Source organism: Hemitrygon akajei, chromosome 29 (assembly GCF_048418815.1).
Source record: "Hemitrygon akajei chromosome 29, sHemAka1.3, whole genome shotgun sequence".
Lineage (NCBI taxonomy): Eukaryota > Metazoa > Chordata > Chondrichthyes > Myliobatiformes > Dasyatidae > Hemitrygon > Hemitrygon akajei.
Window position 1 is genome coordinate 49,725,227 of NC_133152.1, and position 72,089 is coordinate 49,797,315.

Consider the following 72,089-nt stretch of genomic DNA (forward strand, 5'->3'; position numbering starts at 1 on the left):
ACTTTACAGTAAATCTGTAGGGGGTCGGTGGTGGTGGTGGTGGTGGTGGTGGTGGGTTGTGTGTGTGTGTGTGTGTGTGTGTGTGTGTGTGTGTGTGTGTGTGTGTGTGTGTGTGTGTGTGTGTGTGTGTGTGTGTGTGTGTGTGTGTGTGTGTGTGTGTGTGTGTGTGTGTTTTTTTACATGGATTCATTGTCCATTCAGAAATCTGATAGTGGTTGGGAAGAAACAGCTTCTAAAAGTTTGATTATGGATTTTCAGGCTCCTGTACCTCCTCCTTGATGGTAGCAAGGAGAAGAGGGCGTGTTCTGGGTAATGCAGGACCAAGTGGTTGAAGGAAGTAGCTGATCTTGAACATTATGGTGTGCGACTTCAGGCCTCTGTACCTCCTGCCTAATGGGAGCTGGTATTCAGCATTGGACTCCTTTTTCCTTGCCAACATCACCTTGTCTAAAGATCAGAGAGTAGCATGAACCTGTATGGCCAAAGGTTATACCCCACCTGGAGGACTGCATTTCTGACCAATTAATTTTAGGATCCCCAGAAGGCATGAGTGAAAGATTCCTTGGAGTAGTTCCCAGGATGAGGGACTTCATTCCAGGTGTAGGTGGGAGTAGTTGGAACAAATAATACAATGGAGGAGATTAGCTAAAGATGGGCGTGGTTGCAAGTGTCTTGGATGGGATTGATGGGGGGAGAGAAGAGCTGTTTGATCAGGAGGGAACATGGATTTACATCCCATTTAACATTCTCTGCAACAGTTGGTTGCAGAGAACTAACAGTTCCTGAACTTGGGGTGTGGGACCTAAGGTTGCAGCGGCATTGTAGTGTTCTAGAGAAGATCTGTGAGAGTGATTCCAAGAATGAAAAGGTTAACTTATGAGGAGCATTTGATGGCACTGGGCCTTTATTTACAGGAATTTAGTAGAATGGGGAGGGGTGGAGGGGAATCTCATTGAAACCTATCGAATATTGAAAGTCCAAAATAGGGTGGATGTAGAGAGGATGTTTCCTATAGTAGGGAAGCCTTGGACCAGAGGACACAGCCTCAGAAAGGGACATTCATTTAGAACAAAGATGAGGAGGAATTTCTTTAGCCAGTGGGTGGTGAATCTGTGGAATTCATTGCCACAGGCATCTGTAGAGGCCATGTCATTGGGTATATTTAAAGTGAAGGTTGATCAGTTCTTGATTAATCAGGTCATCAAAAGTTATGGGGAGAAGACAGAAGAATGGGGTTAAGAGGGATAGTAAATCAGCCAAGAAGGGATAGTGGAACAGATGTAATTGGCTGAATGGCTTAATTCTGCTCCTGTATCTTATAGTGTTATGTTGATGGTTAGATACTCACTGTCTGCAGGGGAATTATTGATCAGAAGTGAGAGTGTGGGTATTGGAGGATACTGGTCCCAGTGGGATTGTTCACCCAGTTGGAATGGGCCAAATGGCATCCTCCTGAGCTGGAGTAGCTGTGATAGCTAGAGGACAAAAAATGCTTGATCCATCAAAGCTAAAATAGGCAGGTTACACACCTTTCTTCTGCCTAGACTGGATTAGTCAAAGTTAATGTAAGTTTAATATAAAAGTACACATAATCACCAGATGCTACACCGAGATTCATTTTCTTACAGGCGTTTACAGAAAAATAAAGAACTGCAATAGAATTTATGAAAAACTATATATAAAGACTGACAAACACCAATGTGCAAAAGAAAAGAAATAGACAGCACTGACATCGCTCAAAGGTAGAATCACATTGTTTTTTTGTCATTATCAGTAGCTGTGGAGTACTGGAACCCAGATTCCACCAAACATTTCAATGTGTTTTACTTGATCTGATTGAGTCCCATCAAAAATCCAACACAAAGAACGAACAGATGTTTAATAAATCGCTCTCTCACTGTTCTGGTAAATGTGACATTTACCAGTGACTGCAGGTGGCTGGGATTTGATTTAGTCTTTGTGGGACACAGTCATAGGTCTCAGGTTGGGGGAAGCAAGAACTGCAACCACAGGAGCACGTCTCCCTGTGTGCAGATCAAAGTGGCAGATACTTCAATGCTCCTCACTGCTCTCAGTGACTGACTGGGAGCCTGCAGAGTCAAAGGGCTGCTGGATAAAACATTCCCTGCCATTACAATTAACATGATGGCCCTCTGGTGGTTGGGGTCGACCATGAATGTTGTCATCACAAGCCAAGGCAGCACTACGTAGAGAGCAAGCTGTTGCTCGTGCAGCAGCTCCCCCTCTCCATGCAGCTGATCAGCCTGAAGGAACAGCAGAGACCGATCCAGTTTAGCACCAGTGGCATTGCAGAAGTTGCCAGTCAGTGTTGAACTCAATGTAGGACTTCCTCAGGGACTCCAGCTCCGAACTTTCTCTTCAGGTTTACTCCTGAAGCCTTCCCCGTGAGTGGGTATAGCCACAAGGCAGTGAAGTTTTGAGATCAGAATGAGCTGCCAACCTTGGCTGACAAACTGTATCTTCCCAAAACAACTGGTTTTAAGCAGCCAGTAACTCATAGAAACATAGAAAATAGGTGCAGGAGTAGGCCATTTGGCCCTTCAAGCCTGCACCGCCATTCAGTATGATCATGGCTGATCATCCAACTCAGAACCCTGTACCTGCTTTCTCTCCATACCCCCTGATCCCTTTAGCCACATCGAACTTCCTCTTAAATATAGCCAATGAACCGGCCTCAACTGTTTCCTGTGGCAGAGAATTCCACAGATTCACCACTCTCTGTGTGAAGAAGTGTTTCCTCATCTTGGTCCTAAAAGGCTTCCTCTTTATCCTTAAACTGTGACCCCTCGTTCTGGACTTCCCCAACATCGGAAACAATCTTCCTGCATCTAGCCTGTCCAATCCCTTTAGAATTTTATATGTTTCAATAAGATCCCCCCTCAATCTTCTAAATTCCAGTGAGTATAAGCCTAGTCGATCCAATCTTTCTTCATATGAAAGTCATCATTGCCTCATCTTTGCCTCTTCTCCTGTCGGTAGAAATGGTTCTCCCAGGCCTAGTAGCTAAGCCACACATGAAGGCCAGGAGCAGGACTTGGTTGTCAGAGGCTATTTGAGGTGCACATCACTGGGGACATTTAATAGGTAGTAGGAGCTTATCCCCATTACCTTCCACCTCGGCCCCAGCTATGACATCCTAAAGGAACCTACAACTGCTACATTTATATGGCATTCTATTGGCAGAAATGTTTTGAGCTAACTTAGATTGATACAGTGGAGGTAATAAACATCCACACAAAACTTCAGTTCATCCCTTAGTGTTACACAAAACCTAGTGCATGAGGTGTTGTCCAGTGGCCAGTAGATGACTGATGGGTGCCTGGGGCTGTTGTCTAGTGATTAGTGGTTGACAACTGCCTGAGGGTCTGATCCTAACCTGCTGTTGTCAGGAAATGTTGGGGAGGCTTGACCTAAATGTAGAACAGTGGAACTGATACAGTGGTGAGTGATAACTTCAATAATAAACTGTGAAATAACAAGCCATGAGGGGGCACAAGACAAGAGAGAACACATACTTAACACAAAACAACAAGGTAACTGAAGGCTAGGCGCAACTGGTTGAGACTGACCGGTTTGTATGAGTGAACAAGGGTTCTGGATGAGAGCTGGGTTTAAATAGGCTGCAGGCGATGAGTTGGAAACAAGTTGTAGGTGACTCCTGTTAGCTGAGTGGAGACTAGAAAGAGCCTGCATGTGCAGGCCTGACAGCAGTCCCACAATCAGTAGCATGGGTCTTTGCAACCTGCCATAACTACAGCAACCAGAGTGCTTCTAGAATCACTTGATTCTGGCATGGTCCCAGAGGACTGGAAGATTGCAAATGTCACTTCACTCTTTAAGAAGGGAGGAAGGCAAAATAAAGAAAATTATAGGTCACATAGCCTACCCTCAGTGGTTGGGAAAATGTTGGAGTTGATTATTAAGGATGAGGTTTCAGGGTACTTGGAGACTAATGATAAAATAAGTCAAAGTCATCATGGTTTCTGTAAAGGGAAATCTTGCCTAACAAATCTGTTAGAGTTCTTCGAGGAAGTAAAAAGCAGGGTGGACAAAGAAGAGGCAGTGGATGTCATTTACTTGGATTTTAAGAAGTCATTTGAAAGGTGCTACACATGAGGCTGTTTAACAAGATAAGATCCTATGGCGTTACAGAAAAGATACTGGCATGGATAGAGGAATGGCTGACAGTCAGGAGGCAGTGAGTAGGAGTAAAAGTGGCCTTTTCTGGGTGGTTGCCAGTGACTAGTGGTGTTCCTCAGGGGTCAGTATTGGAACCGCTACTTTTCACATTGTTTGTCAATGGTTTGGATAATGGAACTGATGGCTTTGTGGCAAAGTTTGTGGATGTTACAAAGATAGGTGAAAGGGTATGTAGTTCTGAGGAAGCAATGCAATTGCAGCAAGATTTAGACAAATTGGAGGAATGGGCAAAAATGTGGCAGATGGAATACAGTGTTGGGAAATGTATGATAATGCATTTTGATAAAAGAAACAATAGTGAGGTCCATTATCTAAATGGGGAGAAAATTCAAACATCAGAGGTGCAAAGGGATTTAGAGTCCTCATGCAAGACTCCCAGAAGGTAAATTTACAATTTAAATCTGTGGTAATGAAGGCAAATGCAATGTTGGCATTTATTTCAAGGGGAATGGAATATAAAAACAAGGCGATAATGCTAAGGCTTCTTAAGACACTAGTCAGGCTGCACTTGGAGTATTCTCAATGGTTTTGGGCCCCATATCTCAAAAAGGATGTGTTGTCATTGGAGAAAGTCTAGAGGAGGTTCACAATAATGATTCTGGGAATGAAGGGGTTAACAAATGAGGAGTGTTTGGCAGCATTGGGTCTGTACTCACTGGAATTTAGAAGAATGCAGGGGTATCTCATTGAAACTTACTGAATGTTGAAATAACTAGATAGGGTGGACGTGGAGAAGATGTTTCCTATGGCGGGGGTATCCAGGACTTGAGGGCACAGCTTCAAAACTGAGGGGGCGACATTGTAGAACAGAGGTAAAGAGGAATTTTTTTAGCCAGAGAGTAGTGAATCTGTGGAATGCTCTGCCACAGACTGCAGTGGAGGCCAAGTCTGTGGGTATATTTAAGGTGGAAGTTGATCGTATTCTGATCAGTCACGGCATCAAAGGATATTGTGAGATGGCAGGTGTATGGGGTCAAATGGGATCTGGGATCAACCATGATGGAATGGCGGAGCAAACTTGATGGGCTGAATAGCCTAATTCTGCTCCTATGTCTTATGTCAACCACCTACAAGGAGATGAGATCTCTGGCTTATATTCTGCCTTTAACACAACAACAGTTGTCTCAGGCAGTTTAACTGTGGGGGCAACAGTGTCCAAATTCACGTTTATTGTCATCTGACTGTACATGTATGCAACCAAATGAAACAAAGTTCCTCCAGACCATGGTGCACCCACAAATCATATATCACACACAGCACATAAAACAAAATATTGCCACAAATAAGTTAATAAAATATAATTCAAAATGCATGTGAAGTGTGCAGCACAGGTAAACAGTAAACAATACTTCAGGCCCTTTTTCTATAATGCTCTCAGTAAATGTCACAAATAGGGAGGAAGGAGACCTCGGTGATCTGCTCAGCAGTTTCTGTGCAACAGCTTGACTTCTACCACCAACCCTCTGGACCCAGTCTCCCTAAGCCTGTCCCAACTCCCCTGTACCCCCTCACCATCAACAGTATTAGTTGTTTTGTGGCAGAAGTACTGTACAAGACATAGTAGTTACTACAAATTACAATAAGAAAACTATAAGTACAGTAGTGCAAAAAGAGAGTAAAAAGAGTAAGGTGGTGTTCTTGGGTTCATTGTCCATTCAGAAATCTGATGGTGAAGGGGAAAAAGCTGTTGAGTGTGTGTCTTCAGGCTCTTGTACCTCCTCCTTGATGGTAGCAATGAGAAGAGGACCAGTCCTGTGGGATGGGGGTCTTTAATGAGGCATCGCCTTTTGAAGATGTCCTCGACAGTAGGGAGGCTAGTGCCCATGATGGAGCTGTCTGAGTCTGCAACTCTCTGCACCTTTTTCCAATCCTCCATACCAGACGGTGATGCAGCCTTTCAGAATGCTCTTCATGGTGCATCTGTAGAAATTTGTGAGTGCCTTTGGTGACACACAACCGCTGAAATCTTGCTGCTTAGTTGTAATTTGCCATGAATTAGATCAGGAAGGGCAGAGACATGGTAAAAGGACATAGTGTTTTCCCCCAGAGAGGGGGAGCTAAAAGCAAGAGGGCTTAGGTTTAAGATCAGAGGTAAGAGATTTAAAAGGGATACCAGGAGTAGCTTTTTCACACACATGGTGATGTGTATTTGTAATGAACTACAGGAGATAGTGATTGAGGTGGACACATTAGCAATATTTAAAAGCCATCTCGATAAGTACACGGAGAGAACATAGAACATAGAACATAGAACAGTACAGGCCCTTCACCCCACCATTTTGTGCAGATCTATAACTTACTCCAAGATCAATCTAACCCTTTCCTCCTACATAGCCCTCCATTTTTCTTTCATCAATGTGCCTATCTAAGAGTCTCTTAAACGTTTCCAACGTGTCTGCAACTACCACTGACCCTGGCAAGGTGTTCCACGCATCCACCACTTTCTTTGTAAAAAAAAAGCCTTTGATATCCCCTTTGTACTTCCAATCACCTTAAAATTATGCCCCTTCGTATTAGCCATTCCCTCCCTAGGAAAAGGATCTGGCTGTCCGCCCAATCTATTCCTCTTATTTATCAGTTAAAGAATGGCAGGTATGAAGTTGCAGGCATCACTGAGTTGTGGCTGTAAGAAGAACATAGATTGGAACTTAATATTCAAGGATACACATTAAGGCTATAAGACCATAAGACATAGGAGCAGAATTATGCCATTCAACCCATTGAGTCTGTTCCACCATTCCATCATGGTTGATCCTGGATCTCACTCAACTCCATACACTTGCCTTCTTGCCATATCCTTTGATGCCCTGACCAATTAGGAAACTATTGAAAGGACAGGCAGGTAGGCAGAGGGTGTTGGCTGTGTTGGTAAAAAATGAAATTAAATCTTTTGAAAGAGGTGAAAGGATCAAAAGGTGTAGAATCATTGTGTGTAGAGCTAAGGAACTGCAATGGTAAAAAGACCCTGATGGGAGTTATATACAGACTCCCTAACAGTAGTAAAGGCGTGGTCTACAAATTACAATGGGAGATAGAAAATGCATGCCAAAAGGGCAATGTTATGATAGTCATGGGGTTTTCAATAAGCAGGTAGATTGGGAAAATCAGTAGGTACTGGATCCCAAGAGAGGGAATTTGTAGAAAGCTTACAAGATGGCTTTTTGGAGTAGCTCATGGTTGTGCCTACTAGGGGATCAGCTATTCTGGATTGGGTATTGTGTAACAAACCAAATTTGATCAGGGAGCTTAAGGTAAAGGAACCCTTAGGAGAAAATGTTCATAATATGATAGAATTTACCTTGAAGTTTGAGAGGGAGAAGATAAAGTCAGATGTATCAGTATTACAGTGGAGTAAAGGGAATTACAGAGTCAAAAGAGAGGAACTGGCTAAAGTTCATTGAAAGGGGACACAAACAGAGATAATTGCAGAAAATCAATGGCTGAAGTTTCTGGGGGCCATTTGAAAGGTGTAGGATAGATACATCCCAGAGATGAAGAAGTATTCTAAAGGGAGGATGAGGCAACTGTGGGTGACAAGCAAAATCAAAGACAATATAAAAGCAAAAGAGAGGGCATATAATATAGCAAAAATTAGTTGGAAGTTAGAGGACTGGGAAGTTTTTAAAACCCAATAGAAGGCAACTAAAAGTCATGAAGAAAGAAAAAATGAAATATGAAGATAAGATAGCTAAAAATATCAAAGAGAATATGAAATTTTTTCAGATATATAGAAAGTAAAAGAGAGATGAGTTTGGATATCAGACTGCTGGAAAATGACACTGGAGAGGTTGTAATGAGGGACTAAGAAATGGTGAGTGAACTTAAGGACTTAATAAGTATTTTGCATTAGTTTTCACTAAAGAAGACAGAGATTGAAGAGCATCAGTGAGCAGAAGTGAGTGTAGTTGCTATTACTAAAGAGGTGCTTGCGAAACCGAATGGATTGAAAGTAGTTAAGTCACCTGGAGCAGATGGTCCATAACCCAGTGTTGTGAACTAGGTAGCTGAAGAAATTGTGGAGGCATTAGTTTCCTTAAGGGGATATTTTGCTTGACAAATCTGTTGGAATTCTCTGAGTTAATAACAAACAGGATAGACAAAGGTGAATCGGTGGATTTATTTATTTATTGAGCTACAGTGTAGAATAGGCCCTCTGGCCCTTCGAGACACACCATCCAGCAATCCCCCGATTTAATTCTAGCCTAATCACAGAACAATTTACAATGAGCAATTAACGTGTTAACTGGTACGGCTTTGGAGTGTGAGTGGAAATCATAGCACCTGAAGAAGACCCATGCGGTCATGTGGAGAACACACAAGCGGTGGGAATGTTGTGTTGGATTTTCAGCAGCCCTTTGACAGGTGTAACTCATGAGGCTGCTTAACAACATAGGAGCCTATGGTCTTTCTGGAAATATACTAGCATAGATAGAAAATTGGCTGACTGGCAGGAGGCAAGGAGTGGGAATAAAGGGGGTCTTTTCTGGCTGGCTGCTGGTGACTAGTGGTGTTCTGCTGGGGTTGATGCTGGGACCACTCCTCCTCAACTTATACATCAATGATTTGGATGACAGAATTGATTACTTTGCAGCCAAGTTTGCAGGCAATCCAAAAATAGGTAGATGGTTAGGTAATCTTGGGGATGTAGGGAGTCAGCAGAAGGACCAATTGGGAGAATGTGCACAGAAGTGGCAGGTGGAATACTGTGCAAGAAAGCGTATGGTCATACACTGGTAGTAGAAATAAAAATGTAGACTATTTTCTAAGCAGAGAGAAAATTCAAAAATCAGAGGTGCAAAGGGATCTGAAAGTGCTTGTGTAGGATTCCTTAAAGGTTAACCTACAGGTTGAGTTGGTGGTAAGGAAGGCAAATGCATTCATTTTGAGATGACTAGAATATAAGGGCAAGGATGCAATGCTGAGGCTTTATAAGAAATTGGTAAGATCACACTTGGATATTGTGAGTAGTTTTGGATGCCTTATCTAAGATGTGCTGGCATTGGACAGTGTCCAAAGGAGTTCCGCAAGAATGATCCCAGAAATGAAAGGGTTAACATATGAGGAGCACTTGATGGCTAGGGGTCTGTAGTTGCTGGAGTTTAGAAGAATGAGGAGGGATCTCATTGAAATCTATTGAATATTGAAAGGCTGAGATAGAGTGGATGTTTCCTGCAGTGGAAGAGTCCAGGACCAGAGGGTACAGCCTCAGAATTGAGGAATGTCCATTTGGAATCGAAATGAGAAGGAATTTCTTTAGTCAGAGGGTGGTGCATCTTTGGAATTCATTGCCACAGACAGCTATGCTGGTCAGTTCATTGGGTATACTTAAGGTGGGGGTGATAGGTTCTTGATTAATCAGAGCATCAAAGGTTACGGGGAGAAGGCAGTAGAATGGGTCTGAGAGGGAAATGGATCAGACTCAATGGGCTGAATGGCTTAATTCTGTTCCTCTGTCTTATGGTCTTATTGCCTTGATAAGGGGGCATCCCATCACCTGACATACCCACTTCTCATTGTAACAATTAAGGAGACGCACAGTCAACATTTCACTAACAGATTCTTCCACTCCACCATCAAATTTTTGAATGGACAATGAACCAAGTTCACTACCTCACTATTTTTTGCTGTCTTTTTGTACTAATTATTTAATTTAATTTTTATAAAATATATATTTCTTATTGTAATTTATAGCTTTTATGTTATTATGAATTGCAATGTACTGCTGCAATACAAAAAATTTCATGTCATCTGCCAGTGATATTAAACCTGATTCAGATTCTGATTCATTAGGAACACTTAAAAGTCATCCAGATCAGTACATGGACAGACAAGCTTGCTGGGCAACACAGCCAGCATGAATGTTTTGGGCTGAAGGGCCTCTTTCCATGCTGTAAGGCTCTATGACACTGATTCCAGGCAGTTTTAATTGGTGCTCCTGCATTTCATGCTAAAATTAACCTTTTAATGATTACATTTTGAATTATTTAATGAAGTGCAGAATCAGCATGATCTGTCTGGAACAGGTTTATATTTGTCCTGAGTCGGAACCAGCTTCCTTGCTCCCCAAGGAGGATTTAAATAACCCTCCTCTGATGGTTAGCCATATTTGGAGTGCTGGCTTTAGCCCGTGTCCTGGGACTCACAGACACCTGTTCTGAAGCACGGACACACTGAACGGGTTCCTAAATCCGGTGATCTCAGTGGGAAATTCCTGGGAGAATTTGATTCCACTAACACAGCAGCTCACTTTTGAGATCTCCGTCATTTGATGGTTGCATCTTTCCCTTAGTGTTTATGAATCCCAGGGAGCTGAACACACCGCTCTCTCTCTAATCCCTATGGTTCACAGATGTCACCAACAAGGCATTGAAGTAATTTTAAAAAATTAAATATTTTTAATATTTATATAATTAAAATATGAATAAAACTATAATAAAATCTAAAGAAATTAAGATCATATTCATATGTAAATTTGAAAGAAGCTTTAATGTAAATTGAAAAAGTGTAAAACAACAACAACACTACAACAAAACAAGATGCTGTCATTGACCCTGATGATATATAATGAGAGTAAAACTGAGGGCCACAGGGAGGGGTTGATGTGTCCAGCACTGTGTCTCAGCATGTTACAGACCCACTAGCTCCAGGAAGGGATGGGAGGTGGACACACTGTCACTTGATCACAGTTGTGTAAAGGCAGACACAGTATATTTAAAGCAGAGGGTGATAGGTTCTTGATTAGTCAGGACATCAAAGGTTACGGGGAGAAGGCAGGAGAATGGGATGAAGATGGATAACAGTCCATAAATCCTAAGAGCAGAAATGGGCCCATTGAATGGATTTTCATCATGGCTGATTTATTATCAAGAACCTATCAAATGCTGCTTTAAATATACCCAATGACGTCCTCCATGGTCGTCTGTGTCACAGATTCACTACCCTCTGGCTGAAGCAATTTCCCCCTCATCTCTATTCTAACTGGACACCCTCTATTCTGAGGATGTGGTCTCTAGTCCTAGACTCTCCCACTATTGAAAACATCTTCTTAACATCCACTCTCTCTTGGCCTTTCAATATTCAATAGGTTTCAATGAGATCCATCACACCAACCTCATTCTTCTGAAATCCAGCGAGTACAAGCTCAGAGCTCCTCATATGTTAAGCCTTTCATTCCTGGAATAATTCTCCGGAACCTCCTCTGGACCTTCCCCAATGCCAGCACATCTTTTCTTAGAAAAGGGGCCCAACACTGTTTACAATACGCTATGCAGTCTGACCAGTGCCTTATGAAATCTTAGCATTACATCCTTGCTTTTATAGGTTTCAATAGGTACATTTAATGTCAGAGAAATGTATACAATAAACATCCTGAAATTATTTTTTCTATTCTAGTCTTCTCAAAATGAATGCAAACATTGCATTTGCCTTCCTTACCACTGACTATGACTGCAAGTTAACTTTAGGGAATCCTGCACAAGGACTCCCACCTTTGCACCTTCGATTTTTGAATTTTCTCCCTGTTTAGAAAATAGTCTATACCTTTATTCCTCCTAGCAAAGTGCATGACCATACATTTGTCTGCACTATATTCCATCTGCTACTTATTTACCCATTCTTCCAATCTATTTAAGCCCTTTGGAGACTCCCTACTTCTTCAACACTAACTGCCCATCCACCTATCTTCATAATGTCTGCAAACCTGGCCACAAAGCCATCAATTCCATCTTCCATATCATTGACATATAATGTGAAAAGAAGTGATCCCAACACTGACCACTGTGGATCACCACTAGTCACTGGCAGCCAACCAGAGAAAGGTCCCCTTTATTCCCGTTCTTAGACTATTGCCAGTTAGCCAATCTTCTATCCATATCAGTATCTTTCCTGTAATACCTTGGGCTCTTACTGGTTAAGCAGCCCCATGTGAAGCACCTTGTCAAAGGCCACCTGAAAATCCAAATAAACAACATCCACTAACTCTCCTTTGTCTATCCTGCCTGTTACTTTCTCAAAGAATTCCAACAGATCTGTCAGGCAAGCTTTCCCCTGACAAGGAGAAAGGAAACCATGCTGAATCAGCCATGATTGAATGGTGGAGCAGAGTCAATGGGCTGAATGGACTAATTCTGTCTTATGGTCTATAATAGTCATTGGTGAGTCTGTACATGGTGTATTGTGTAAAGTTTTAGTTATAGGAGAGGGTGCAGAAGAGATTTACGAGGATTACTAACTCAAGAAAATCTGCAGATGCTGGAAATCCAAAGCGACATACACAAAAGGTCTCAGCTCAAAATGTCAACTGTTTACTCTTTTCCATATATACTGCCTGACCTGCTGAGTTCTTCCAGCATTTTGTGAGATTTACGAGGTTGCTGCCTGGACTGGAGGGTCTGAGTCATAGGGAGAGATAGCCTCACTATCTTTATTCTCTGGAGTGCAGGAAAATGAGGGGTGACCTCAAAGTTTATAAAATCATGAGGAGAGTGGATAAGGTCACTGCCTTTTCCCCAGGGGTGCGGAGTCCAAAACGAGAGGGCACAGATACAAGATAAGAGGGGAGAGATTTCAAAGAGACCTGAGAGGTAACTTCTTAACACAATGGGTAATGAGTACCTGCAATGAGTGGCCAGAGAAAGGTGTTTGAGGTGGCTACAATTGCAACATCTAAGAGGAATTTAGATAGCTACATAGAGGCGAGCGTTTCGGAGAGGTATGGCCCAAATGCTAGTTCTTTGATATCCACTTTTTAGCGTTTTATCTTTCTTTTGATTGTGCAAATTATGCCTTTTTTAAGGCAAGACAGAAACAATCCCAGACTAATTTTGTTTGAAACATTGGATAATGGTTCCCAGAGTCATTCCTGCCTAATTGCTTCTGAAGATCCATGCCTCACTCCATGGTCATTCCTGGCTAATGGTTTCTGAAGATCCGCATCTCACTCTAAGATCCATTCCAGTACTGGCTGTTGTTTCTTCCTTTCCAAACAGTCACTGCTGACGTTTCCAATATAAATCTCAGCGTGGAAAATTTCTGAGCTTGTCTTAAAAGGATTTCTCAGAAAAGATCAAAAGAAATTGAAAGAAACTGGAACAGGTTAAAGGAAAGAAATGTCCAGCTTCTAATCTGTAATGAATGCAAACAGGTTTGGCAACTAGCATAAACTCCAGTATGCCAAAGACCTTTAGACCGTAAAAGATAGGAGCAGAACTAGGCCATTCAGCCCATCAAGCATGCTCTGTCATTCCAACATTGCTGATTTAATATCCCTCTTAACCCCATTCTTCTGCTTTCTCCCCATAACCTTTGACACCCTTACTAATCAAGAACCTATCAATTTCTGCTTTAAATATACCTAATGACTTGGCCCCCACAGCTGTCTGTGGCAATAAATTCCATAAATTCACAACTCTCTAGCTAAAGAATTCTTCCTCACCTCTGTTCTAAATCAAAGTAAATACATTATCAAAGTACATATATGTTACCATATAATGCCCTAAGATTCAGTTTCTTGGAGGCATTTACAAGAAAAATGAAATACAATAGAATTTATGAAAACTTATACAACTGTAAAATTGTGGAAATACTAAATACTGAGAAGATGAGTTGCAGAGTCCTAACATACACAGCTTAACCTTAATACAAGCACCACTTCAAGTGTGATTCTATTCTCTGTTTCAGATTTTTCACAGGGAAATTACTACATGAAAACTCACATTTGAAAATCTGTGCACACCATCCAGGAATAGATCTGTTGAGAGACTTCATCAAACCATAAAAGGGAGGTTTAAATTTTAAACCCCTGGGCATTGAGAGATTACTCTCTTCAATAATGTAAAAGATGTGTCTGTGTTACAGCTGTATTAGTCCAACTGAGGAACAGGACAGATATCTGCCACAGGTCCTGCCCTTCCCTCACCATGGTAAGTAACATCTGAACAGAATATCAACGATTTATGTGGTTATAAATGACAGATGGAAGAAGTTCCTTGTCTTCCATGTCTGTTTAATCATATAGATTGGAACAGTGATACATTGTTGATGTGACACTTTACATTGGGGCTAAAGAACTTTGATTCAACTTCTTCTGGCATTGGTGTTTAGTTGTTGCCCTGAAATGTTTGTACCTGTTCTTGGAAAATTGAATTTGCATCTATCTATTGTATTAAATGCAAAGTTTCTCTACTTGTGGGAAAAGGAGCAGATGAAACAAAGCAAAAAGTGAGGTAGAACTCTGAATTAGAAACAGAATCGGGGGGGCACCACGTAGCATAGTGGTTAGTCTAACACTGTTGCAGCTTGGGCCATCAGAGTTTGGAGGTTAGTTTCGGTGCTGTCTGTAAGGAGTTTGTATGATCCCCCCCCACCCTGTGATTGCAAGAGTTTCTTCCAGGAGTTCCGGATTCCTTCCACACTCCAAAGGTGTACCAATTAATAGGTTAATTAGTCATTGTAAATTGTCTGTGATTAATCAAGGGTTAAGTTGGTGGGTTGCTGGGTGTTGCAGCTTATTGGACCAAAGGGCATTGTATCTCTAAATAAAATAAAATAAATATCACTGACACACATCATGAAATTTGTTGTATTACGGTAGCAGTACAGTGCAAACCATAAAAACTACTATAAGTTAGAATATATAAAAAAAATATATATAACAGAATCAGGTTTATTTTCACCGGCATGTGTTGTGAAATTTGTTAACTTAGCAGCAGTAGTTCATTGCAATACATAATATAGAAGAAATTTTTAAAAATTAAATACAGTAAATAGTGCAAAAAGAGAATAAAATTAATGAGTTAGTGTTCATGGGTTCATTATTCATTCAGAAATCTGATGGCAGAAGGGTAGAAGCTGTCCCTGAAACGTTGAGTGTGGCGAACCAGTCTGGCTGATGTCAAGGGTGCACGGTTAGGCTGAGCGTTTACTTTAAGTTCATGAATGTAAGTTGCTCTGTGGTTTCAGTATGTGGTAAAATACAGGTTAAGTGATAACCATTTGCCCAGAGGTACACATTTCAATGTCCTGGTCAGTGGGAGCCCCAGTTTGGACAGATCTAGTTAGGGAGAAACTCTCCAGGGTTACAGTGCCAGTGAACAGCAATCCCTTGGGTCTCCTGTCTTCTCTAGAAACTCACAGACTACCATGAGTTGTCAGCTCTGCCCCAACCTCTAAACCTTGCCATGTATGCATCATCTTCATTTCCAATGTTTGAACACTGAAGAGTGGTTGCAAGTTCCCAGTTTTATGGCTGCACCTTCTTCCAGACAGATCCCCTCCCACCCCCTTGCACCTTCTTCCAGACAGATCCCCTCCCACCCCCCTGCACAGTCTTCCAGACTGATACTCTCCCCTCCCCACCCTCTTCCAGACTGATCCCCTACCCTCCTACACTGCACATTCTTCTAGACGGAACCTCCTCCCCTCCACTCCCCCTCTGCTCCATCCAGACAGACCCCCTACCCCTCTGCACCTGCTTCAGACTGACCCCCTCTGCCTCCCCATCTTCTTCCAGACTGACCCCCATCCTTCTCTGCACCTTTTCCAGACTGACTCCCCTCTTCTCCATTCCTCCTCTACACCTTCCCAACTGACCCCTCCCCCCTCCCTCTGCACTGTCTTCCAGACTGATACCCTCCCCTCTCCTTCTGCACCTTCTTATAGACTGTTCCCTTCCTTCCCCCTCTGCACCTTCTACCAGACTGCTCCCCTCCCTCTCTGTATACAATCTAACAGGAGTCGTTACAACCCTGAACAGACAGCTGAGAGGTTTTGCATTACTCTGTGACGATATTGTCGGCTGTCCGGCAAAGCTCTAAACCAGTACAAGTACCTACGAGACCTCCTGCATTTGGGAGGGTATACTGTATCAACCTATACTCCAAGGACAAGTTCACAGTTTCATCTCCACTGTGGTCTAGCTGTTAATAATCTTTGTTCCCTACCAAGGAGGAGATAAATCCAGTTAACAAAGTTGTTTAAAAGTGATTATATAGTGTTCAGTCAAACACATGTAAGTAAGACAAATAATTCTTGGCACAGACTTAAAATTCATGGAGGATTTTTAACTTGTAAGAATTCCAAATTTCTAAACTATAAAGTATTTCCAAACGCAGGTGCTTACAAACTAAAGGCATACCATCGAGGAGCAGATGAACAAATCCTCCACTGCAGAAACCAAAGATTGAGGAATGAATTCTCAATTCTTTTATCTGTCATTCCTAACAATCCTATCCGCTTTCTAACATTTGCAACTAATTTGACATAAGACCATAAGACATAGGAGCAGAATTAGGCCATTTGCTCCCCCATTCAATCATGGCTGATCCTCTTTCTCCCCTCCTCTGCACAACTCCTTAGCTTTCTCCCTGTAACCTTTGATGCTGTAGCCAATCAAGAATCTATCAATGTCCACCTTAAATAAACCCAACAAACTGGCCACCACATCTGCCTGTGGTAATCACTTCCACAAATTCACCGCCTCTGGTGATGAATTTCTCTGCATCTCTGTGGACACCTTCTATCCTGAAGCTATGCCTTCTTGTCCTAGACTCCCCCACCATGGGAAATATCCTTTCCACATCCACTCTGTCTAGGCCTTTCAACATTTGAAAGGTTTCAATGAGATCCCCCCCTCATCCTTCTAAATATCAGTGAGTATAGGCCCAGAGCCATCAAATGTTCTTCATATGATAACCCTTTCATTCCCAGAATCATCCTTATGAACCTCCTTTGAACCCTTTCCAATGCCAGCACATCTTTTTCTAGATACTCAAGGTGAGGCCTCACCAGTGCCTTATGAAACCTCAGCATCACATCCCTGCTCTTGTATTCTAGACCTTTTGAAATGAACGCTAACATTGCATTTGCTTTCCTCACCACCGACTCAACATAGAAACATAGAAAATAGGTGCAGGAGTAGGCCATTCAGCCCTTCGAGCCTGCACTGCCATTCAGTATGATCATGGCTGATCATCCAACTCAGAACCCTGTACCTGCTTTCTCTCCATACCCCCTGATCCCTTTAGCCACATCGAACTTCCTCTTAAATATAGCCAATGAACCGGCCTCAACTGTTTCCTGTGGCAGAGAATTCCACAGATTCACCACTCTCTGTGTGAAGAAGTTTTTCCTCATCTTGGTCCTAAAAGGCTTCCCCTTTATCCTTAAACTGTGACCCCTCGTTCTGGACTTCCCCAACATCGGAAACAATCTTCCTGCATCTAGCCTGTCCAATCCCTTTAGAATTTTATACATGTAAGTTGATCTTTAGGGTGTTCTGTACAAGGACTCCCAAGTCCCTTTGCATCACTGATTTTTAGATTTTCTCCCCCTTTAGAAAATAGTCTGCACATTTATTTCTACTACCAAAGTGCATGACCATGCATTTTCCAATGTGGTATTTCATTTGCCACTTCCTTGCCCATTCTTCTAATCTGTCTAAGTCCTTCTACAGCCTTCCTGTTTTCTCAACAGTACCTGACCCACCTCTAATCTTTGTATCATCTGCAAACTTGGCAACAAAGCCATCTATTCCATCATCTAAATCATTGATATACAGCATAAAAAGAAGCAGTCCCAACACCAACCCATGAAGAACACTGCCAGTCACTGGAAGCCAACCAGAAAAAGAATTTTTTCTTCCCACTTGCTGCCTCCTACCAATCAGCCAATACTCTAACCATGCCAGTAACTTTCCTGTAATAACATGGGCTTTTAACTTGGTAAGCAGCTTTATGTGTGGTACCTTGTCAAATCTGAAAATCCAAATATATAACATCCACTGCATCCCCTTTATCTATCCTAAATGTAATCTCCTCAAAGAATTCCAACAGGTTTGTCGGGCAAGATTTTCCCTTAAGGAAACATATTGACTTGTCCTGTGTCACAAAGTACTCCATAACCTTATCCTTAAAAATTGACTCCAACATCTTCCCAACCACTGAGGTCAGCCTCAATGGATTATAATTTCCTTTCTGCTGCTTCCCTCCTTTCTTAAAGAGTGGAGTGACATTTGCAATTTTCTAGTCTTCCAGAACCATGCCAGAGTCCAATGATTCTTGAAAGATCACTTAATAAGGCCTCCACAATCTCTACCACTACCTCTTTCAGAACCCTAGGCTGTAGTTCATCTAGTCTGGGTGACTTATGTACCTTTAGGTCTTTCAGTTTTTTGAGCACCATCTCCCTTGTAATAGAAACTGCACTCACTTCTCTTCCCTCACCCCTTCAACACCTGGCAGATGGCTAGTGTCTTCCACAGTGAAGGCTGATGCAAAAAACTCACTTAGTTCATTTGCCATCTCCTTGTCCCTTGTTATTTTTCTCCTACCTCATTTACTAGTGGTTCTATAGCCACTCTATCTCTCTTTTATATTTTATTTACTTGAAAAAGCTTTTTCTGTCCACCTTGATATTGTTTGCTAGCTTGCTTTCATATTTTATCTTTTCCCTCATAACAGTTCTTTTTGTTGCTTTCTGTAAAAGCTTCTCAATCCTCTATCTTCCCACTAATTTTGCTTTGTTGTATGCCCTCTCTTTTGCTTTTATAATAGCTTCGACTTCCCTTGTCAGCCATGGTTGTACTATTTTGCCATTTGAGTATTTCTTTGTTTTTTGAATATATCATGCACCTTTCTCATTTTCCCCAGAAATCTCAAGCCATTGCTGCTCTGCTATCGTCCCTGCCAGCATTTTCTTCCAAGTTACTTTGGCCAACTCCTTTCTCATACCACTGTAATTTCCTTTACTCCACTGAAATACGGCTACGTAGGGAGACTTTACTTTCTCCTTATAAAATTTCAAGATGAACTCAATCGTATTGTGATCACTGTCTCCTAAGGGTTCCTTTAGCTTAAGCTTCCTAATCCCCTCCAGTTCATTATATAACACCTAATCCAATATAGTTGATCCCTTAGTAAGCTCCAAAGCAAACTGCTCTAAAATGCCATTTCATAGGCATTAACAAATTCAGTCTCCTGGGACTCATTACCAACCTGATTTTCCCAAACTACCTGCATGCTAAAGTCTCCTATGACTATCGTAACATTGCCCTTTTGACACACCATTTTCAATTTCCTGTAGTATTCTGTAGTCCATATCCCAGTTACTGTTGGGAGGCCTGCATATTACTGCCATCAGGGTCCTTTTACCCTTGCAATTTCTTAACTCAACCCACAAAGATGTCACATGTCACATAATTCTAATAACTTGATGTCATTCTTTACCGGCAGAGCCACACCACCCCCTCTGCCTATCTTCCTATCCTTCTGACACAATGAGAAACCTTGGATATTTGGCTTCTATCTACAACCATCCTTCAGCCATGATTCAGTAATAGCCACAACATCGTACCTGACAATCTGTAAAAGTCATCTGCCGCCCTTCCTGACAGTCTGACTGCACCCTATCTTTGCTTTTTTACCATCCATCCTATCCTGAGTCCCTTCAGTCTGATTCCCACCCCCCTGCCAAATTAGTTTAAACCCTCCCTAACAGCCCTAACAGCCCTGCCCGTGAGAATATTGGTCCCCCTCAGGTTCAGGTGCAACCGGTCCCTTCGTGCAACACCGATACTCCCCCCTTCTCATGCATCTTTCTTCCTGTCCTCTCCACAGCTCTCACCAAAAAAACCCCACAAACATCACCAGTGTCCGTCACAAATCTCAATCCACCCAGCTCTCTCTAGAACCTTCTCCTAGTTCCACCATCCTGTTTGGCTGACACAACATTCCTAAGTTGAAAATCATATCCCCTTATCTTAGCCGAAACCAAAACATTCCAACAACTGGACACACTGCTTTTACAGAAAGCCACTAAATGAAATACTCTGCAGCATTAGCAGTAAAAATCTGCTAGAAAACTAAGGTTAGCAATAATCCCCTTGAAATGAAAATCAATCACAACCCCTCATTTCAGAATTAGAATCAGGTTTAACATCACTTATATATGTTGTGAAATTTGTTGTTTTGCAGCAGCAATAAAATGCACTCTATTAAATATATCATAGATTATAATGAAAAATATGGAATAAATTAAAACATCAAATGAAGTAAGTAGTGCAAAAAGAAACAGGTAGGGTTCATGGGTCTATGGCCATTCAAAAATCTGATGGTGGAGGGGAAGAAGCTATTCCTAAAATGTTGAGTGTGTGCCTTCAGGCTCTTGTACCTCATCCTTGACAGTAGCAATTAGAAGAGGACATGTGATGGGTGATGGGGGTCCTTAATGATGGATGCTGTCTTTTTAAGGCATCACCATTTAAAGATGTCCTCAGTGCTGGGGAGGTTAGTGCCCATGATAGAGCTGGCTGAGTTTACAACCTTCTGCAGATTTTTCTGATCCTGTGCACTGGCCCCTCCATACCAAATGGCATTTTGACTTTTTTAAAATGTGTTTCTGTCCTCTCCAGCCTGGCACACTGCCCCCTGAGCTCCTGGATGAGTACAAGGGAGTGTTTGAGATGTTTGATGAAGAAGGGAATGGCTTGGTGAAGACGGATGACTTAGCCAAACTGATGAGCCTGCTGGGGATCAACATCACCAAACGGGAGCTGGCACAGATGGCCAAGGATGTTGACAAAGAGGGTAAGAGATCCTCCTCTCTCGCCATGAAAGGTCCATCTCATTAACAAGCCAGGACAACATGAAGTTTGCCACACACTGGTTTGGTTTCCAACCCCTCTGCAACACACCTTCCTTCTCCCTCACCTGGTCACACCTATCACCTACCAGCTTGTCCTCCTTCCCTTCCCCCATCTTCTTCTCCTTCAGGCATATTTCCCTTTCCTTTCCTGTCCTCATTAAGGATCTTGGCTTGAAACGTCAACTATTTATTCCTCTCTATAGAAGCTACCTGATCTGCTGTTCCCCCAGCATTTTGTGTGTGCTGTACTGGATTTCCAGCATCTGCAGAATCTCTCATGTTTATGATTTAGAGTCATAGCATCTTAGAAAAATACAGCACAGAAGCAGGCCCTTTGGTCCATCTAGTCTATGCTGAACCATTTAAACTGCCCATTCGCATCACTTTACACTGGGACCATAGCCCTCCATACCACTACCATTAATGTACCTATCCAAACTTCTCTTAAACATTGAAATTAAGCTTGCATGCACCACTTGCGCTGGGAGCTCGTTCCACACTCTCATGACCCTCTGAGTGAAGAAGTTTCCCCTCATGTTCCCCCTTAAACTTTTCACCTTTCCTCCTTAACCCATGATGTCTGGTTGTAGTTCCAACCAACCTCAATGGAAAAAGCCTGTTTGCTATACCTTAACTATACCCCTTATAATTTTGTATACCTCTATCAAATCTCCTCTCAATCATCTACATTCCAAGCAATAAAGTCCTAACCTATTCAATCTTTCCATATAACTCAGGTCCTCCAGACCCAGCAACATCCTTGTAAATTTCCTCTGTACTCTTTCAGCCTTATTTACATCTTCCCTGTAGGCAGGTGACCAAAACTACACACAATACTCCAAATTAGTTCTCACCAATGTCTTATACAACTTCACCATAACATCCCATCTCCTACACTCAATACTTCGATTTATGAAGGCCAATGTGCCTAAAGCTTTCTTAATCACCTTATCAACCTGCAACACCACTTTCAATGAATTATGGACCTGTATTCCCAGATCTCTTTGTTCTACCAGACTCCTCTGTGCCCTACCATTCACTGTGTATGGCCTACCCTGGTTGATCCCAGTGAAGTGCAACTCACTCGCCTGCATTCAATTCCATCTGCCATTTTTAAGTTATAGGTTAAACTGCTGAATGAGACACCCAGAGAGCTGGATCTGTGATCCGTTGGGACAAGTCACTCTGCCCACGGGGACACATACATTTCAATACAGCTGGTTCCATAGTTAGGTCTGAATTCAAAGAAGTAATTTCTCTGGGTGAGGACAGAGGAATGGCTTCCATTTGGAAAACTCTCTAAAGAAGGAATTCTGCAGTCTTCCCCAGCCCTGCCCCAGACTAGAGTCAAATCCAAAATCCCCAGCTCTGACCCAAACCAGAGTCAAATCGAAAATGCTGGAAATACGCAGTACCTCAGGCAGCGGTAGAGAGAGAAACAATTAACGTTTGAGGACAAAGACCTTTTTGGGTCAGGCTGTGATTCAAACTGAGCCCATTGTTCCTGTCTGCCATGTTTTGGAGAAACAACTGGTCATTGTTGGTCAGAGAGAATTGATTCTTGTCCCTCAGCGTGTCAACTTCATCCAGGCACCTTGGGAAAGAGTCTCCTCATCATCATTACCCAGTGAAGGAAGGGTGGTCAATGGCATCCAGCATCTTGTCTGAAACATTAGGTGTGTGTGTGTGTGTGTGTGTGTGTGTGTGTGTGTGTGTGTGTGTGTGTGTGTGTGTGTGTGTGTGTGTGTGTGTGTGTGTGTGTGTGTGTGTGTGTGTGTGTGTGTGTGTCCTGTAACTAATAAAGTGACTACTGAGTGTATTTATGGTCTTCTACTGCTGTAGCCCATCCACTTCAAGATTCAATATGTTGTGCATTCAGAAATGCTCTTCAGCACACCACTGTTATAATGCGTGGTTACTTGAGTTACTGTCGCCTTCATATCAGATTGAACCAGTCTGGCCATTCTCCATTCTCCTCTGACCTCTCTCATTAACAAAGTGTTTTCACCCACAGAACGGCCACTGAATTCATGTTTTTTTTTTGTTTTTCATACCATTGTATGTACACTCTGGAAACTGTTGTGTGTGAAAATCCCAGGAGATCAGCAGTTACTGAGATACTCAAAGCACCCCATCTGGCACCAGCAACCATTCCACAGTCAAAGTCACTTAAGTCACATTTCTTCCCCATTCTGATGTTCGGTCTGAACAACAACTGAACTCTTGACCATGTCTGCATGCTTTGATGCATTGCTGTCACATGATTGGCTGATTAGATATTTGCATTAATGAGCAGGTGAACCTAATAAAGTGGTTACTGAGTGTATGTCTGAATATGTGTATGGGTCTGTGTGTGTGTGTCTATCTGTCTGTATGTATTCTGGGTCTTTACAATGCAGTATTAACCCTTGGAATTAATCTGGAACTCCATGGCTACACACATCAGGCTGATACCCTTCACTGTTTGTTTTCTTTGACAGGGAAAGGTCTGTTTAACTGCGACAACTTCCTTGTGCTGATGGGAGATTACCATGAGAAGGCCAAGAACCAGGATGAGGAATTGAAGCAGGCTTTCCTGGTGTTTGACCCTGACCTGAAGGGTTACATAGACTGGAATACATTGAAGTAGGTGGTCTCAGTCCCACACCACCTGGTGCTCCTGGCACAGGGACATCTGTCCTCACAAAGAGAGGGACCTATTTGTCTGGGACACTGTCCATCTGAACAGTGTGGTTCAGGTGTCAGCTGGCTGCACAGCAGAGATGTGAGGCAGAAATTAATACTGCTTGCTCCCAACCCTGGGCTTGGACTGGGGGGGGGGGGGGTGACTCTGGGGAGGAGTTCAAGCCAAGGACTTGTGTCTTCTAGTTGTGTGAGAGGAAGAGTTGACCGGGATTGGTGAGCAGCCTCAATGGGCTGACTGGTCTAATTCTGCTCCTATGTCTTAAGTTACAACGCACCTTTATAAAGCTCGTATTTGGAGTATTGCATTCAGTTCTGGCCATCCCATTATAGGAATGATGTTGAGGTTTTGGAGAGGTTGCCCAAGAGGTTTACCAGGATGCTGCCTGGATTAGAGGGCGCGTTCCATGATGAGACGTTGGACAGATTTGGGTTGTTTTCCCTGGAGCAATGTGGAGGAGAGATCTGATAGAGGTTTATAAGAATATGACAGACACAGATAGAGTAGACTGACGATATCTTTTTCCTATGGTTGAGATGTTTAATACCAGGCGGCTTGCATTGAAGGTGAGGGGCTGGATTTAAGGAGATATGAGAGGCATGATTTTAACACAGAGAGTGGTGGGTGCCTGGAATTCACTGCTGGGGTAGTGGTGGAGGCAGATACAATAGAGGCCTTCACAAGACTCTTAGGTAGGCACATGAAAGTGCAGGAAATGAAAGGACATGGACATTGAGCAGGCAAGAAGGAATTAGTTTAGTTGGGCATTTGATTACTAATTTAAGTAGTTTTGGTGCAACATTAGGGTCATAGAAAAGCACAGCACAGACACAGGTCCTTTGGCCCATCTAATCCTTGCTGAACCATTTAAAGTGCCTACTCCCATCAACCTGCACTAAGACCGTAGCCCTCCATACCCCTACCATCTATGTATCTAACCATTGTGGGATGGAGGGCCTGCTCCGGTGCTGTACTGATCTATGTTCTATCTCCTGACTCTGGACTTGCTGACCAGATGTCTAAAGCAGGCATTCGGAGTGTAGGCATTTGTTGCTGTGGTTCTTAGATCACACCAGTGAGATGTCTGTGAGTGATGTGGTAATGATGCTGGAACACTTGCCTCACTTTCTATTCCTAACACCCTAAGTGGGAAGTGGTTTGTGTTGGAAGTTCAAGTTCAAGTTTAATTGTCATTCAACTATACATGAATAATTAACTGAAGCCTCTGTTGGTCAGAGTTGACCACAGATAATGCACCCTAGCTATCTGGATACACAAGCTTGTATGATATGGAGTGTGAGCTGTTGCCCATGTAGCAAGCTCTCCCTCTCCACACATCTGATGAACCCAAAGGAAAGACAGAGACCAATGCAGTTTGGTATCAGCTGTCTCACAGGAGCTACCAACTCAATGTAGGACTGCCTCGGGGACTCCAGCTCCGAATTTTTCCCTGGAGTTTACTCCCGAAGCCTTCCCTATTAGTGGGTGTAGCCGCAAGGCAGTGGAGGTTTGAGATCAGAGTTTTCATTCTCCTAGATGAGCTGCCAACCATGGCTGATGAGCCCCATCTGCCCGAAGCGACTTGTTTTAAGGTGCCAGTATTCCACCTTTGCCCCTTCTTCTGTCAGTAGAGACCTGAATGCAGCCTAATCAAAACAGTGTTTCCTTCAGGAACAAACCCAGAACCACCAGTCACACACAGCACATATAGCTACAACAACAAAAAGACAGTCACACAAGAAAAATATAGCCCTAGTGCCTGACTGGCATGGCCTGTAGATTGATGGTTTATGAGATGTTGTCCTGGTCTGGCTTGTCTTTCACTGAGCCAACACTGGAGGGCAGCACTGAAGACATGGGAGTGATGATTGTTGTTCCTGATGAGTAGCCTCAGGGCCCTGAGTTTGGCCAGGGCATTTGGACAAGGAATGTCCCTCTGGGCTCCTCCATTGTGTCTCTACTGCAGGTTCATTAACCAAAAGAACTGTGAGTTCACGTCCACTCACAATTCCCGCTGATAAAGCAGAGCTTGCCCACATACAGACAGATCTGGGCTGATAAACTGAAGGCAACATTCACACCCCGAATGGCCATGAGATTGTCTATAGAAACATAGAAAACCTACAGACCAATACAGGCCCTTCGGCCCACAAAGCTGTGGCAAACATGTTCTTACCTAGAACTACCTAGGCTTACCCATAGCCCTCTATTTTTCTAACATCCATGCACCTATCCAGGAGTCTCTTTAAAGACCCTATCATTGTCGCCCCCACCACTGCTGCCAGCAGCCCATTCCACGCACTTACCACTCTTTGCGTAAAAAACTTACCCCTGACATCTCCTCTGTACCTACTTCCAAGCACCTTAAAACTATGCCCTCTCATGCTAGCCATTTCAGCCCTGGGAAAAACCCTGAAAGATGATCAATGCCTCTCATTATCTTGTCCACCTCTATCAGGTCACCTCTCATCCTCCATTGCTCCAAGGAGAAAAGGCCGAGTTCACTCAAACTATTCTCATAAGGCATGCTTTCCAATCCTGCAGGTCCATTATGACCAGGAGAATGCCCAATCACCTACCCTCACTGACTGTCCCAAAATCAACATCCTGACCATCATCATTCACCAGAAGATCAGTCACATAAACACTATGGCTACAGGAACAAGGAGGATGGATATCTTGGGAATACAGGGAATACCTTGTGTCCTGGAAATATTGGGAATAGTGAAGTCCTTGGTACACTGGAAATACTGGGAGGCCTGGGTACACAAGGAATATTATAAGAGCATGTAGCCTGATGCATTAGTGATTCTGACACCATCTGTAAGGAGGTTTTCCGTTTTCCCAGTGAACCGTGTGGGGTTCCTCTGGGTGCTCCAGATAGTAAGTTTAATTGGTCATTGTAAATTGATTAGGCTAGGTTAAATCAGTGGGTTGCCAAATGGCGTGGCCCATTGGGCCAGAAATGCCTGTTCCACACTGTATCACTAAATAAATAAAATGTTAAAAAGGGGGTTCTGGACACAGTAGAGCTCACCAGCCCAGATGTCTGTCAGCCTGAGGGTCAGGCTGACGGACCAGTGCAGGAGTGCAGGAATGCAGTCAAGGTAAAAAATTTTGTTATCAAAGTACATATATGTCACCATATACAACCCTAAGATTCAATGCCTTGCAGGTATTCACAAGAAAATAAAGAAATACAATAGAGTTTATGAAAAACTACACACTAATAAAGGCTGTCAAACATCAAGTATACAAAAGAAGACAAACTGTGCAATAAACATGCATAATAATGAACTGCAATTTGTCTTCTATATACAGTATATTATATAACCATATAACCATATAACAATCACAGCACGGAAACAGGCCATTCCGGCCCTCCTAGTCCGTGCCGAACTCTTAATCTCACCTAGTCCCACCTACCCGCACTCAGCCCATAACCCTCCACTCCTTTCCTATCCATATACCTATCCAATTTTACCTTAAATGACACAACTGATCTGGCCTCTACTACTTCTACAGGAAGCTCATTCCACATACAGGAAGCTCATTCCACAATTTATTATATTGAAAATATGATAAAATAATATATTTAATATTGAGAACATGAGTTGTAGAGTACTTGAAATCAAGTCCATAGGTTGTAGAATCAGTTCAGTTTTGAGGTGAGTGAAGTTATCCACCCTGGTTCAGGAACCTAATGGCTGTGGGGTAATAACTGTTCCTGAACCTGGTGGTGTGGCACCTGAAGCTCCTGTACCTTCTTCTTGATAACATCTCCACCACAGAGACGACCATATCAGAACATCCTCGAAGCTTAAAAGATGTCAAGAGAAGTCACTATCCTCCCGACAGGTAGTCAGTCGCAGCTTTCCCAGGTAGCAGAAGGGACAGGCTCACATATGGCTTCAGACCAGCAGAGGGCAGGCTCACCTCTCCAATGCAGCTGGGAGCCAGAGTGGGATGGAGGAATTGGCTCTCTGCGCTATCCCTGAGGAAGGGCGGATGGCGCTGACCTCAGTAATAGCGATCCCTCTCCTGAACCCCGCTACATTGTAAAGTCCGTGTAATGGACCCTGCTCAGTACTTCAGATTCAGATTGATGTATTTATCACATGCACATCGAATCAGAATCAGAATCTGTTTTTATATCACTGGCGTATGATGTGAAATACGTTGTTTTGCGGCAGCAGTATACTGTAATAGATAAAAACTATAAACTACATTAAGATATATATAATTATATAAGTAGTGCAAAAAGAGAGAAAAAAAAGAACAAAAAGAAAAAAAAGTGTACAGTTTGGTGATTGCTGATCACAGTACTTAGCTCCTTTAGTGCCTGCCCAACATTGGCCTGAGGTGGAACATACACTGCAACAGATAGTGAAATGTGTTGTTTGCAACCTTGGTTCCAAGGAGCAGGAATGATCTGGCTATTACTGAGCATCTCAGCTTTAATCTGCTGGAGGTGACTTGATAGAGGTACACAAGATGATCAAATGGATAGCTGAAGAATTTTTACCAGGGTGGAAATGGCTAATATGAGGAGGCATAATTTCAAGATGATTGGAAGAAAGTATGGTGGGGGGGGGCGCGGGATATCAGCGGTGGGATTTTTAAATGGAGAGTGGTGGGTGAGTGGAATGCACTGCCATGGGTGGTGGTAGAGGCAAATACATTACAGGTCTTTAAGAATCTCTTAGGTAGGCTCATGGATGATTGAAAACTGGAGGATTATATGGGAGGGAAGAGTTCGATTGAACTTGAAGAAGGTTAAAAGGTTTGACACAGCATTGTGAGCTATTCTATGCAACATAACAAAACGTTAATGTACAACAAGGCAAACAGATAGCATAGTCACAGAGGGCCGAATAGCATGTTTCTGTATGAATCTATGAGACCAGCACTGTTTACAACAACTACTCACTTTTCTTTCTGTGGTCCACAAGGTACGTTCTGATGAACGCTGGGGAGCCTCTCAATGAAGAGGAGGCTGAACAGATGATGAAGGAGGCAGACAAAGATGGTGATGGCACTATCGACTACCAAGGTGTTTGGAATAACAACTCAGTGCAAGCTGTGAATGGTTTGAACCCTGCTGCACTGACACACAAACCTGTTTCTTTTCCAGAATTTGTTGACATGATGACGGGTGAATCCTTCAAATTGCTCAAGTAACTTCTGCACAGGGAAGATTCCCAGTGGATCGGTGAATTACCAAAGGCAAGCCTACCATAGCTGTAGATCCCATTGGAATGGTGAATTACAAGAGGCGCGTCCACCATGGCCATAGATCCATCCAGACTCTGGACATGATGACAAATACAGATTTTTAAAATTTTGAGACCCTGCTTTCTTCTCTTTCATGGTGTAACACAATTTAACACAAGTCATGGTGTAACACAGGTCAAGATAAGTCACTGTGTAACAAAACATGGTGTAACCCAATTCGGGTTAACAATAGTCACTATGTAACATGAAGTAACACAAGTCACAGCGTAACATGGTACCACACAAGTTAACACAAATAACAGTGTAAAACACAGTAACACAAGTCACAATGTAACACGGTGCAAGACAGGTTAACACAAGGCACAGTGTAACAGGGTGTAACACAAGTCACATTGTAACGCGGTGTAACACAGGATAATGCAAGTCACAGTGTAACATGGTGCCACACAGGTTAACACAAGTCACCGTGTAATACAGTGTCACACAAGTTAACATAAGTGACAGTCTAACACGGTGCCACATAAGTTAACACAAGTCACAGTGTATCATGATGTAAAACAGATTATCATAAGTCACGGAATAACACTGTGTAACACAGCTTAACGCAAGTCACAGTGTAACATCAAGTCATACAAGTTAATATAAAACATGTTATAATATGGTGTAAGACCATAAGACATAGTGCAGAATTAGGTCATTCAGTCCATTAAGTCTGCTCTGTCATTCAATATGGTAGATCCCAGATCTCACTCAACCCCATACACCTGCCTTCTCACCATATCCTTTGATGCCCCAACCGATCAGGAAGCAATTAACTTCTGCCTTAAATATACCCACGTACTTGGCCTCCACCTCAGGCAGAGCATTCCTCGGATTCACCACTCTCTGGCTAAAACAATTCCTCCTTACCTAATTTCTAAAAGATCCTGCCTCAATTTTGAGGCTGTGCCCTCTAGTTCTGGATACCCCCACCAAAGGACACATCCTCTCCATATCCACCCTATGTAGTTCTTTCAACATTCAGTAAGTTTCAATGAGATACCCCTGCATTCTTCTAAATTCCAGTGAGTACAGACCCAAAGCTGCCAAAAGCTTCTCATATGTTAACCCCTTCATTCCCTGAATCATTCTCATGAACCTCCTCTGGACTGTCTCCAATGACAACACATCCTTTCTGAGATAATGGGGCCCAAAACTTTTGACAATACTCCAAGAGCAGCCTGACTAGTGTTTCATAAAGGCTCAGCATTATCTCTATTCTATTCCCCTTGAAGTAAATGGCAACATTGCATTTGCATTCTTTACCACAGAGTCAACCTATACATTAACCTCTGGGAGTCTTGCAGGAGGACTCCTAAGTCCCTCTACACCTCTGATGTTTGAACTTTCTATCCACTTAGAATAGTCTGCACAATTGTTCCCTTAACCAAAATTCATTATCTTACATTTCCCAACACTGCATTCCATTTGCCATATTTTTGCTGATTCTTCCAATTTGTCTAAGTCCTGCTGCAATCATATTGCTTCCTCAGCACTACTTACCCCTCCACCTATCTTTGTATCATATAACCATATAACAATTACAGCACGGTAACAGGCCATTTTGGCCCTTCTAGTCCGTGCCGAATGCTTACTCTCACCAAGTCCCACCGACCTGCACTCAGCCCATAACCCTCCATTCCTTTCCTGTCCATATACCAATCCAATTTTACTTTAAATGACAATATCGAATCTGCCTCTACCTCTTCTACTGGAAGTTCGTTCCACACAGCTACCACTCTCTGAATAAAGAAATTCCTCCTTGTGTTACCCCTAAACTTTTGCCACCTAACTCTCAACTCATGTCCTCTTGTTTGAATCTCCCTTACTCTCAATGGAAAAAGCCTATCCACGTCAACTCTATCTATCCCCCTCATAATTTTAAATACCTCTATCAAGTCCCCCCTCAACCTTCTACGTTCCAAAGAATAAAGACCTAACTTGTTCAACCTTTCTCTGTAACTTAGGTGCTGAAACCCAGGTAACATTCTAGTAAATCTTCTCTGTATTCTCTTTATTTTGTTGACATCTTTCCTATAATTCAGTGACCAGAACTGTACACAATACTCCAAATTTGGCCTCACCAATGCCTTGTACAATTTTAACATTACATCCCAACTCCTATACTCAATGCTCTGCTTTATAAAGACCAACATACCAAAAGCTTTCTTCACCACCCTATCCACATGAGATTCCACCTTCAGGGATCTATGCACCATTATTCCAAGATCACTCTGTTCTACTGCATTCTTCAATGCCCTACCATTTACCATGTATGTCCTATTTGGATTATTCCTACCAAAATGTAGCACCTCACACTTACCAGCATTAAACTCTATCTGCCATCTTTCAGACCACTCTTCTAACTGGCCTAAATCTCTCTGCAAGCTTTGAAAACCTACTTCATTATCCACAATGCCACCTATCTTAGTATCATCTGCATACTTACTAATCCAATTTACCACCCCATCATCCAGATCATTAATGTATATGATCATCAAATCATCTGCAAACTTTGCCACAAAACCATCAATTCCATCATCTAAATTATTGACAAACAATGTGAAAAGTAGCAGTCCCAATCCTGAAAAAGCTTTGAGACCTGGAAACTTGAGTTCTTGAAAACATGAACATGGAAGCCTAGGGAAGGGCCTTGCTCACAGTATTTTACTCTTGATTTCGCTCCTGATGAAGGGTTTCGGCTCGAAACATCGTCACTACCTCCTCCCATAGATGTCGTCTGGCCTGCTGAGTTCTGCCAGCATTTTGTGTTTTTATTTTACTCTTCACTGTTTTTTCCAGAGGCAATTAGGATACAGAAAGCTGTACTCTCAATTTTACAGACAGAGATAGCAGAACCGGCTCTTCCTATCACTGAGCGAGCTGTCTCTCTGTAGATCTGTTTAATTTGTTACATGAAAGTTCAGTTCTTGCACTCTATACCTTGACTTTCATCAAGTGGCTCAATATTAGGTAGCTTACTCTTGGGTGGTGGGATGGAGATACGTCTTTACCAAAGGGGGTGTAAGGCATTCCTTACCTTTGCAAGTCTGTAGGTCAGCCCTGGGAAAGATGTAGCATCTGCATAGCTCCCTGATCAGGGACACATGAAGCCATGCGAGCAGCTGATGGATGGTTGTGACTCAGAATGGAGACCAGAGAATCTCGGAACGTAGACTAAAGAAGCTCGGAATGTGGACTAGAGAAAAGATGGCATTCTCACTTAAAGCCATCTGATGTCAAAACGCCACTGTTCAACTTCTGCTGGATCCATTGCTTGGTGGGGTCCTTCTGTCATGATGTGCACTGGCAATGTTGGAACCCAAGTGCAGAGGAAAGATAGATTCTGATGTAGAGTGATGATGAGAGTTCATTCATAATAATTCCAAAATAACATTAGTGGCTCAGCACCTCAAAACTAGGACCCTGCAATTAACACTAATAGGGCATCCATTTAAATAATACAAGTAATATGGAATCCTTGAGCCCTTCCCAAGCTTAAACAGAAGGCACCAGAAGACCACATTACAAAGAGCGAGTCACTTGAAAAAACACATGGAACTATAAATGATTAACAACTCTTGTTAAACAACAATTAACCAATTCTAAACACCTCAAAGCCCACACAGGCCCAAAGAGCTCATTACACTCTGACATCCTACACAGTCAGGAAAGCTCAGCAATGACTCTACTTTCTGTGGAGGTTGAAGAGAGCTGGGCTATACACATCCATACTCATATCATTCTGCAGATGCACAGGACAGAGCACCCTAACAAGCTGCAGCACTGCTTAGTACACAAACTGCACTGCAGTGGACAGCAAGTCTCTACAATGGGTAGTCAAAACTGCCCAATGCATCACGGGCACCAGCCGACCCACTATCAAGGACACATATACAGAAAGGTGCCAGAAAAGGGCTAGTGATATCATGAAGAATCCCACACACACTACTCATGCACTGTTTGTCCCAATCCCATAAGGGAAGAGGCTACACAGTGTGGTGAACTATATATACCTGTCTGGACACGCCCCCCCTGCTGACTGCTCCTGTGGCTCCTCCCACAGACCCCGGTATAAAGGCGATTGGAGGCACAGCCCCTTCCTCAGTCTCCAGGATGTTGTGTGGTGGTCACTTGCTGCTTGTTTTTTCTTCCAGCCAATAAAAGCCTATATCTTGCCTCACGTCTCCGAGAGTTATTGATGGTGCACCACACAAAATCCACACCAGACCACTAGATTCAAACACAGCTATTTTTCCCAAGCAGTAAGTCTAATCAACACCTCCACCCACTAACTCACCCCAAGCCACCACTACTTTATCATTTCCTGTCAGTAACATTCCTGTGCCTAGCGTCACTTTATGGACGTACAATCAATCTGTATATGAGCCATCTTATGTATTTATATTTATTATGTTTTTATTATGTTTCCCATCTTATTGTGTTCTTTTGTGCTATTTCAGATCCAGAGTAACAATTATTCAGTTCTTCTTGCCTGCTGGAAATTACATTTAATAATCTTTAATCAGCTTATTGCCCTACAAACATCTTTCGTAGGCTGATTGTGGGACTGAAACAGCAGGAACATTGAAAGGCATTGCTATAGGCCAATGGCCAAATGTCCAGGGACCCACCTTACAGAATGCACACATACAGTAAATTTTAGAGCTAAAAACAAACCACATCCCAGAGCCTCAGTGAATTAATGTGAACTCATGGATAATATAAAAGCAACCCTGCTTCCAGTGCATCTGGGGATGGGGGGTAACAACAATATGAACACAGCTGTGATCCCCACAAACTCTCTCAACCTCAAACTCTTCTGATAAATGAGGGACGGGAGCCAGCAGGCTTCACAAAATGCTTCCCTTATCACTCAGGTTCTCCAGTCCCAGCAACATCCTTGTAAATTTTCTCTGCACTCTTTCAACCTTATTTATATCTTTCATATAGGCAGGTGACCAAAACTGCACACAATACTCCAAATTAGGCCTCATTGATGTCATATACAACTTCAACACACCATTCCATCTTTGTACTCAGTACATTGATTTATGAAGGCCAATGTGTCAAAAGCTTTCTTTATAACTCTATCTACCTGTGATGCCAATTTCAATGAATTATGGACCTGTATTCTCAGATTCCTTTGTTCTACCACACTTCTCAGTGCCCTACTGTTCCCTGTGTAAGACTTACTCTGGTTGGTCCTATGGAAGTACAACACCTCGCATTTGTTTACATTAAATTCCATTTTTCCAGCTGGTCCAGATCACACTGAAAGCTCTGATAGTCCCTTCCCACCTATGTTCGTGACATTTCTCACGCTTTGAATTTTTTCAATGATTTTGAGTTCCCTGGCCCCCACCGCCTTATTTTCACCATGGACACCCAGTCCCTATATACCTCCATTCCCCACCAGGAAGGTCTCAAAGTTCTCCGCTTCTTTTTGGATTCCAGACCTAACCAATTCCCCTCTACCACTACTCTCCTCTGTCTAGCGGACTTAGTTCTTATTCTCAATAATTTCTCCTTTGGCTCCTCCCACTTCCTCCAAACCAAAGGTGTAGCCATGAGCACCCGCATGGGTCCCAGCTATGCCTGCCTTTTTGTTGGCTTTGTGGAACAGTCCATGTTCCAAGCCAATACGGGTATCTGTTCCCCTCTTTTCCTTTGCTACATCAACGACTGCATTGGCACTGCCTCCTGCATGCATGCTGAGCTCGTCGACTTCATTAACTTTGCCTCCAACTTTCACCCTGCCCTCAAATTTACCTGGTCCATTTCCGACACCTCCCTCCCCTTTCTTGATTTTTCTGTCTCTAACTCTGGAGATAGCTTATCTACTGATATCTACTATAAACCTACAGACTCTCACAGCTACCTGGACTATTCCTCTTCCCACCCTGTCTCTTGCAAAAATGCTATCCGTCTCCACTGCATCTGCTCTCAGGATGAGGCTTTTCATTCCAGGACGAAGGAGATGTCTTCATTTTTCAAACAAGGGGGCTTCCCTTCTTCCACCATCAACTCTGCTCTCAAATGCATCTCCCATTTCGCACACATCTGCCCTCACCCCATCTGCCCACCACCCCACTTGGGATAGGGTTCCCCTTGTCCTCACCTATCACCCCACCAGCCTCCAGGTCCAACGTATAATTCTCCGTAACTTCCGCCACCTCCAATGGGATCCCACTACCAAGCACATCTTTCCCTCCCCCCTTTTTCTGCTTTCCGCAGGGATCGCTCCCTGCGCGACTCCCTTGTCCACTCGTCCCCCACCCCATCCCTTCCCACCGATCTCCCTCCTGTCACTTATCCGTGTAAGCAGAACAAGTGCTACACCTGCCCTTACACTTCCTCCCTCACCACCATTCAGGGCCCCAGACAGTCCTTCCAGGTGAGGCGACACTTCACCTGTGAGTCGGCCGGTGTGGTATACTGCGTCTGGTGCTCAGGGTGTGGCCTTTTATATATTGGTGAGAACCTGATGCAAACTGGGAGACCGTTTCGCTGAACACCTACGCACTGTTCTCCAGAAAAAGCAGTATCTCCCAGTGGCCACACATTTCAATTCCACGTCCCATTCCCATTCTGATATGTCTTTCCATGGCCTCCTCTACTGTCAAGATGAAGCCACACTCAGGTTGGAGGAACAACACCTTGTATACCATCTGGGTAGCCTCCAATCTGATGGCATTAGGGTTAGGGTTAGGCATGAACATTGACTTCTCTAAATTCTGTTAAAGCCCCTCCACTCCTTCTTACCCCATCCCTGATATATTCAGTTTTTTCTTCCCCCTCTTTTTTTTCCTCTCTCTCTGCCCATCACTTTGCCTGTTCTCCATCTCCCTCTGGTGCTCCCCTCCCCCTTTCTTTCTCCCTAGACTTCCCCTCCTATTATCCTTTCCCTTCTCCAGCTCTGTATCCCTTTTGCCAATCACCTTTCCAGCTCTCAGCTTCACCCCACCCCCTCCAGTCTTCTCCTATCATTTTGCATTTCCCCCTTCCCCCTTTCAAATCTCTTACTATCTTTCCTTTCAGTTAGTCTTGACGAAGGGTCTCGGCCCAAAACGTCAACAGTGCTTCTTCCTATAGATGCTGCCTGGCCTGCTGTGTTCCACCAGCATTTTATGTGTGTTGCTCTGATAGCAACAGATCATCCGCAAATTTGCTGATCCAGTTAACCACGTTATCATCCAGATAATTGATATAGATGATAAACAACGAAGGGTCCAGCACCAATCCCTGCTGCACACCACTAGTCACAGGCATCGAGTCAGAGAGGCAACCATTTATTACCTCTCTCTAGCTTCTTCCACAAAGCCAGTGTTTAATCTAATTTACTACCTCAACATGAAAGCAGAGCAACAGAACCTTCTTGACCAACCTCTCATATCAAATGCCTTGCTAAAGTCCATGTAGACAACATCCCCTGCCTTGCCTTTAGCAACTTTCCTGGTAACTTGCTTGAAAAACTGAACGAAATATGTTGTTTTGCCCAGCAGTACATTGCAATGCATGATTAAAAAAAAACTATAAATTACAACAAGAAATATTATATATAAATTAAATCAAATAGGTAGTCCAAAAAGAAAAAAAGTGAGGTAGTGTACAAGGGTTCATTGTCCATTCAGAAATCTGATGGCGATGTGGAAGAAGCTGTTCCTAAACATTGAGTATGTGCCTTCAGGAAGGTCTTCATCCTGACTAAGGGTTTTGGCCCAAAATGTCAACTGTTTATTCCTCTCCACAGATGCTGCCTGACCTGCTGAGTTCCTCAACCATTTTGTGTGTGTTGCTCCATCTCTTGTTCATATATTATCCAAGGCAGACAGGCATTTTAGTTTCCAATAATCCAGATACTACAGTAGTTAAAGAAATTTGCTCTTTGTATGTTTATTGCTCATTATGTTAAAAAATAAATGAAAATGGAACAAATTTTCCAAGAACATTATAAAACTTTTACAAAAAATAGTTTAACTATTCACATTCATTAAGACATTTTCTTTTAAACACTTTTTCTTCGTGTAAACAAAATGTCTGTTCCACAGTTTCTAGGAGAGTTATGTTGTGTTAGAGCACAGGAGAATGAGGGGAGATTTGATAGAGGTATACAAAATTATGAGGGCTATAGATAGGGTAAATGCAAGTAGGCTTTTTCCTTTTGAGGTTGGGTGAGACAACTGGAGGTCAAGGGTTAAGGGTGACAGGTGAAATGTTTAAGGTGAACTTCTTGACTCAAAAAATAATTTCAAATTACTTCACTTATCTGTAACTAGCAGCAATCCCTATATAATTGAGTCGTCAGCCTAAAATAAAAATGCTTTTAAATTTATTTAATGGATGAGTTAGCTTTGCCAAGGCAAGACCATAACTGAACAAACCAACATCATTACCCAGCATGGACAATGTTAATACAAGTTAGAATGGTACTTATTTTGGGTCAAACTCCATGTAGGAACAGAAAAGCCTGAATAAAAAGTGATTTGATATTCTTGAAGATATACAAGCATACAACTGATGTCTAGAGTAGGTCTGAAAGCCAAGTTTTCTTTAATTGTAAGAGCACACACAAAATGCTGGAGAACTCAACCAGTCCAGCAGCATCTATGGAAATGAATAAACAGTTGACATTTCAGGCCAAAACCCTTCATCAGGTCCAAAACATTGACTATTCATAGATGTTGCCTGACCCGAGTCCCTCTAGCATTTTGACTGTGTGTTCCTCTGGATTTCCAACATCTGCATGATCTCTTGCGATTTAATTGTAAGAACCCATTTTAGGCTTTGAGAACATCAGCTGAAAAAGTGCTGGCAGGAACAGAATTCTTCAAAAATCTGGAACCCAAAGTTCACCCAGAATGTGTGCAAAATATCTCTTGCTGATTTTCTCAACTGCAAGATCTTCATGCTTTTCCGTATCAAGGGTGATGGACAACAGCTCATATGTCATGACTCAGAAATAGAGATTCACTTCACAGTAATTTGCTGTAAATAGTTCACTTCCTAAAAGCATTTTCACAATTAGCACTCTGGGTGGCTCTTGGTCTCAGCCAAGCACCAGTCAAAGAGGTGACAGAGGTACTTCAACAACCATTGATTCAAGAGTTCTCATTGCTGTGACAATACTGAATAGGTTAGCACTACAGAACCTGAACCTTCATTTCTCTCTGGGATTGGAGCTCCATTTCCATTTAGATTTTCCAGTCCACTCTTTGGTTCAGGGATCTCAGGAGGATTTTCCATTTTCAGGGCCATCTCATAGGTTGGGGGGTTGTCAATGGCACACAGGCTATATGGTGGAGGAGGCAATATGTACTGAACAGTGTCCTGAACATGGTTCCGGCCAGCGGATATATACTGTAGCGAACTGTTTTCTGGGAAAGAAAGAATGGATAGTTAGATTTATCTTAAGAGTCAAAAAAGTGGCACCTCTCATTAAGGACCCCCATCACTGAGGGCATAACCTCTTCTCATCGCTACCAACAAGGTGGTGGTCCAGGAGCACACACTCAACATTTTAGGATTGCCTTCTTCCTCTCTGTCATCAGATTACTGAATGGATAATGAATCCATAAACACTATCTTACTTTTTTTGCTCCCTTTTTGCACTACTTAATATACATTTCGTATTATAACTTTTCTTAATATGTATTGCAGTGTTTTGTTGCTGCAAAACAACAAATTTTGTGAAATATGCCAGTGATATTAAACTTGATTCTGAATAACTGAAATGATTGCTGAAATCCACTCCAGAGATTTCTTACAATTGAGGCTTTCCAATCTCTTGTAGCTTTCAGCTAACAGTGTAAGTGCAAACATTAAATGTACAAATAACAACTTCCTCAATATATTACTTCAAGAACCCATTTGCTTGTTGCCAGTTTAGCTCCTTTAAACTGGGAGCAGGCAATAGTTTCTGAGCTGTAAAACTTTGCTGAGATCTCAGATTCATTCAAGTCACTCTTATTTGGGACTTTTACTTCCATTGTGCCTATCTGCTGGTGGATGGAATATTGTGTCAGGAACTGCATGATCACATACTTCGGCAGAAGAATAAGGGTCCAGACTACTTTCTAAACAGGAAGAAAATTCAGAAATCATAGATGCAAAGGGACTTGGGAGTCCATTTATTTTTGATATGACTAGAATATAATGCAAGGATGTAATGCTAAGGCTTGATGGGGAGCTGGTGAGACCACACTTGGGAGTATTGTGAGCAGTTTTGGGTCCCTTACCCAAGAAGAATGTGCTAGTATTGGAGAGGGCCCCGAAGAACTTCGCACAAATGATCACAGGAATGAAAGGATTAACATGAGGAGCATTTGATATCTCTGAGCAAATGCTCACTGCAGCTTAGAAGAATGAGGTAGGATCTCACTGAAACCCATCAAATGTTGAAAGGCCTAGATAGAGTGGATGTGGAGAAGATATTTCCTATAATGGGGGATTCTAGGACCAGAGGCCACAGCCTCAGACTAGAGCGATGTCTATTTAGAACAGAAATGAGGAAGAATTTCTTTAGCCAGAGGGTGGTGAATCTGTGGAATTCATTGCCATGGATGGCTGTGGAGGCCAAGTCATTGAGTTTATTTAAAGTGAAGGCTGATAGATTCTTGATTAGTCAGGGTGTCAAAAGTTATGGGGAGAAGGCATGAGAATGGAGTTGAGAGGGATAATAATTCAGCCATGATGAAATGGTATTCACTGGGCTGAATGGTCTAATAAGACCATAAGATATAGAAGCAGAAGTAGGCCATTCAGCCCATCAAGTCTGCTCCACCATTCAATCATTGGCTGATCCAATTCTTCCAGTCACCCCCACTCCCCTGCTTTCACCCCATACCCTTTGATGCCCTGGCTATCTATCTCTGCCTTAAATACACCCAATGACTTGGCCTCCACAGTCGCTCGTGGCAACATATACCACCCTTTGACTAAAGTAATTTCTCCGCATCTCAGTTCTAAAAGGACATCCTTCAATCCTGAAGTCATGCCCTTTTGTCCTAGAATCCCCTACCATGAGAAATAACTTTGCAAAATCTAATCTTTTCAGGCCTTTTAATATTCAGAATGTTTCAATGAGATCCCCCATCATTCTCCTGAACTCCAGGGAATATAGCCCAAGAGCTGCCAGACGGTCCTTATATGGTAACTCTTTCATTCCTGGAATCATTCTCGTGAGTCTTCTCTGAACCCTCTCCAATGTCAGTATATTTTTTCTAAAATAAGGAGTCCAAAACTGCATACAATACTCCAAGTATGGCCTTATGAGTGCCTTATAGAGCCTCAACATCACATCCCTGCTCTTATATTCTATACCTCTAGAAATGAATGCCAACATTGCATTCACCTTCTTCACAACTAACTCAACCTGTAGGTTAACCTTTAGGGTATCTTGCACAAGGACTCCCAAGTCCCTTTGCATCTCAGATGAGGTAAGAAGCTGGGAGGTGATAGGTGGAAAAGAGTGGAGAAGAAGGAATCTGGTAGGAGAGGAGAGTGGGCCATGGGAGAAAGGGAAGAGGAGGGGGCACCAGGGGGACATGATAAGCAGGTGAGGAGAAGTAAGAGGCCAGAGTGGGGAAATGAAAAAGAGGCAAGGAGGAAGGAAAAAAATTAACGGAAGCTCTAGAAATTGATGTCCTTGCCATCAGGTTGAAGGCTATTTAGATGGAATATGAGGTGTTGCCCCTCCAGTCTGAGAGAGACCAACTTTTTATTTCATCCCTCCTCCTCCATCCATCTGGCTTCACCTATCAACTTTTAGTTTGTACTCCTTCCCCTCCCCCCACTTTCTTATCCTGGCATCTTCCCGTTTCCTTTCCAGTCCTGTTGAAAGGTCTCGGCTTGAAACATCAGCTGTTTGTTCCTATCTGTAGATGCTGTCTTGCATTCGCTTTCTTCACAACCAGCTCAACCTGGAGGGTAACCTTTAGGGTATCTTGCACAAGGACTCCCAAGTCCCTTTGTATCTCAGCATTTTGAATTCTCTCCCCATCTAAATAATAGTCTACCCATTTATTTCTTCTAACAAAGTGCATGACCATACACTTTCCAACATTGTATTTCATTTGCTACTTCTTTGCCCATTCCCCTAAACTATCTAAGACTCTGTTTCCTCAACACTACCCACTCCTCCACCTATCTTTGTATCATTGGCAAATTTAGCCACAAATCCATTACTACCATAATCCAAATCATTGACATACATCGTAAAAAGCAGTGGTCCCAACATCGCCCCCTGTGGAACTCCACTGATAACCGGCAGCCAGCCAGAATAGGATCCCTTTATTCCCACTCTGTTTTCTGCCAATTAGCCAATGCTCCACCCATGCTAGTAACTTACTTGTAATTCCATGGGCTCTTATCTTGCTAAGCAGCCTCATGTGCAGCACCTTGTCAAAAGCCTACTGAAAATCCAAGTACACCACATCTACAGCACCTCCTTTGTCCACCCTGCTTGTAATTTCCTCAAAGAATTGCAGTCAGTTTGCCAGGCAGGATTTTCCTTTCAGGAAGCTATGCTGCTTTTGGCCTATCTTGTCATGTGCCTCCAGGTACTCCGTAATCTCATCCCTAACAATCGATTCCATCTTCCCAACCACTTATGTCAGGCTAACAGGTCTATAGGTTTCCTTTCTGCTGCCTTCCAGCCTTTTGAAATATTGAAGTAACACTTGCAATTTTCCAGTCATCCAGTACAATGCCAGAATCTATCGATTCTTGAACGATCATCATTAATGCCTCCATAATCTCTCCAGCTACTTCCTTCAGAACCCGAGGGTGCATTCCATTAGTTCCAGGAGATTTATCCACCCTCAGACCATTAAGCTTCCTGAACACCTTCTCAGTTGTAATTTTCACTGTAATAACTTCACTTCCCTGACACTCTTGAATGTCCGGTATACTGCAGACATCTTCCACTGTGAAGACTGATGCAAAATACGCATTCAGTTCCTCTGCCATCTCTGCATCTCTCATTACAATAGCTCCAGGGTCATTTTGTATTGGTCCTATATCTACCCTCGACTCTCTTTTACCCCTTACAGTATATGCTTAAAAAAGCTTTTACTATCTTCTTTGATATTAGTCACTAGCTTCCTCTCATAATTCATCTTTTCCTTCCGAATGACCTTCTTAGTTTCCTTCTGCAAGTTTTTAAAAGCTCCCCAATCCTCTATCTTCCCACTAGCTCTGGATGTTACTAATGTTATTACACAGTCCTGTTCTGTCCTTATCCCATACATAGGCTGCTGGACAGTCTGAAGGAAGCTCTAACAAACCACAATGCCTCTGATTAGTCAAGGGTAGGACAAAGAGAAGTTTGTCCTGTTCTACTTATCTCAGACAATATACAAATAAAAATCACCTGGATCCAGGAAGGGGAAGTAGAAACTAAAGAGAGCTGCAGGGAAAGCAAAGGGAGGTGGGTTGATCCTCTGAGTAGACAGGAGGCATAACAAGCCAGATGACCTTGTATTCTACCATTGTAAGTTTGCAATGATCAGTGACTTGCTACTTACGTGATATAGTATGGTCATTGTCAATGGCGATCACTGTTACTTCACAAGATCTATTGGCAAAGGAGGGGTTTTGGGGCTTGGACCTCTTACAGCACTTTATGCAACTGATCATAACTCCACATATCAGCAACAGGAAGACTGTCAGCAAAATCAACCTGGCAGAAACATGAGCAAACCATTTACACATTGCCACAAACAGCACAAAGCTTACAAACAATTGTAATCCTTGGTAACTGTCTGAACAAGATTAACAGAACAAGATGTTGAAATTGTATAAAACATTGGTGAGGCCTGCTTTGGAGTATCGTGTCCAGTTTTAGTCACCTATCTACAAGAAAGATGTCAATAAGATTCAACAAATACAGAGATTTACAAGGAAGTTGTCAGGTCTTCAAGACACAAGTTGTAAGGAAAGGTAGAACAGGTTAGGACTTTACTCCCTATAGCATAGAAGACCGAGGGGAGATTTGATGGAAGTATACAAAATCATGAGGTGTATAGATATGGAGACTGGCGGACCACAGTACGTGCGCTTGCAACACTGTGTGTCAGACAGAGTGGTCAGCAGCACTGGGGCTCCACAGGGGACTGTCCTGTCACCCTTTCTCTTCACCATCTACACCTCGGACTTCAACTACTGCACAGAGTCTTGTCATCTTCAGAAGTTTTCTGATGACTCTGCCATAGTTGGATGCATCAGCAAGGGAAATGAGGCTGAGTACAGGGCTACGGTGGGAAACTTTGTCATATGGTGGGAGCAGAATCATCTGCAGCTTAATGTGAAAAAGACTAAGGAGCTGGTGGTGGACCTGAGGAGGGCTAAGGCACCGGTGATCCCTGTTTCCATCCAAGGGGTTGGTGTGGACATGGTGGCAGATTACAAATACCTGGGGATACGAATTGACAATAAACTGGACTGGTCAAAGAACACTGAGGCTGTCTACAAGAAGGGTCAGAGCCGTCTCTATTTCCTGAGGAGACTGAGGTCCTTTAACATGTCGGATGATGCTGAGGATGTTCTACGAGTCTGTGGTGGCCAGTGCTATCATGTTTGCTGTTGTGTGCTGGGGCAGCAGGCTGAGGGTAGCAGACACCAACAGAATCAACAAACTCATTCGTAAGGCCAGTGATGTTGTGGGGGTGGAACTGGACTCTCTGACGGTGGTGTCGGAAAAGAGGATGCTGACCAAGTTGCATGCCATCTTGGACAATGACTCCCATCCACTCCATAATGTACTGGTTAGGCACAGGAGTACATTCAGCCAGAGACTCATTCCACCGAGATGCAACACTGAGCGTCACAGGATGTCATCCCTACCTGTGGCCATCAAATTTTACAACTCCTCCCTCGGAGGGTCAGACACCCTGAGCCAATAGGCTGGTCCTGGACTTATTTCCACTTGTCATAATTTACTAATGATTATTATTTAATTATTTATGGTTTTATATTGCTATATCTCTACACTATTCTTGTTTGGTGCGACCGTAACGAAACCCAATTTCCCTCGGGATCAATAAAGTATGTCTGTCTGTCTGTCACACCCCCTCAATTCCTTCACAAAGCAGGCTTTTCCCACTGAGGGAGGGGAGACTAGAACTAGAAGTCATGGGTTAAGTGTGAAAGGTGAAATGTTTATGGGAAATTTCTTCACTCAGAGAGTGGTGAGAGTGTGGAAGGAACTGTCCACAGAAGTGGTGAATGTGTGTTCCCTTGCAACATTTAAGAGAAATTTGGATAGGTATGTTGATGGGAGGGTTATGGAGGGCTATGGTCCTGGTGCAGGTCGATGGGGCTAGGCAGACTAATGGTTTAATAGGCTAAGATTAAATAGGTGGGGCTCTTTGGGTCAGAAGGGGCTGTTCCACGCTGTCTCCATAAAACAAAAGGATACTCACCACACATACCACAGGTTTGACCAGTGCAGGTGACAGCTGCGGATACAGAGGAAGATCCGGTCAGTTCTGATTATCGACTTCACGAGTACCGTTACGGTCAATGAGGAAATGCAGGTTTTTAAATAAGAGACAGGTGTGCTGGATCCACGCCATGGGTTAGGTAGGGTAGGGTGGGGTGAGGTAGAGTGGTAGAGTCAATGGAATTGAAAAGGGGCCGCAAACGGAACGGAGAACGGGGTGGTGAAGATGGAAAAGAGGTCGCGGAGGAGGAGGGGGAGCGGGGATAGGTAGGAGGCGTCCCGGGTTGGGATCGCCGTCTCACCTGTTCTGTTCTGGACCTTCCCCGCATTTCTGAGCTTCGATGACGGTGGCCTGGAGAAGAAAATAAAAGACGATGAAAAAGGAGCCGAGCGGGGCCACTGACCGACGTTCAGTGTCCAGTACTCACATGAAGGAAGCTGAGGAGAAGCAGAGCTGGGTTAATCACGGAGAAACCGTTCGCCATCTCTCGGTTTCCGACCTTGTCACTGACTCGATGCCGACACTTCCCGCTTTTGCACTGCCAATACCCCGCCCCGGGGTATTTATAACCAACCGCTCCTCCCTCTGCCGCCACCGCCCAACAAGCGTGAACCGCGGTTGTGAAACGAGAGGGAGAGGGAGAGGGAGAGGGAGAGGGAGAGGAGGATAGTGGAGTGGGGATGGGAGGGGAGTGGCAGAGTGAGGGGAGAGGGGAGGGGATGACGGGAGAGGGGGAGTGGAGTGGGTGAGGGGAGGGGGTGGGAGTAGGGGGGAGGGGGTGGGAATGGGGGAAGAGGGGCGGGGAGTGGCGGGGAGGGGAGAGGGGGAGTAGGGGAGTGGAGTGGGAGTGGGAGAGGGGAGGGGGTGGGAATGGCGGAAGAGGGGCGGGGAGTGGCGGAGGGGAGAGGGGGAGTAGGGGAGTGGCGGAGAGGGTAGGGGAGTGGCGGGGAGTGAGGGGGAGGGGAGGGGATGGGATGGGAGTGGGGAGGGGATTGTAGGGGAGGGGAGGAGAGTGAGGGGGAGGGGAGGGGGTGGGAGTGGGGAGGGGATTGTAGGGGAGGGGAGTGGGAGAGGGGTTGGGAGGGGGAGGGGAGGGGGGGAGTGAAGGTAGAGGCAAGGGGAGTGGGGGATAGTGGAGTGGGGAGGGGCCGGGAGGGGTGGGGAAGGGAGGGGAGGGGAGTGGGTCGAAAGGGGAGGGGGAGTGTGGGGGAGAGGGGGAGGGGAGTGGGGCAAGTGAGGGTAGGATGGGGGAGTCGGGGACAGGGAGTGTGGAGGTGGTGGGGAGTGGGGTGAGGCGTGGGTGGCATAGGCAGTGGGGGAGGGGGTGAGTAGTGAGTGGGGAGTGTGCAGGGGAGACTAGGGGTTGGGGTGGGGAAGTGGGGGGAGGGGAGTAAGTGGATGGGTAGGGAGGGAGAGGGGAGATTAGGTGGTTTATGGGGTGGTGTTGGGGCTGATACAGTGGAGTGGGAATTGGAGAGTGTTGGCTCAAAGGGTTGGGTGGATGGAGGGATAATAAATCAGCCATGATTGAATGGTGGTGACAGGCCAATAGCCTAATTATACTTCTATGTCTTACGTTGTGAAGGAATTGAGGGGGTGTGACAACAGGGATTGTTGGGTGTTGGGGATCCTGGGCTGAGGGTCAGTGAGTGGGGTTGTTTATTCTTGTGGGGGGGTGGTTTAGTTACTTTTCACACGAAGAATATACCACTGACCCTGGACTCATTCTCACCACTCTAGCTACGTGCTGATAGAGAGAGGAAAAAAATGATGTTGTGGCGTTCACCAAGCTTGGCAATTAGCTTGCAGACATTTAATCACCATTCGAGGTTATATCCTCAGTACGCAGTTATTGGTGTTTCTCTCTTGTCTGAAGTTTGGTGGTGCTGCATTGAAAAAAATTACTAGAATCTTGCTTAAAGCCTTTGCCTGTTCATGCCCAAGCCTATTAAGCTAAAGCCTGACCACTCTACCACTGCCCGCTCCCACAATGACCACTCTACCACTGCCCGCTCCCACAATGGCCACTCTGCTCACACCTCATTTTTTATTAGCCTTTGCTGAGTGTCTAAGAGTTTGTTGTGACTGTAGCCTGCAGCCTTCTTTATAACTGCATTGATATGTTGGGACCAGGTTAGGTCCTCAGAGATCTTGATATCCTGGAACTTGAAACTGCTCACTCTCCACTTCTGATCCCTCTATGAGAATTGGTATATGTTCCTTCATCTTACCCTTCCTGAAGTCCACAATCAGCTCTTTCATCTTATTGACGTTGAGTGCTAAGTTGTTGCTGTGGTACCACTCCACTATCTCTCTCCTGTATGCCCTCTCATCACCATCTGAAATTCTACCAACAGCGGTTATATCATCAAATTTGTAGATGGTGTTTGAGCTATACCTAGCCACATAGTCATGTGTATATGGAGAGTAGAACTGTGGGCTAAGCACACACCCCTGAGGTGCACCAGTGTTGATCGTCAGCGAGGAGGAGGTGTTATAACCAATCCGCACAGACTGTGGTCTTACGGTTAGGAAGCCAAGGATCCAATTGCAGGGGGAGATAAAGAGGCCCAGGTTCTGTGACTTCTCAATCAGGATTGTGGGAATGATGGTAGTAAATGCTGAGCTATAGTCGATGAACAGCATCCTGACATAGGTGTTTGTATTGTTCAGGCGGTCTAAAGCCGTGTGGAGAGCCATTGAGATTGCATCTGCCGTTGACCTATTGTGGCGATAGGCAAATTGCAGTGGGTCCAGGTCCTTGCTGATGCTGGAGTTCAGCCTAGTTGTGACCAACCTCTCAAAGCATTTCGTCACTGTAGATGTGAGTGCTACTGGACAATAGTCACTAAGGCAACTCACATTATTCTTCTTAGGTACTGGTATAATTGTTGCCTTTTTGAAGCAAGTGGGAACTTCTGCCCATAGCAGTGAGAGGTTGAAATGTCCTTGAATACTCCTGCCAGTTGGTTGGCACTGGTTTTCAGAGCCTTATCAGGTATACCGTCAGGACTTTCCAGTTGCTAGGGTTCATCCTCTTTAAAGTCTCTGCGACATAGGTGTCTTCCATAAATAATAATAATTAGTAATAATAACTTATTTACAGAATACTTTTCATGCAAATGATGTACTTCAAAGTGTAAACATGAAAATAAAAGACAAAAAGATGTATTCGCTGTAGTAAGAAGAACGGGAGGGGTGGAGTCTTATTGAAGCTTATTGAATATTGAAAAGCCTAGCTACAGTGGACTTGGAGAGGGTGTTTCCTATAGTGGGAGAGTCTCGGACTAGAGGGCACAGTCTCAGAATAGAAGGAAGTCCATTTAGAATGGAAATAAAGTGGTATTTCTTCGGACAGTGTGTGGTGATTCTTAGGAATTCATTGCCAGAGACAACTGTGGAAGCTAAATCACTGAGTATATTTAAAGCGGAAGTTGATGGGTTCTTGATTATTCATGGCATCAAAGGTTACAGAGAGAAGGCAGGAGAATGGGGTTCAGAAGAATAATAAATCAGCCATGATGGAATGGCAGAGCAGACTCAATGGGCTGAATGGCCTAATTCTGTTTCTATGTCTTATGGTCTTAAAAGCAAGGTTAAATAAATAGATTTAGAGCTGGCTTTAAAAGTGTCAACTGTGGGGGAGAGGTAGAGTGTTGCTTTGTAGACACAAGTTCCTTTGGACAAGAGGCCACTTGTCCTGAGATATCATTTACCATAGTGGTGTATATATAAACTTTCTTCTGTCGTTACTTTAGACAACCTGCTGGGTCCCGCATGATCCCCACTTCCTCTACCTGCATGTTTGGATATGGACAGGAATGTTCGAACTAATCATTTTCTGGAGTGGTTTCAGTTCTTGCAGCAGACAGGCTCACCACAGGACTGGACCAGCGGCAGTAGACAGCAGTGTGGAGGATCCCAGCCATGGTAAGGCACCCACCAAAGGGCTAGATGCAATTCCCAAATCAGAATCAGGTTTAATATCATTGGCATATGCTATGAAATATGTTGTTTTGCGGCACCAGTACATTGCAATACAGAATAATAAAAAACTATAAAATTACAATAAGAAATAAAAAAAATATTTTAAGGAGTAAAGGAGTTAAGGTACAGAGGAGATGTCAGGGATAAGTTTTTTACACAGAGAGTGGTGAGTGCGTGGAATGGGCTGCTGGTGATGGTGGTGGAGGCGGATATGATAGGGTCTTTTAAGAGACTCCTGGATAGGTACATGGAGCTTAGAAAAATAGAGGGCTATGGGTAACTCTAGGTAATTTCTAAAGTAAGGACATGTTCGACACAGCTTTGTGGGCCAAAAGGCCTCTATTGTGCTGTAGGGTTTCTATGTTTCTATGTTAAATAAGTAGTGGAAAATGAGAGTGGGAAAATCTGTGGAATTCATTGCCACAGATGTCTGTGGAGGCCGAGTTATTGGGTAGATTTAGACCATAAGATGTAAGGGCAGAATTAGGCCAGTCAGCCCATTGAGTCTACTCTGCCATTCCATCATAGCTGATCCCGGATCCCACTCAACCCCATTCACCTGTCTTCATATTCTGTGATGCTCTGACCGATCAGGAAATGATCAACTTCCGCCTTAAATATACCCACTGACTGGGCCTCCACTGCAGTCTGTGGCAGAGCATTCCACAGATTCACCACTCTCTGGCTAAAAAAATTCCTCTGTACTTCTGTTCTAAAAGGTCGCCCCTCAATTTTGAGGCTGTGCCCTCTAGTTCCGGATACCCCCACCATACGAAACCTGACTGGCCTATAATTTCCTTTCTTTTGCATTCCACCCTTCTTAGTGAGTGGAATGACATTTGCATTCTTCTAGTCCTCTGATTCTTGAAAGATCATGACCAATGCATCCATTTATCTCTTCAGCAACCTCTCTCGGGAATCTGGGATGTAGTACATCCGGTTCAGGTGACATATCCACCTTAAGACCTTTAAGTTTGCCTAGTATTTTTTTCTTTGTAATAGCAATGGCACACATTCCTGCTCCCTGAGCAGAGGTTGGTAGGTTCTTGGTTAATCAGGGCATCAAAGGTTACGGTGAGAAGGCCAGAGAATGAAGCTGAGAGAGATAATAAATCAGCCATGATGGAATGGTGAAGCAGACTTGATGAGCCAAATTGCCTAATTCTTCTGCTATGTCTTATGGGCTTATGAATAGCGCTGCTGCCTCTGCCTTTCCTGATGTTGCTCTATGGTCCATTTGGTGGATTGAGAATCCCTTGAGCTGGAGCGCTGTGTCTAGAATTGGGGGTGAGCCATGTGTCAATGAAACAGAACACAACAATTCCTCATTTCCTTCTGTTACAGCAATCTTGCCCTCAGGTCCTTTGTTTTGTTCTCCAGTGACTGTACATTGCCCAGGAGGATGCTATGGAGCGGTGTTCATGATGCCCATCACTTCAGTCTGGCCAGAAATCCCCTCTGATGGTCTCCCTTTCTATGGTGGACATTTGGTTGATTCCGAGGGCTGTACCTAGAGTCCTGAGAATCAAGTTCAAAGATTCAAAGTACATTTATTATCAAGGTATGTATGCAGTATACAACACTAAGATTTGCCTTTCCATGGGCAGTTCAGTTCAGTTCGGTCCAGCACCCAGTCTCTTGCTATCTGCAGTGCTAGTCTTCCCTGATCAATATTGCACAGAACAAAGACTAAAAAAGGAGTGACCAAAACCCAGAAACGCACAATAACATGAACATGAACTACAGAGTCCCATCCACAAACCAAGCCAATGAAACTGTGCCCAAGACCTGTGGACTCCGGCACCATCCTCTGGCAGCATCGAGTGAGAGATAGATAAAGACAAACTGGGGTCTTCCTTGATTACAGTTGACTTCTTTGTGCCTTGTCATGTTCTTCACTCTCCATAGAATGTTGCAAAACAAGCAGCTATTTACATAACAGTTCCATGCAAACGGTTAGGTTGGAACCACTGTGAGAGCTGAGAACCCACTGGGGATCAAAAGTGACTGAGCTGCCCCAGAATGGACATGACAAGCCCCTTCACCAAAGGCACTACCACTCTCTCGACACCCTATACACCTCTACTCAGACCAGAGATAACACTATTAGATTAACCCTAATGCAATGATAACAGTTAATCAATAAGATAGCCGGAGTGTTATGACACTCTGAAAACTGAGAAAGGTAGAGAAGGAACTGTACTGTAATTACTGGTAAATTCACTGAACAATTAACCAGTGGTTCCCAACCTTCTTTATGCCATGGACCACAATTTGAGAACCCATAAATTGCACAGATATGGATGATTTTTTAAAACTATAAGCAAGCATAGGAAAGTTAAACTAGAAGGAAAATACAAGAAAAGTCACAATTCTACAGCCTAATCCCATAGGAACATATTCTGAGGAAGTGCTTGAACCAGTCAGAGGAAATAGGGAATTATAATCAGTACTTTTATTCAAGGGTCCCTCTGACTATGGGGAAGTTTGGTACCACCTGTCAGGTTACAGGGACTGCTCATGACCAGTAAGGGAGCAGTGCATGAGATATGAATGCTGAACCAATAAATGAATACTTTGTTCATTTGGTTGTTTATTCACCCTGTAAATATTATCTTTAGGTAACTCTTGATAATTAACGTGAAGGTCAATAAAAATAGCTGTAAATGCTATAGTTGGTGTGCATTTCTTGGAACCAGAAAGGTCTGAGGTTTGTGAGAAATGTGTTGCACTTTGCAATGATGAATAAACGATTGGAAGAAGTCACATTGCATACCGGAGATTCCGATCAATCAATGTGTTTGGATTTCACACCCTCCATTCATTGCTGGCAGCACACTGACTTCTGCTAGACTCACAGTCAACCTGTGTACTTTATGAAAGGTGAGTCACGTTATCACAGTGACCACGTAATTCATGCCCAGAAGTGGCTCTGCCATTACTCAACAAGAAGTGGATAAGCAAAGAAGGATGTGGAGGTTTTGGAGGTTCACCAGGATGCTGCCTGGATGAGAGGGATTGTGTTACATAAAGGTGCTGAAAAAGGGCCAGTAGCATCATGGAGCACCACCCTGCTCATGGACTGTTTGTCCCACTCCCGTCAGGGAGGAGGCTACGTAGCATCCACACCAGGACTACCAGGCTCAAAAACAGTTACTTTCCCCAGACAGTAAGGCTGATCAACACCTCCACCCACTAACCCACCCCTCCACACCCCCAACCACCACTACTTTATCATTTCCTGTCGGAGTCACCTTATATACAGACACTCCTGTGCCTAGAGTCATGTTATGGACATACAAACAATGTATATAAGTTTTCTAATGTATTTATGTTTATCTTTATCTTATTGTGGTTTTTTTGTGCTGCTTCAGATCTGGAGTAACAATTATTTTGTTTTCCTTTACACTTCTGTACTGGAATTGACATTAAATAATCTTGAATACAGGGAGAGATTGGAAAAACTTGGGTTGGTTTATCTGGAGTGGCAGAGACTGAGGGGAGTTCTGATGGATAAGATTCTGAGAGGCAGAGGTAGAGAAGAGGGCCAGTAGTTTTGCTATGTAAATTTAAGACTAGCGGAAATAAAATTAAGGTGAGAAAGGGTAAGTTCAGAGGAGATATGAGGGGCAGATATTTTCAACAGAGTGGTGGGTGCCTGGGGTAGTGATGATAAAGGCAGATACTTCTTTCTTTATTTTAATTTATTTAGAGATACAGCACAAACCAGGCACTTTGAGCTAGGCTGCCCAGCAACCCACCAATTTAACCCTAGCCTAATCACAGGACAATTTACAGTGACTAGCTACTAACTGGTATATCTCTGGACTGTGGGAGGAAACTGGAGCACCTGGAGGATAGCCACGCACACATGGGAAGGAACATGCAAACTTACTTACTGAGGCTACACCTGCCCTTACACTTCCTCCCTCACCACCATTCAGGGCCCCAGACAGTCCTTCCAGGTGAGGCGACACTTCACCTGTGAGTTGGCTGGTGTGGTATACTGCGTCCGGTGCTCCTGGTGTGGCCTTTTATATATTGGTGAGACCCGACGCAGACTGGGAGACCGTTTCGTGGAACACCTATGCTCGGTCCGCCAGAAAAAGCAGGATCTCCCAGTGGCCACACATTTTAATTCCACGTCCCATTCCCATTCTGATATGTCTATCCATGGCCTCCTCTATTGTCAAAATGAATCCAAACTCAGGTTGGAGGAACAACACCTTATATACCGGCTGGGTAGCCTCCAACCTGATGGCATGAACATTGACTTCTCTAACTTCTGTTAATGCCCCTCCTCCCCTTCTTACCCCATCCCTGACATATTTAGTTGTTTGCCTGTTCTCCATCTCCCTCTGGTGCTCCCCCTCCCTTTCTTTCTCCTTAGGCCTCCCGTCCCATGATCCTTTCCCTTCTCCAGCTCTTTATCACTTTTGCCAATCACCTTTCTAGCTCTTAGCTTCATCCCACCCCCTCCGGTCTACTCCTATCATTTCGCATTTCCCCCTCCCCCCTCTACTTTCAAATCTCTTTCTATCTTTCCTTTCGGTTAGTCCTGACGAAGGGTCTCGGCCCGAAACGTCGACAGCGCTTCTCCCTATAGATGCTGCCTAGCCAGCTGTGTTCTACCAGCATTTTGTGTATGTTGTTGTTTACTGAGGATGCCGGAATTGAACTCTGATGCTCTGAACCATAATAGTGTTGTGGTAACCACTATGTTACTGTGGTGCCCGTGATAAAGAAGTCCACGAGGCTCTTGGGTAGGCTCCAGAGTAACTGTATAGGTGGAGAAATAGTTGATGCAGTTTAACCTGGCCACAATGTGAAATATTGCACTTTGAGAGATCAAATGCAAAGAGACAGTACACTTAAGGGCAACATCCTTAACAGTGTTAATCAGCAGAGGGCCCAATCAGATCTTGGGGCCCAAGTCCATAGCTCCCTGAAAGTGGCTCCACAGGTTGATAGGTTGTTTAAGAAGGTATATGACATGCTTACTTTTATTAGTCAAGGCATTAAGTTCAAAAGTCAGCAAGTTATGTTGCAGCTTTATAGAATTCCAGTTAGGCCACATCTGGAGTAGTGCATACAGTTCTGGTCACCCTGTTATAAAAGGATGTCGAGGCTTTGGAGAGGATGCAGAAGAGGTTTGCTAGGTTGCTGCCTGGCTTAGTGGGTAGATGCTATAATAGTGTGTGATAAACTTGGGTTGTTTTCTCTGGAGCAGCAGAAACTGAGGGGAGATCTGATAGAAGTTTATAAGATTATGAGAGGCATAGATAGAGTAGACAGACAATATCTTTTACCCAGGGTTAAAATGTCTAATGCCAGAGGGCATACATTTAAGGTGAGACGTGCAAGTACAAATGAGATGTGAGGTGCAAGTTCAAATGAGATGTGAGGTGCAAGATTTTTTTAACCCAGAGAGTTGTAGATGCCTGGAATGCATTGCCAGGGGTGGGGTGGAGGCAGATACAATAGAGGCATTTGAAAGATTCTTAGGCACTGTGTAATTCCACCGTCATCAAGCTCTTATATGATAAAATGGACTCTTGGCCTCACAATCTACTTCATGATCTTGCACTTTAACATTTACCTGCCTTGCACTCTTTCACAAGCTTTGACACTTTATTCTGTATTGTTATAGTTTTACCTTGTTCTACTTCAATGCACCGTGTAATGATCTGATCTGCATGAACAGTATACGAGACAAGCTTTTCACTGTATCTCAGTACATGTGACAATAATAAACCAATACCAATACATGAATGGGCAGAAAATGGAAGGGTATGGACATTGTGTAGGCAGAAATGATTAACTGAGCATTTAATTATTAATTTTGATAAGTCCAGCACAAAATTGCGGGATGAAGGGCCTGTTCCTGTGCTGTATTGTTCCATGTTCTATGTTCTAACTTAATGATAGAGCACTACGGAAGTCTAGAAGTTGAGAAATTTGTTCTAACAATTCAAGTTTGTCCATTAGTTGAAATATTTAAATTCTGTACTTTATGCAAATCAATGGGATATTTTTAGATATCTTTAGTAAAATTCTCATTACTCATTTTCATTATTGGTTTGTCATTTTGTTTACTCTCTTTGAAGGCTTTACTGAATGGATTTCCTCTTTCAAATCCTTCATGTTGATATGGTTTTGGAAACAGTTTACATTCTCATTATACTGCGGTATTTTAACACCAATTTTGTACAAAATTAATCTTGTTGAAATGTTTGTATATGTTGCTCCTTTCTCCCATTCTTGGTATTATTTTCACACCAATCTGTTCCAGTTTAATGTTGTTTACTCTGTCTAGGCCACTGCAGTTTTACACTTACACAGCATATCATATTTCTGAAGCATATTCACTTATCCTTGACAGGTTAAGATGTGTGACTGCAGACCAGCCAGCACCTGGGAGCTGACATTATCACTGTGTGTGGGTATGAGCTGAAGGTTATAAAGAAGTTTAGGTTCTGGGTGTGTCAATAAAGGGATAAGATTCAACACTTGGAACTTGTTAGAATTCAAAACGTTGCAGTTTTTGCACATAGATGTGGCACAGCATAGTGGTTACTGCCACACTTTCCAGCCCCAGCGACCCTGTTTCATTTCTTGCCGCTGTCTGTAAGGAGTTTGTAGATTATCCATGTTACTGTGTGGGTTTCTTCCAGGTGCTCCAGTTTCTTCCCACTGGTTAGGGTTAGTGAGTTGTGGGCATGGCATGTTGGCACAGGAAGCAAGGCGACACTTGTGGGCAGTCCCAGCACTTTCTCGGTCTGTTGGTTATTGAGGCAAAACAACACATTTCACTGTATGTTTCATTGATTTGATGTACGTGTGACAAATAATGCTAATCTTTACAGACAGGGCCAGTAACATCATGAAGGATCCTACCCACCCTGCTCATTGTCTGTTTGCCCCACTCACATCAGGGAGGAGGCTACATAGCATCCACACCTGGACCACCAGACTCAAAAACAGTTACTTCCCCAAGCAGCAAGGCTGATCAACACCTCCACCCACTAACCCACCCCTCCACACCCCCAGCCACCACTATATCATTTCCTGTCAGAGTCACCTTATGTATAAACACTTCTGTGCCTAGTGTCACTTTATGGACATACAATCAATGTACATAAACTATTTTGTGTATTTACATTTATTATGTTTTTATTATTGTGTTCTTTATCTTGTGTGTTTTTTGTGCTGCATCATATCTGGAGTAACAATCACTTTGTTATCATTTACACTTATCTGTGCATACCGGAAATAACATTAAACAATCTTGCATCTTTAAACATAAATGCAGTGAAGTTTTTCAGATCATCTGGTAATTGTAAGAACAGTCTGGGCAGGCAATAAATTCCTGTACAAGTCTGTCCCCTTTAATGCCTGTCCTCCAGTACTGGAGACAAGCAGACACATTCCTTCCTTTAACTAGTCATCTGTGACTTTTTCAGGTTGGCCAAGTGGGTGAATTTCTTGTATAAAAGATTGTGTATTGGCATGTTCCTGTCAATGACTATCAATATTTATTGCTGCACCATGAAAACATTCTGCCTGGATACATCACAGTTTGGTACAGCAACTGCCCAGCAGATGACCATAAGATACCTCTTGGTAACTAATCTTTCCTCTCTGCCATAGAGGGAAGGCTAATTGATGGGCTCCTTCATTGCCTCCGTGAACAGCCAGCATAATCAAAGACCCCACACACAAAACACTGGAGGAACTCAGCTGGCCAAGCAGTATCTATGGAAAAGACTACTGTAGTGTTCTCATTCAGGTGTAAGAACTCTGAACCAAACACCGAGGTAAACTGTAGTGAATGAAGCAGGATCCCAATAAGATTAACCATTTACTGTTCACTCTTCCACATTAACATATGGTGAAAACTGTTGATAAAACAATACAAAATATATACAGTATTTGTTTCCTTCTTGGCATTGCATTTACATCATAAATACTTGCAAAAGTAAAACTACAACAAACTATATTACATTAAAATACGACATACAGTCAGAATCTACCTACGCCATCGACTGGCTTTAAATACACCACACAACTATCTAGCAACTCTTTAAATAACAAAGAACATAAACTTTATCAACTGTCATTACTTTTAACAGAATCAGCGTTAACATTTCTACTTCAACATATCGATTATCTTATGAACTTACGGCGTTGCTTCTATGATGTTTCTTAGTGCGTAGAATGAAAACTTTTCTTGCGCTGATCCTGCACACGCAAGCCCCCTCCTTCCCGTTTCTCCAAATCGGTATTTTCCCACAAGACGGGGCGAAACCAGGTGTGACGTAATCGCATGCCACGGTACACCACAGACAACGAATTTACTTTCAACAACCTTAACTTTAACTAGAAAATAATTACAAACGAATTACTAAAGCGAAAATGTAATAAAGCTAAACAAATGCCTTAGGGAAACACAACTACAGTCGAAATTTCGGCCCGAAACGTTGACTGTACTCTTTTCCAAAGATGATACCTGGCCTGCTGAGTTCCCCCAACATTTTGTGTGTGTTACTTGAATTTCCAGCATCTGCAAGATTTTCTCTTATTTGTAATCAAAGACCCCACCCACTTCAGATATTCTGTCTTCTCCCTTCTCCCATTGGGCAGAAGATACAAAAGCCTGAAAGCACATATCACCAAGCTCAAGAACAGCTTCCATGCCACTATTATAGATTGCTGAATGGACCTCTTGTATGATAAGATGGACTCTTGACTCAATATACCTTGTTATGATGTTACACCTTATTGTTTACCTGTACTGCACTTTCTCTGCAGCTGTTACACTTTATTCTGCATTCTGTTATTGCTTTACCTTGTCCTACCTCAATGCACTATGACATGGTCTGATCTGTATGAACAGTCTGAAAGACAGGTTTATTTTGGTACATGTGGTAATAATAAACTGATTCCATTCTGTGCACTGTAGGAACTCTGACGTGGTTAATTCTTCTGTTTTATGTATATTAACAAACCAGACCGCTCAATTGGAAGAGTGGACATGACATGGAATGCATTCTGATGGCCACCAATAGTACAGTCATTCATAGAAAAACACAATCAAGATATGTGTGTTGGGAAAGTCCTGGATGTCATCACCAAAGATAGAACATTACAGCATAGTCCAGGCCTTTTGGCCCAAAATGTTGTGCCAAATGTTTTAACCTACTCTAAGATCAATCTAACTCCTCCCTCCCACGTAGCCCTCCATTTTTCTATCATTCTTGTGCCTATCTAGGAGTTTCTTAAATGTCCTTAATGAATCACCTCTGGCAGCGCGATCCACACATCCACCACTCTCTATGTAAAAAAACCTACCTTTGACACCCCCTGTACTTCCCACCAATCATCTTAAAATGATGTGCCCTCAATTTAACTATTTCCACTCTGGGAAAAAGTCTTTGGCTGTCTATTTGATCTATCCCTCTTATCATCCTGTACACCTCTAGCAAGTCATCTCTGATCTTCTGTCGCTCCAAAGAGAAAAGCCCTAGCTCCTCATCCTTTCATCATAAAGCATCCTCTCGATATTCTGGAGTAGGAAGCATCATCATGTTTTGATGGTTATCCTGACAACCCTAGCCATGTGTTGACAATGACACCCACACTAACACAATCTAACCAAAGTTCGAAGTAAATTTATTATCAAGGTACATATGTGTCACCATATACAACCCTGCGATGTATTTTCTTCCAGGCATTCACAGTAAATACAGGAAGCACAATAGGATTAATGAAAGACATGCAGTCAACGGGACGGACAAAAAAAATTAATGTGGAAATACAAAATAAATAATAATAATAAATAAACAATAAATATTGAGAACATGAGATTGAAAGTCCTTGAAAGTGAGTCCATAGGTTGTGGGAACAGTTCAATGATGGAGCAAGTGAAGTTGAGTGAAGTTATCCCCTGTGGATCAAGAACCTGATGGTTGAGGGGTAGTAACTGTTCCGGAACTTGGTGATGTGAGTCCTGATGGCAGTAGTAAGAAAAGAGCATGGCCTGGGTGGTGGGGGTCCTTGATGATGGAACCGGGAATTAGGCTCACTTTCCCTGTACAGAAATCTGGTAGATTTCAGGTTTTGTGTTTGAGGTAGGACTGATTCAATTGCAAGCTTTGAACTCGACTCACAGCTTGCAGTTCACCAATTCAGATGCATACGTGCACTGCCTGAAGTGTCTGTAATGGCTTCACAACCCTCGGGGTAGGAAACTGTGGGTGGCAACGGAATGGGAGGAATGTTCCATTCTGTAAAGCAGACAGATGAGTCTCCTTCCCACCAGACAGAGGCATTCTTAGGGCAGGTGTAATGGAACAAATGGATCTGAGGTGATTGGAGGTAAGTATTGGGGGGGGGGGGGGGGGAGTCAGAGGTGTTTTTTTTACACAGAGAGTGATGGGTGCATGGAATGTGCTGCCAGGCTGGTGGTAGAGGGAGATACATTAAGGATACTTTAGAGACTTTTAGATAGGCACATAGATAAAAATGACACTATTCTCTCCTGTTCCATCCAAGAATGCAAATACTGAGCAGGGTTGAGATACATTACTGGACAAGCAGTCAGTGGTTGGACCATTCATCCAGTGAGATGAGTTTGAAAAGGAAATTAAAATTCAACAATTAAATTTGGAATTAGATAGATGCCAGTAATGAGACAGGATTTTCTGCCAGGATGGTGGTGGAGGCAGATACATTAGTAACTTTTGAGAGACTCTTAAGCACACATGGATGATAAAAAATGTTGGGTTATGTCGTAGGGATGGATTAGATTGATCTTAGAGCAGGCTAAAAGGTCAACACAACATTGTTAGCCAAAGGACTTGTACTGTGCTGTAATGTTCTATATTATAACACACATCCCAACATATGTATCTGCCCAAGTTCAGAGAAAACAGATGATAGGAAAATGAAGGGTTATGTGGGAAAGAAGGTTATATGGAATAGGTTGAAAGGTCAGCACAATATAGTGGGCTGAATGGCCTTTACTGCGTTGTAATGTTCTATGTTTTATGTTAATGATAACTGTGAATCTACTGGACCACCTGGTTCACAATGTCTTCCTAAGTGAGGGATGAGTCAAGATGAGCAATAAATTCTGGCATTACGTTTTACATCTGTCCCTTGTGAGCAAGTAAAACTTAATGATCTCCCTTAACAAAATGATAGTGTTTGAATTCTCTGATCTCTCAGTTATAGGGAAAGGTTGAATAGAGTAGGACTTTATTCCATAGAGTGAAGGAGATTGAGGAAGATTTGATAGAGGTATACAAAATTATGAGGGGTATAGCTAAGGTAAGTACAAGGAGGCTTTTTCCACTGAAGTTAAGTGAGACTACAACTAAAGGTCATAGCTTAAGGGTGAAAGATGAAATGTTTAAGGGGAACCTGAGGGGGAACTTCTAAACTCAGAGGGTGGTGAGAGTGTGCCAGTGGAAGTGGTGGATGCGAGTTTGATTACCACACTTAAGAGAAGTTTGGATAGGTACATGGATGGGAGGGGTATGGATGCTGTGGTCCTGATGCAGATCAATGGGACTAGGCAAATTAATAGTTCTGCATGGACTAGTTGGACTGAAGGGCCTGTTTCTGTGCTGTATTGCTCTTGGACTCTATGACTTTGTGATACAAGGGAACTGCAGTTAATGGCTTTGTCAATCATTATAGCTGTTTGTTTATTTTCAATAGAATGGGGGTTGGTTGGGTTCATAGAAAATGCACCCATATAGGTGTGGCACAGTGACATAACAATTAGTGTAATGCTATTGTAGCACTGACAACTCAGGTTCAATTCCGGCTGTAATCTGTAAGGACTTTGTACATTCTCACAGTGATCATGTAGGTTTCCTTCAGGTTCTCCGGTTTCCTTCCACATTCCAAAGACATACTGCTTTGTTGGTTAATCGGTTACAGGAGTGTAACATTAAAGATTGTTTAATGTAATTTCCAGTACACAAGTGTAAAGGAGAACAAAATAATTGTTACTCCAGATCCAATTCAGCACAAAAAACCCACAACAAGATAAGGAACACAATAATAACTAAAAAACCCAAGAAATATAAACACATATGATAGTTTATATACATAGATTGATCGTCTGTCCTAAAGTGACACTAGGCACAGAAATGTATGTACAGAAGGTGACTGACAGGAAATGAAATGTGGTTGGCATCAGGACTGGAATAGAAGGGTGAAGGGGAAGGAGGACAAGCTTGAAGGTTATAGGTGAAGCCAGATGGATGGAGGAGGGGGAATGAAGTAAGAATCTGGGAGGTGATAGGTAGAAAAGGTAAAAGGCTGAAGAAAAAGAAATCTGATAGGAGAGGAGAGTGGATCATGGGAGAAGGGGAAGATCTATGATCCGAGTATCTATGGCTTGATTTGATGTTTATTTGGGGGGGGGGGGGTTATATAGGAGGCAGGGTTTGAGGGGCGGCACAACATTGTGGGCCGAAGGGCCTGTAATGTGCTGTACTATTCTATGTCTATGTTGATGGAACCCCTGTGAAGCTCCTTGACACATTTTTGGGACACTAAAGATGCTATACAAATGCATTTTGTTGTTTTAGAAGCCTCACTGAGAACAAAGAAACACAGGTGCAATGTATGAAAAACAAAATTGTTTCATCGGTAATGCAATGAGATGTGGCCATCACCCAGAAAATGCCCTCTTCTTATTGCTACCATCAAGTAGCAGGTACAGGAGCCCGAAGACACAACTTCAGCACTTCAGGAATGGCTTCTTCCTCTTCATCATCAGATTCTTGAATGGACAATGAATCCATGTATACTACCGCACTATTTTTTTCTTTTGTTCTCTTTTTGCATAATTAGTTTATTATATATATATAAATGCTTTTGTGAGATGATGGTGGGTAGTTCCAGTTCTCCAGTTCATTTATTGTTACATTTTGCTTGTGTTACACAGTTACTTGCTTGTGTATTTGTGGGTCACCCTAACTGTAACCAGGGTGTGTGATGGTCACCTCCCCCATCTGTGTGAGACTGATTGGGTTCACTCTCTGGGTTATGGTGCCCGGTCTGTTTTGGGTCTAACACAATAAAAATTATTGTTGAGTTAAAGAGCTTCCTCATCTGTCATTATGGACCAAATGCTCGCTACACTGGTGTCAGGAGTGGGACACGAGACTGACGACGAGATCCGGGAATAAGACAAGGGACTGAGCAGTATATGCCTCCCCCACAACCATGGGCAGGGCTCATGCAGACGAGACCCGGTGGGAGGACCTGGGAACCGAGCATTGTGCCTTCCCAGGGAGCCTTGATGGAGCGAGTGTACCCAGTGTGTCCACCTCGGGGACAGAGTGATCACTCGCCTCCATAGCAACCAGCACTGGAGGACCCAAGATGCTGTAGCCATGGGAGGATGGGCACCATGGCAGATGTGGCTGGAGCAAGAGGAAGACCAAAGGGTCTCGACAATTTGCGCTTCAAGGTTTACCCTGAAGCTCCCCAGATACAATGATACCAGTCGCCTGGAGTCTTACCTGGCGCAAGTCAAACTTGCTGCATGGCTCAATGGGTGGACCCCTATTGAGATGGCGGTGCACCTTGCCTTGCCACTGGAGGGAGATACCCTGCGGGCCCTCCTCGACCTAACGCCAGTGGAGCAGCGTAACCACAGAGTGTTCGTAGTGGTGCTCGAGTGGTATTTTGAGCAGAGGTTGTGGGTGGAAGCAATGAGGGAAGAACTGGGCAGCAGACGGCGCTGTATGGGAGAAAACTTGGGGGCGGTTGCAGCAGATCTCCGCCACTGTGCTCGGCATGGCATGGCTACCCCGAGTTCCCTCCTGTGGCCCAGGAATACATTGCCCTCCACGCCTTTGTAAAGGCACTGATGCTGGAGTGTCTTTGGCAGCATGTTTGCCTGGCGTCGCCATCATTGCTGGATGAGGTGCTGGCCGAAACGGAGAGAGCAAAAATGATCTTAGTCCCCCAAAGTGTTCCAGCATCGACCCGCATGCAGTGAACCCAGGTCTGTGTCACTGAGGGCGAGGAGGAGTCCGTTAGACAGGTCCGACCAGAGCTGCCAACCCCCCACGGGTCACGATGCTACCGGTGCAGTGAGGAAGGTCATTTGACTCGGGACTGGCACCATGCCACAGCTCAGGACAGCCATTGGGAAGTGTCGGCCGAGTCCTCCAGTAGAATCCCTCCATTGTTGCCCCTCTGGGTGGGCCATTTGGGTGAAAAGCAAGGCTTTTACATGGACTGCATGGAGGAGGGTATCAGGTGCAATGCATTGGCGGACATGGGGTCAACCATTACCACTGCAGTAGTACATGATGGGGGCCCCAGTATGGGTCTAGTGCTCCTCCCAGAAGAAGGGACTATCCTCCAGGCTTGGAAACCACTGGAAGGGACCGGGAAAGGTGCTCGACCGCATCTCCGATGTGGTATATTGGGTATAAAAGGCAGTCGTGCTGCACCAGACCGGTTGGCACTGTGTTGGTCCTTGGCCACCACTAACCCAGCAGGGTGAAGGAAGGAAGTGACACTCAGGGTGCCCTGCCTCTTGCCTCACACAAACAGATGGCAGTGCCGATGCCCACTGGAACCTTTGGACTTTGTTATTGGCTCTGGGGTTGCCAGGGACGGCTGACCCCTCGGGTGGGGGCAGTGTGACATTCTGAGGTGGGGCGTGGTCGACAGCCCACCCTGCATTTCTAATGACCAGAACTGTTTATTGTTCTTGTGTTAAAATGCTTTTGTAGGATTATGGTGGGAAGTTCCAGTTCATTTACTGTTACATTTTAGCTTGGCTTATACAGTTATTTGCTTGTGTATTTGTGGGTCACCCTAACTGTAACCGGTCACCTCCCCCGTCTGTGTGAGACTGATTGGGTTCACTCTACAGGTCATGGTGCCCGGTCTGTTTTGTGTCTATCACAATAAAAACCGTTGTTGAGTTAAAGGTCTTTCTTGTCTGTCATTATGGGCCAAATGCTCGCCACTACACACACACACGCACGCAAGCTCGTATTTTACTGTAATATACAGTTTTTATTATGTATTGCATTGTACTGCTGCTGCAAAACATCAGATCTCACAACATATGTCTGTAATATTAAACCTGATTTTGATTCTGAGGTGATTCAGATACCACTTGACCCAACAAACATACTCAATGGTCCTTCCAACAGCAGACTTTCCGTCAAACATTTCCTGCTCAATTTATTTTTCTCTCCTAAGAGTTTTTAAAGCAACCTTGTATAGTTTATCTTGCCGGAAAAGGGTGTGTGGTTTGCAGATAATGGAAACTGGTACCTCCAGTCCTTATCACAAGACTGATTGAAAATCATAATTACACATACTTTAAAAATAGCTCCTGCAGGAAGCTGTCAGTCTATGAGATACTGTTTGTCCTCAGGCAATCACAGGGTGTCCGGTTCTGGTCAGCACCTGGGGAAGAGCAGACACAGAGTTCAGATCCGAAAAGGTTCTAAGTAAGTAAAGTTCCAGGTAAATTTATGATCAAAGTACATATATGAATAAACTCTTCTCGGGTTTCCAGCCAGGTACAAGTATCAATTATAACTGATGTTTCAAAGACAAACTCTGCCATCTAGCTGAATTTGTCATTCAAATGTCGGTTATAATCAATACCTATACCCGGCTGGAAGTCCGAGAAGTTTATTGTTATATTTGTAGGGAAGGCACAAGGTACTTTTTCAAAGTACATATATGTCACCATATACAACCCTGAGATTCATCTTTTTGGGCATTCACAGTAAATGCAAGGAAATGAAAAAATAAACAATTAATACTGAGAATATGAGATGAAGAGTTCTTCAAAGTGAATCTATAGGTTGTAGGAATAGTTCAGTGTTGGGGTGAGTGAAGTTAGCTCTATGTTCCTCGACAGCACTCCATGTAGATGTGTTCAATGGTGGGGAGGGATTTACCCATGATGGACTGGGCAGTATCCACTATTTGCTGTAGGCTTTTCCATTCAAGGGCATTGGTATTTCCATACCAGGCTGTGAAGTGTGACATCATGCAGCATATGAGCAACTGGCGCTCTGGATGGACCAGTGTAGCCTGTGGACATTGAAGGGTCTCGCTTCACCCTTCCAGACTGTGTTTAAATGGTTTACACGTTAACTCTTTAACACATTTTCACTCTGACTACATTCCCTCCAAATAAAATCTCTGATTAGAAAGATTTGCCTATTTGTTATATATACATTGAAACACAGAGTGAAATACATCATTTGCATCAACAATGAACATAGTCCAAGGATGTGCTGGGGGCAGGCTACAACTGTCACCATCTTCCAGCGTCGACTCAGCATGCCCACAACTCACTAACCCTTACTAAATGATATGTGGGAAGAAACAGGAGCAGCTGGAGGAAACTCACGCAGTCAAGGGAAGATCATACAAACTCCTTACAGAGAGAACATAGAACAATACAGCACATTACAGGCCCTTCAGCCCACAATGTTGTGCCAACCCTTAAACCCTGCCTCCCATATAACCCCCCCACCTTAAATTCCTTCATATACCTGTCTAGTAGTCTCTTAAATTTCACTAGTGTATCTACCTCCACCACTGACTCAGGCAGTGCATTCCATGCACCAACCACTCTCTGAGTGAAAAACCTTCCTCTAATATCCCCCTTGAACTTTCCACCCCTTACCTTAAAGCCATGTCCTCTTGTACTGAGCAGTGGTGCCCTGGGGAAGAGGCGCTGGCTGTCCACTCTGTCTATTCCTCTTTATATCTTGTACACCTCTATCATGTCTCTTTTCATCCTCCTTCTCTCCAAAGAGTAAAGCCCTAGCTTCCTTAATCTCTGATCATAATGCATACTCTCTAAACCAGGCAGCATCCTGGTAAATCTCCTCTGTACCCTTTCCAATGCTTCCACATCCTTTCTATAGTGAGGTGACCAGAACTGGACACAGTACTCCCAAGTGTGGCCTAACTAGAGTTTTATAGAGCTGCATCATTACATCGCGTCTCTTAAACTCTATCCCTCGACTTATGAAAGCTAACACCCCATAAGCTTTCTTAACTACCCTATCTACCTGTGAGGCAACTTTCAGGGATCTGTGAACATGTACCCCCAGATCCCTCTGCTCCTCCATACTACCAAGTACCCTGCCGTTTACTTTGTACTCTGCCTTGGAGTTTGTCCTTCCAAAGTGTACCACCGCACACTTCTCCGGGTTGAACTCCATCTGCCACTTCTCAGCCCACTTCTGCACCCTATCAGTGTCTCTCTGCAATCTTTGACAATCTTCAACACTATCCACAACACCACCAACCTTTGTGTCATCTACAAACTTGCCAACCCACCCTTCTACCCCCACATCCAGGTCATTAATAAAAATCACTAAAAGTAGAGGTCTCAGAACCAATCCTTGTGGGACACCACTAGTCACAACCCTCCAATCTGAATGAACTCCTTCCACCACGACCTTCTGCTTTCTGCAGGCAAGCCAATTCTGAAGATAGTAGTGGGAATTGAACCCGGGTCACTGGTGCTGTAATAGCGTTATGCTAATGCTACCCTAAACCCTTTAACGTTATAGGATTAATGCGTTAATCCTTTAATGTGTTTTCAATCTAACTCACTCTCTCCAAGCCCATAAGGCCATAAGACATAAGAGCAGAATTAGGCCATTTGGTCTATTGAGTCTGCTCTGCCATTCCATTATGGCTGATTTCAAAGATTCAAAGATTTTAAGGACATTTATTAATAAGGTATGTTTAAATTATACAACTTTGAGATTTGTCTGCTTACCAGCAGCAAAAAGCAAGAAACCTGAAAGAACCCAATTTAAAAAAGAAAGACCAACACCAATGCGCAGTGAAAGAGGAAAAAAACACAAATCATGCAAACAATAGAAACAAACAACAGCATTCCAAACCAAACTGAGTCAATAGACACGAATCCCTGGAGCAGCTGAAGTAGGCCCATAGCCTCAGTCTCAAGTTCATCATACAGCAGGGTAAGCCATCGCAAAGCTCGTATTAGCGGGAGCAGACTCACAGCCTCAGTGCCGCAGAGAGAGAAGTGAACATCATGGGAGAGCAAGCAAAATCGGCCCGATCCTTGCCTCTGGTCCCAGCACCCTGACTTTGCAGGATATCTGGGCCAATGTTTAAATCACCCAAACACCGGGTTGTACCCCGCCGGGCCATGGCACAGGTCCTAGACCTTGCCACCCAGCCAAAGCCATTCTTGACCTCCCCAAAGGCTAAGCACTTAGAGCGATCCAACCTCGCACCTGGTTAGGTGAACAGGCAGCAAAACTTCTCTGCCTTGATTCCTCCTCAAATCGCTTGCTCCAAATCCATCTCAGTCAATGAAACCACTTCAAACACATTGCACCCTAACTTTGTAACACACCAACATGGTTCATCCCTCCAGTCAGCTTCACCTCCACTCACCTCTTCATTGTTTTCAGTGTTAGTTTACCACAAGTTACCTCATAAAAAGTGCTTTAATGATGTTTTTAGTCATATAACCGTATAACAATTACAGCACGGATTCAGGCCATCTCGGCCCTTCTAGTCCGAGCCAAACACTTACTCTCACCTAGTCCCACTGACACGCACTCAGCCCATAACACTCCATTCCTTTCCTGTCCATATACCTATCCAATTTTACTTTAAATGACAATACCAAACCTGCCTCTACCACTTCTACTGGAAGCTTGTTCCACACAGCTACCACTCTCTGCGTAAAGAAATTCCCCCTCGTGTTACTCTTAAACTTTTGCCCCCTAACTCTCAACTCATGTCCTCTTGCTTGAATCTCCCCTACTCTCAATGGAAAAAGCCTATCCACGTCAACTCTATCTATCCCCCTCATAATTCTAAATACCTCTATCAAGTTCCCCCTCAACCTTCTATGCTCCAAAGAATAAAGGCCTAACTTGTTCAACCTTTCCCTGTAACTTAGGTGCTGAAACCCAGGTAACATTCTAGTAAATCTTCTCTGTACTCTTTGTTGATATCTTTCCTATAATTTGGTGACCAGAACTGTACACAATACTCCAAATTTGGCCTCACCAATGCCTTGTACAAATTTAACATTACATCCCAACTCCTGTACTCAATGCCCTATACTCATATTTCCTACCTTTGGAACTACCAGTAAGCTGTTGCACTTCTGTAGCGCCACCTTAAACTGGAAGGTTTATTATCCCCTTCAACCCCATTCTCCTGCCTTTATCACTGCAGCTTTTGATGCCCTGACTAATCAAGGACCTATCAAACTCCGGTTTAAATGTAACCAATGACTTTGCCTCTACTGCTACCTGTGGCAATAGATTCCATAGATTCACCACCCACTAAGCTAAAGAAATTCCTCCTCACCTCTTTTAAATGGATGTCCCTCTGTTTTGAGGCTGTACCCTTTGGTCTAAGACTCACCCACAATAGGAAACCCTCTCTCCACATCCACTCTATCTAGGCCTCTCAATATTCAGTAGGTTTCATTCTTCTAAACTCATTGGAGCGTAGAAGGTTGAGGGGGGATTTGATCGAGGTATTTAAAATGTTGAGAGGGATAGATAGAGTTGACGTGAATAGGCTGTTTCCATTGAGAGTAGGGGAGATTCAAACGAGAGGACATGATTTGAGAGTTAGGGGGCAAAAGTTTAAGGGAAACACGAGGGGGTATTTCTTTACTCAGAGAGTGATAGCTGTGTGGAATGAGCTTCCTGTAGAAGTAGTAGAGGCCAGTTCAGTTGTGTCATTTAAGGTAAAATTGGATAGGTATATGGATAGGAAAGGAGTGGAGGGTTATGGGCTGAGTGCGGGTAGGTGGGACTAGGTGAGATTAAGAGTTCGGCACGGACTAGGAGGGCCGGAATGGCCTGTTTCCGTGCTGTGATTGTTATATGGTTATATGGTTATATGTCAGGCACAGAGACTGATCTATCCTTACTGAGGTTTCTGTCCCAGATGGAGTGCTGTTGTATTAAGTTAAATCTCTGGAATTAGCTGCTCTGTGTGACCTTGGTGATGATTTTTAATGGTATGGTTTTTGTAGCTGTGTATATATTTTTAATTGTTGAGATGCAGGTGATACAGGCAAAACTAGTTCACCTGAGGAGGCCCAGAGGCCATCATGCAGTGTCTGAGATTTTGTCATGCTAAATAACGTGTCCAGTAGATCAGTGCTAATCTACTAATTTAGGTGATGCAGAGTCCTATTGTCAGAGTGGCTAATGTTCATGCTTTTAAAGAAAAGTTCTCATCCTTCCCCATTTCATCAGACAGTCCTGTGAACTGATTAACTTTATTTGTCACATGTACATCAAAACATACAGTGAAGTACATTGTTTGCATCAACTCAAATCAGTGAGGATTGTGCTGAGCAGCCCATAAATGTCACCACCATGCTTCCAGTGCCAACATAGCATGCCCACAATTCACTAACCCTAACCCTTATGTCTTTGGAATGTGGGAGGAAACCAGGGCACCCAGAGGAATCACACATGGTCATTAGGAGTTTGAAGAGATTTGGTATGTCAACAAATAAGACCATAAGACATAGGAACAGAATTAGGCCAATTTGCCCATCGAATAGCTGATCCTTTTTAATCCCTCCTCAGCCCCATTCCCCGGCTTTGTCCCTGTAGATCCGACTAAACACATTGATGAAGGAAGAGCAGTAGATGTAGTGTGATGTGACTAAACACATTGATGAAGGAAGAGCAGTAGATCTGGTGTATATGGATTTCAGTAAGGCATTTGATAAGGTACCCCATGCAAGGCTTATTGAGAAAGTAAGTAGGCATGGGATCCAAGGGGACATTGCTTTGTAGATCCAGAACTGGCTTGCCCACAGAAGGGAAAGAATGGTTGTAGACAGGTTATATTCTGCATGGAGGTCGGTGACCAGTGGTGTGCCTTAGGGATCTGTTCTGGGACCCTTACTCTTTGTGATTTTTATAAATGACCTGGATGAGGAAGTGGAGGGAAGGGTTAGCAAATTTGCTGGTGACACAAAGGTTGGAGGTGTTGTGGATAGTGTGGAGGGCTGTCAGATGTTACAGCGGGACATTGATAGGATGCAAAACTTGAACACTACCTCACTTGTTTAATATATATTATTTCTGTTATTGCATGATTGTTAATCTATTCAATATATGTATACTGTAATTGATTTACTTATTTACTTATTATTATTATTCTATATTATGTATTGCATTGAACTGTTGCTGCTAGGTTAACAAATTTCATGACGCATGCTGGTGATAATAAACCTGATTCTGATTCTGAAGTAAGAAGCTGGAAGGTGATAGGTAGAAAAGATAAAGGGCTGGAGAATAAGGAATCTGATAAGAGGAGAGTGGACTATGGGAGAGAGGGAAGGGGGGCACCAGGCAGAGGTGATAGGCAAGTGAGAAGAAGAGTTAAGAGGCCAGATGGGGAGTAGAAGGAGGAGGGGGGGGGGAATTACCAGAAGTTAGAGAAATCGATGTTCATGCCATCATGCTGGAGGCTGCCTAAATAGAATATGAGGTGTTGCTCGTCCAACCTGAGAGCAGCCCCGTTCAGGCAGAAGAGGAGGCCATTTATTTATTTGTCTATCTACCTACCTATCAATCAATCAATTTTTTAAAAATATGTTTACATGCATTACTTTCTTTTGCACACTGTTTATTATCAGTCTTTGTTCGAGATTCAAAGATTCAAGATCCAAAGTATATTTATATTCAAAATATGTATGCAATATATAATCCTGAGTTTTGTCTTCCTACAGACAGCCACAAAACAAAGAAAACCATGGAACCCATTCAAAGAAAAACATCCAGCCCTCAACACGCAGAGAAAGACAACAAATCTTGCAAACAGAAAAATCCTCAGAATCAGAATCAGGTTTACTATCACTGGCATATATTGTGAAATTTGTTGTTTTATGGCAACAATACATTGCATTACATACATAATAAAAAGTATAAATTACAATAAGTATATATAACAACTAAATTAATAAGTAGTGCAAAAAGAGGGAAAAAGAAAGAAATACTGAGAAAGTGTTCATGTGTTCATTGTCCATTCAGATGGTGGAAGGGAAGAAGCTGTTCCTGAAATGTTGAGTGTGTGTCTTTGGGCTCCTATACCTCCTCCCTGATGGTAGCATTGAGAATAGGTCATGTCCTGGGTGATGGGGATACTTAATAATGGATGCTACATTTTTGAAGCATCACCTTTTGAAGGTGCACTGGATGAGGCCAGAGCTCATGATGGATCCGGCTGAGTTTAAAACTTTCTGCAGCTTTTTCTGATCCTGTGCAGAGGGCCCCTCCATATCAGATAGTGGTGCAACCAGTTAGAATGTTCTCCACCGTATATTTGTAGAAATTTACCAACGTCTTTGGTGAAATACCAATTCTCCTCATATTCCAAATGACATAGCCGCTATCGTGCCTTCTTTGTAATTGCATCAATATATTTAGTATGGGATAGATCATCAGAGATGTTGACACCAGGAACTTGAAACTTGCTCACCTTTTCCTTTTCTGATCCCACAATGTTTGTTTCCTTTTGACTTGTCCTTCCTAAAGTCCACAATCAATACACAGAAACATAGAAAACCTACAGCACAATACAGGCCCTTAGGCCCACAATGCAGTGCTGAACATGTACTTACTTTAGAAATCACCTAGGGTTACCCATAGCCCTCTATTTTTCTAAGCTCCATGTACCTATCCAGGAGTCAAAAGACCCTATCATATCCGCCTCCACCACCATCGCCGGCAGCCCATTCCACGCACTCTGCATAAAAATCTTACCCCTGATATCTTCTCTGTACCTACTTCCAAGCACCTGAAAACCGTGCCCTCTCTTGTTAGCTATCTCAACTCTGGGGAAAAAGCCTCTGACTATCCACATGATCAATGCCTCTCATCATCTTATACACCTCTATCAGGTCACCTCTCATCCTCTGCCACTCCAAGGAGAAAAGGCCATGAGAAGGCCTTGGCAAGCAGGATTAAGAAAAACCCTAAGGCATTCTACAAGTATGTGAAGAGGATCTCTTAATTTCATTCTTAAGCTCCTTCCTGCTAGCCTTATAGTTTTCTAGATCTCTATCAATACCTAGTTTCTTGAACCTTTCGTAAGCTTTTCTTTTCTTCTTGACTAAATTTTCAACAGCTTTTGTACACCGTGGTTGCTGTAGCCTACCATCCTTTTCCTGTGTCATTGGAATGTACCTATGCAGAATGTCACACAAATATCCCCTGAACATTTGCCACATTTCTGCCGTACATTTCTGCCCTGAGAACATCTGTTCCCAATTTATAGTTCCAAATTCCTGTCTGATAGCTTCCTATTTCCCCTTACTCCAATTAAATGCTTTCCTAACTTGTCTGTTCCTATCCCACTTTAATGCTGTGGTAAAGGAGAGAGAATTGTGATCACTATCTCCAAAATACTCTGCTACTGAGAGATCTGACGCCTGACCAGGTTCATTTCCAAATACCAGATCAAGTACAGCCTCTCCTCTTTTAGGCTTATCCTTGGTCTTACTAACATTGAATGCAAGGTTGTTGCTGCGCCACCATTCATCCTCCAGCACATCTACCTTATTCCTGTATGACTCCTTGTTACCATCTGAAATTCTGCCAGCAATGGTTGTATCATCAGCAAATTTATAGATGGCATTTAAGCTGTGCCTAGCCACACAGTCGTGGGTGTAGAGAGAGTAGAGCAGAAGGCTCAGCACACATTGTTGAGATGCGCTAGGATCTTACTTAAAAGATACCGTCATTTTAAAATGCATGAACAGTACCTCACTATTTTTACTGTTTATT

The 72,089-nt window shown here is 43.3% G+C and overlaps 2 protein-coding genes across 2 annotated transcripts; one reads left to right on the forward strand and one right to left on the reverse strand.

Moving 5' to 3' along the window:
- Positions 1-14,076: 14,076 nt before the first annotated feature.
- Positions 14,077-28,895, forward strand: LOC140718582 (calglandulin-like). Its single transcript, XM_073032544.1, has 5 exons — positions 14,077-14,141; positions 20,627-20,801; positions 23,340-23,484; positions 28,495-28,595; positions 28,677-28,895. Exons 1-5 carry the CDS (start codon positions 14,139-14,141, stop codon positions 28,721-28,723), a joined length of 471 nt encoding a protein of 156 aa, XP_072888645.1. The 5' UTR covers positions 14,077-14,138; the 3' UTR covers positions 28,724-28,895.
- Positions 28,896-35,862: 6,967 nt separating this feature from the next.
- Positions 35,863-44,818, reverse strand: LOC140718512 (transmembrane protein 52-like). Its single transcript, XM_073032458.1, has 5 exons — positions 44,687-44,818; positions 44,561-44,610; positions 44,239-44,274; positions 42,343-42,497; positions 35,863-38,193 (listed from the first exon to the last, which is right to left on the reverse strand). Exons 1-5 carry the CDS (start codon positions 44,741-44,743, stop codon positions 37,928-37,930), a joined length of 564 nt encoding a protein of 187 aa, XP_072888559.1. The 5' UTR covers positions 44,744-44,818; the 3' UTR covers positions 35,863-37,927.
- Between the last annotated feature and the right edge of the window lie 27,271 nt (positions 44,819-72,089).

What these genes read in the sequence shown, in the direction of transcription:
- LOC140718582 (XM_073032544.1), top strand. An exon ending in CAAGGATGTTGACAAAGAGG is followed by an intron (nt 20,802 to 23,339) that starts GTAAGAGATCCT and finishes TTTCTTTGACAG; the next exon opens with GGAAAGGTCTGTTTAACTGC. An exon ending in ATAGACTGGAATACATTGAA is followed by an intron (nt 23,485 to 28,494) that starts GTAGGTGGTCTC and finishes GTGGTCCACAAG; the next exon opens with GTACGTTCTGATGAACGCTG.
- LOC140718512 (XM_073032458.1), bottom strand. Translation starts at nt 44,743, where the DNA reads ATGGCGAACGGTTTCTCCGTGATTAACCCAGCTCTGCTTCTCCTCAGC. An exon ending in TTCTCCTCAGCTTCCTTCAT is followed by an intron (nt 44,611 to 44,686) that starts GTGAGTACTGGA and finishes TTTCTTCTCCAG; the next exon opens with GCCACCGTCATCGAAGCTCA. An exon ending in GAAGGTCCAGAACAGAACAG is followed by an intron (nt 44,275 to 44,560) that starts GTGAGACGGCGA and finishes CTGTATCCGCAG; the next exon opens with CTGTCACCTGCACTGGTCAA.